The sequence below is a fragment of the Platichthys flesus genome, chromosome 9 (genome assembly GCF_949316205.1).
Source record: "Platichthys flesus chromosome 9, fPlaFle2.1, whole genome shotgun sequence".
Taxonomy (NCBI): Eukaryota; Metazoa; Chordata; class Actinopteri; order Pleuronectiformes; family Pleuronectidae; genus Platichthys; species Platichthys flesus.
Genome location: NC_084953.1, coordinates 4898412 through 4959359, shown reverse-complemented (window position 1 = coordinate 4959359; position 60948 = coordinate 4898412). Strand labels below are relative to the sequence as shown.

Sequence of the window (60948 nt, the reverse complement as noted above, 5' to 3'; positions counted from 1 at the left end):
TATCTTGTGCAAACATGAATTAATATCTGAGTAGTAAAGACATGACTGACAGATGCTTTGAAGACAACACCAAGATGTGTTCTCAAGTTTTATAATTGGAACATAGTCCTTCCATCAGCTGAGCCTGTTGTTCTTCAGTATGAGTAAAGGATTCCTCACGATCCTGTGTATCGTGCAAAAGAGTTTTCGCTATGACATGGTAGTAGCAGTAGTGGTAGAAGTACTAGTAGTAGTATTAATAGTAGTAGTGGTAATAGTAGTCGTAGTAGTACGAATAGTAGAAGTAGTGTTTGCAATAATAGTAGAAGTAGTGGTGGTGGTAGTAGTAGTAGTAATAGTAAGTAACAATAGTACTAGTACTAGTAGTAGTAGCAGTAGTAATAATACTAGTAATACTAGCAGTTATAGTAGTAGTTAGTACTAATAGTACTTTTGTTGTAACAGTTGTAGTATTCTGGTGTCTTAAATGAAGTTGGTATTTACCTGGCCTGCTGCTTTAATACCAACCTCACGACAGTCTCCATCCGCTTTACGACTGTTTGGGAGGCTGATTCAAAATGGAGTAAAATCCTGCGGCACCTTCTCCACAGAATCAGGCTGTTTTCTGCTTCTCGTCGTTTTTCCCGTGAACCAGTTCTCCTCTTTCGGAACATCTCACCTCCGCGTCATGTCCGAGGAGAAGACCTCGGGCTCTCTGGGCTTCTTTTCCAGCTACGACGACCTGAGCGACAGCAGCGACTCGGACGAGGAGGAGCGGGGCGGGCGGAAGAAGAAGCCGGGCACCGAGGCTCCGGGCGGGGAAGCCGAGTCGTCGCAGCCCGGCGGAGGGAGAGGAGCGGCCGGCGGGGCTCCGCTGCCCAAACCCGACGAGCTGTTCCGCTCTGTGTCCAAACCCGCGTTCCTCTACAACCCGCTGAACAAGCAGATCGACTGGGACAGCCTGAGCGTCAAAGCCCCGGAGGAGGTGAGTCGAGCCCCCGCAGACCCACATGTGTCCAGGGGGGGGGTGCAGGGCAGTGAGTGGAGGGTCACACCAGCTCATAACCGGTCACAGCTCCACAGTTACCTCTGGACAGTGGGGGTCCAGGGGCAAACAGCTGCTGATGGCCCCCCTGACCCCCCACACTATAAGCTCCTTGGATAAAGGGATAGTTCACCTAGAATATGAAAATTTCTCTATAAACCTATTATCTCATCACCACTATGATGGAGGAGGTGAAGTGTTCGAGTCCACAACACACTTTTGGAGTTTCAGGGGTAAACTGTGTCAGAGCAGAATCCATTCAGGCTAAACACTTGTGGTAAATGACCTGGTTTCCAGTTGAATTTGAATGTCTGTGCTTCCAGACACTGGGATGACAATTGTGTTGGATTTGGCTCTAACACTATTTCCCCCATTAGATATTTAAAACTAAGCTGGTCAGAGCTGTGTCAATTTGAATATCTGCCAGATTTCAATGAGAGTTAATGCAAAATGTGGTTGATGTTAAGAATGTTCTTGTTTAATGTAGAGGATCACAGGTATGACACCATTACCAATCAGCTATGACTAATTATTGTCTATTAATTATCTATTATCTATTAATTAATACAGAAACTATAATAGAACTTCCCTCCACCAACGACTAAGGTGGTTACAGCTCAGTTGTTGATTTGTACCTTTTCTGAACCTTCTCTATCCACACTCTACCTCTTCTCTCGGTGACCTGAAGCCTGCCAGACAGTTCAAGCCGTGGAAGACAAACGCTGTGCCGCCTCCTGACAGCTACGCTGCAGAGCCAGAGAAGAAGAAGGGACCTCCTCCGGGAATGGACATGGCCATAAAGTGGTCCAACGTGTACGAAGACAACGGGGAGGACGCGCCACAGCCTTTCACTGGCAATGCCCAGTTCTTACCATCAGAGGAGCAGCAGCCATCAGACTCAGGTCAGAATTAACAGTTAGCTCTCCCAGATAATATCACACCAGGTCTTTGATAGTAGGACAGCACACCAACCTACTCTTTGGTAATTTCGATATATTTAGACTTATTATTGAGAGGTCTTTGCTGGAGCCCTTTGCCAATTCAAACCTCAGTACGACCTGAAAGGCACAAAAAGCAAAATATAACTCCAGCTTCAGTCCTCCACACTTCCAACAGAAACAAAACAAAAAGTCCCCAAAGGACTTTCCTTGTTATTATCCATTTTTAATTTTAAACACCATGCTGTCCTTCTGATTTTTAGATGAGGACCCAGACCTAGCAGGCGCCTCTGCCAAGAAGCGGCGAGTGGAGACCTTCAAGCAGAAGGAGAAGAGGAAGAGGGACATGGGTCAAGCCACCTCAGACAAGAACTTCGTGGAGGAAGAGAAAAGGATCCTCAGGCAAAATATCGACTGAGACCCCAAGCTGCCGGCAACAGGGCTCCGTGATTTAATCTCTGCAGAGAACATTCACCAACATTAGCAAAGTGGTCAAGTAGGAAGCGAACGTTTTACTATTTTGCAATATTATGGTATATTGTTTTGTTTTCAAGTGCGTGGCAGCTCATTTGAAAGAAAAGCTTTACATCCGTGGGATTTTAGGATAAACAAGAAGAAAGTCTCACTGCAGAAATCTCAACCTAAGATCTTACATTATGGTAAATCCCTGTAACTGTTTAAAGAAAAAATTCCGGTGTGTTATTGTTGTTTTTAAATCTTTGACGAGAGTTTACTTCCCGGCTCTCTTCCAGAGACACTGAAGCCGTTTTCAGACACGAACTCTGGAAAACGTCCGCACTGTTGGGTCCGGACTTTCTCCTGAGTTCACCTTTCACACACAAACACAGCCGCAGGAGGTTCTGCTGGAACATCTCTGTAATGCTAACCTTCCGCTGTAGAGATCATGTTCTTTGGTTTGCACCACATCGACACACTTACAAACATAAGCTTCGGAATCCTGTTGTCTTTCCAACTCTCTTTTTCTTCCTGAGATATTTGTATTCTTTGTGTTTTGTCAGTTTTGTGTTTGTCCCACGTTATAAACGTCCTCAACACGTCCGATTGCTCGCGATGAATCCTCCAGAAAATCTATTGCTGTATTGTCCCAGACATCCACTCCAGAGAATGTCCGCAGCAACTGACTCAGACATTTGTGTTCTTGCGCACAATCCCTCTGGATAATTTTAGGAGATTATCAGGAGTTCAGAGAGTGCCTGAATGCAGCTTGAAACAAGGGATATCATCACATACAGCTTTAAGCTTTACCATCGCCTTTGCTTTACTTCAGAAAACTGCATTTACATCACAGGGTGAAATATGACTTGTTTAATTTTGTCCGATTGCTCTCGTCCCAAATGGAAACGCCAGAAGTAAAAAGTGAAACACCTCAGTTGTCCTCTGAATGAGGCGTTCGGCCCTCCTGCTGTGATACATTCAAAGTTCAGTGTGGTCATGTAGGCTTTGTGTCTTTGCTATTTAATGACTTAAACAATGACGTTGCTGTGGTGGTTTCACTTTGCCTGTGAGTTGTCTTGTATTATGCAGAGTCTCCACCACTGAACTCTGGCCGTGCTTGTGTTGTGTTGATGCAGTGACTTTCCTTTTAGAAATGTGAGTGAAATGACTGTAAATATGTGGAAATGGTCATTTTTTGCACTGCAGACATGTTGACTTGTCACAGGAGGAAATGCAGATTTAATATTAACTAACGACTGTGTTGTGTTTAAGTGGATCATAACAGTGTGACTGAGTCTGCAATCATAATACCAGGGCCTTGAAACCAAAAAAGGAAATTCATCCTCTGTTTATGTTATTATTTGTTCCTTGTTTTCTCGGCTGTGACGCGTCAAAATGTCCTCAATGTAAAAAAAAAAAAAAAAGACCTTTCATTTTTAGAAGTGCATGTTCTTCCTGCTAATGGGCACAAGGTGGCGTCCTTCAGCTGATTTAATATCCACTCCCTTCACGTTAGAGATGAATTCTGCTGCACTTTGGTTTAAATGTTGAAATCACAACCAGGGTCTGTGTGAAAAAAGTGGAATTCTGACGAAGGGAGTGAGGATCTTCGATTTGGAAGTTGGTCTCATCTCAGTTCTCTTGAGATACTCGATGCATTCGGACTGTTTGTTCAGTCTTGTGTAGCTTGTATTACACACAACACTTTACATGTGTTCTGAACAAATAAATGAAAATCAGCTTTCGTATATATTTGGTATTAATACGGAGGGTTATTGTAATACTGTACTGTTTTTATGTCTCTGCCCACGAGTCTTCTTATTTGGTGTAAACTGTTGAATATGGAGAATTTTATAGTTTTTGTTTTCAGTGAGATGTTGTTCATCAAAAACCACATAGGCAATAAAAGATATTTTAATGTCTGTCTTTTAAAAGTATCTTTAAGTCCATTGTCAAGCACATTCACTATAAACCAAGTATGAAAATTATTTTAATTCCTTATTGTTATAATCCCGAGATGAGGTAATACAATTTCTCTGTCCACTGGAGCAAATATAATCATTTTCTGAAAAAATCCCTTTGCACTTTGCAGGCATTTAGTGATCAGAGGAACCGCCGGCCTATCTGTCAGCACGGCCTGACATGAAATAGTGGTAAATATGCTTCTGATAAAATTCCGGCCTCCAGGTATGTGCCTGTTCTTGTCTGAAGTGCGTACCTGCTCCTGCACAACAGCAGCAGCCGACCGATGTTATCGACCATATTTACGAACAAATGACTCCCCTCTCTGCGCCGAGCAGCTGGGTCACGTCCGTCAGAGTTCAAGACATCTGCCCGTCAGTCCTGCAACCGCAGATTTCCCAGAAAACGCGTGTTTTGTAAAAATCTCCTCTTGGAATTGTGTGAAAAACTATCCCAGCTTAGTTTTTGAAGCCTCTTTATGTTATTGAGATTGTTAACGGAGCCAAAGGTTTTTACCCTTGTTACACAAAAAAGTCCTAAGAAAAGCTCAGATCAATATTGCTTCATAAGAATTCTCAAAATGAAATGTTCAGGTTTAGATTTCACCGGTGGATCACAACAATTGTGGCTCATTAACCAAATTGAAAAGATTCTTGCCAATAACTCAAGAGTCCGTCACAGGAGCCGTTCATCACCGTGACACATTTACTGGAAGGTCAAGACCTCCTAATGGCCATTGAGTATTCAGGGATTCAGCCGCGCTTGCTGCCTACAGCTGCTTCTTTCTGACTTACGACATTTTCACACAGTCAGGACGAAATGTTGCAGCTTGTATGTAAATGTGACTGTGACTGTTTTCTGGTGCTGTGTCAGGGGAGGTGGTTCATGTTCTCTTCTCTTTTACAAGATGCATTCTGCAGCCATGCTCACATGTTCACTATATTATTAGCCAGTGATATTTAACAGGTTCAGCCTCTTTATTCAGGTTACATGTTAATTAACACTGGTCATTAGCTTTGCAGGTATATTGTCTCATAAACTGAAATATTGAAGAAGTGGGAATTTGGAGCTGGCGATGGTGCTTGTTGACAATCTGAGAAACTTTTATTCTAGCGACTTTAAAAAAGTTCTCAACAATTTTATCCTCTACAGTTGTAATAATATCTGTCCAACTATTGTAAATCTGTTTTACCAAAATTGGCTGCAATTTAGGACAGTCACAAGGTTGAAATGAATGTATTGAGTGAAGCTAAGTGATAAAAACGAGCCTTATTTTATCTTAATTGCAGCAAATTATTCAGAAATGAAATGATAAAATAAATATGCCTTCATTATGCTGATGTTTCCTACATCACACTAGCATTCTGCTAATGCATGCTGATTGGTCAGATAAGGATTTACAATTCATTATTGACAGGCCACTCTTCTTCAATGGGGCTGAGAATCTAAGGAAAGTGAATTAAGTCATGTGACCATCTAAAGATGAATGAGAATGTAAATCTGGCCCCTCCCTGTCAAATCGAACGCATAAAGAAAATTGGCAGAATTTTTTTCTACATCATAAAAGTTTGATTTTGTAGCCTCAGTGTCATTGACTCCCGTTCATTCAGGACTTTACCTCGTTAGCAGTCCCCTAACACAAGATTGGAAGTTATCCCTGTATTAGAAAACTGATGAAACGTCAACTTCATGTTAGCGGTAGAGGAAAAATACCGGGAATCACCAGAGTCGTTGTTGATCATCATCTGTGGAGCCATTAATGTCTGCATACAAATTCAAATCACTACATCCAGAAGATGTTTAGAGTTTGAATGGAATTATCTCACGTCTCTGCATCAGATGAGAAACCTGGTTCCACGAGAGGTCCTCGTCTGACTTGTTGACCAAGCTGCCGTCGGCCCTGGATGTTGTCTGGAGGCAAACGGTTGCTTTTCACACCAGCAATCAGGCCGATGGCGTGAAACAGATGTTCTGCAGAAGAGAAAAACCTGGAGACAAACAGGCTCCTGCTTCAACATGACATTGGAGCTTTCACTTCAGGTTGGAGCCATGTTAACAGTGTGTTTTAATCAGCGTGTGTTGTTGGTGTGTTGATATTACATCTTTTGGAAGAAAGGGGGGGGGGCAAAGTTTCCACGCGGCCTCATGGTCCATAAACCACAGGTTAGTCTCTCTCGGTCCCATATAGAGCTCTGAGAGGATTCCTTCCAAACGCTGGTCAGGCAGTAACATAATATTGTAATTTGCAGTAACATTGTGGTACAGGCCACTGATTGCAGCTGCATTTTTTCCAAACGTTCCCCCCATGTTTGAAGTGGAAATTCCACTTCCATTGGTCTATACCACCCAGGAACATCTGTGGCATTTCATCAGATGTTCAGAAAATAAGTGCATCGGCCAGAATCATCACAAAAAATTCATATGGCAGCCAAACATCTTCAATTACAGTTCATTTTTAAACTCCCTCGCCTCCAAGGAATTTCTAATTTAGTTACATCTGTTTATTTTATGAACAGTTTCATCTCTGGCAGAATTTTTACACATTTCATGTGTAAAAAGTTTTTTTGGGCGGTAGTCGTCGTCATAGTTGTAGTTCTGCCTGCACCGAACCAGCTTGTATACGCATGTTACATAAGCTGATTAGTTTTAATGGCTGGAGCCACAGAAATGCCAGCAAGACAGAAAACCAAGATGTAACCATGTTCCCTTATGGGCTAGGAAAATATTTCCCTTCTTAAACTAAGTGCACAAACCATTAAAACGCTCCTAGGCTGAGTTTAAGAGCTGAAAACCCACGAGAAGTTGCTGTTGCAGAGATAAATGCTTTTAGCAAGACGGTGAAAGTTGTTTTTAAAGTAAGAATCTTGAGCATAATGTGAATAAATTATATTTCTTTTAAAGAATTTATAGGGATCTAAGTATGTCAAGGTATTTTAAAAATAATAGGCTTATCAGATTGGTAATTTTCTTAAAAACTATAAATAAGTGAGTTTATTATCCTCCACAGAGTGGTTCAGTTTTGATTCAGGTAGTATAATCATTATGATAAACAACATTTTCCTCCTGATTACATAACGACAGCGTTAGGAGAAAGGGACTTTATGAAATGATGGAGAACAGAAGAGACAAGCAGTCTGATGTCCTGTCCTGATGGACACATCAGAGGTTGTTGATAAGGATACAGAGGAGACACAAAGACTGTGTGTGTGTGTGTGTGTGTGTGTGTGTGTGTTTGTGTGTTTGTGTGTTTGTGTGTGTATGTGTGTGTGTGTAGCTAACCAGGCTGCCGGTCAGTAACCGTGGAGATAGTATCTGTGTGAATTATGTTATCTTGACCCTTGTTCTGTGCTTTTCTCTAATCAGGCTGAAGTGGGTACAGTGAGTTGTGTATGTCTGCTTACACTCTTGCACAAAAACAGACACAAACACACACAGACACACACACACACACAGATCCTCCTCAGTGAACGTCTGGATTATTGCGACACATCTATGTGTGACAAAATGTTTCTAATTTATCCAATTCGATTCATTTTTCCCCAGACAGAGACAGTTGGTCGATTTACAGAAAAGGATTTGACTTGTCAGGGTTGATTCATTGTCTTGGAAATTTTGAAATATAAAAATCTTGTTTGAAAGATAAAAAATAGATAAAACAATATCACAAAGATATATAAACATTCATAAATGTAAATGTAAATATATTGTGTAAACTCTGTCCTTCCTGGAAAAGAGTCTTAAAGGTAACACAAAGTAAAAAGGAATAAATAGCAGTAGTAAGTTTCAACATCATTCAAAAGCCAGGAATGAGTTGGGTATAATGAGTGGGCTCTGACTGAACTTCTCGGAGTCACTGTGTTTGTGCTTCACAGGTTCTTCAGACCTGGTGTGAACATCAACCCTGAGTAGATCCAATCTGAAGTGAACATCTCTAAGTTCACATGTGAACTCACTCAAGACGCATTGAAGACGTGTTTGAGATCAGATCCCTTTCAGAGGTGGTCCGGGTTGTGAGTGGCCTCAGTCTAGTTGCTGCGTGAACATGAATGTGTCCTCGTCCTCTGACCTACAGTTTCATAATGATATGAAAATATTTTTACACCTCTTCGTGTTTCCCATACTATGATTCATTTGTAGCCATTTCCACAATATTAACCCTGTGGGCCATGTGTTGACTTTCTGTTTTGTTCAAACAGGTAAACACCAAGTTAATACCAGGTCTGCACAGCTGCTTTATTCCTGCTGCCACAGCAAACAAAGGCCATGTTTGGTTTTAATTTTGCTCTGAACCTTCATACAACAGCCACAGATGTTTGAGCTGACTTGAGCAAACAGGGTATTTAGGTTAACATCCCACTATCCCGCTCAGGTTTACTGCTCAGCAGATAAGGACTTATCGGGTCTGATGTTTACTTGCACAAAATCAAACATAAAATTCAGATATTGACTTATAGTATAGTAAGGTTATTATATGGTGTTTTTATAATATTATATAAGTTTAATATAATTGTCCTTAGCACACTTGAAATACATTTTATTTGACAAATTAAGAGGTTATATTTAGTCATGTTAATCAAAGCAAACACAAATTCAGAAAGTGAAGCCAAAGTGTCTTGCTCACCCCATTGTGGCTGGCTGCAGTAAGGCTCATAATCCTTACCTCCTCCAAGTTAGTGGAGGGGACATAGATTATAGTAAAAAATCTAAATACAGTAAAAAGGTTCTGGTAAAACGTAATGAAACAGCTGAGAATTACGCAGGATTGGTCAGGTGACGCAGTGGTCCCCCGGCTCCAAATGGCAGATTTCGTAACCAGGATATTTTGGCTTCTTTTCTGGACTTTGGGAGGAAGTGGAGACGTGTCATCTGTCTTTATAAACAACCTATGTTCCTGCAGATGTTGAATTCTTCCTTTAATTACACTGTTTTGTGTTAATGAACAGCTTAAATTAACTTGAACTGTTTTGCTGAAAGGTTTTAGAGTCTGAATGGCTTTTAAACTGTGGTCAGGACTAACTTCTTGAGATATAATTATGTTTCCATTGTATGAAAATGACTAAGATATATTTTCTTCTTTTAAATAAAACTAACTCTCACATCTTTAACATGACACCAGTGTGGATTTAAATGCAGTGGTGCCCATTGAGGTTTTTGGTTTTTCTCGGTCAGTAGTAAAATATGAGTGAATGGCTATGACAATGATGTGACAGGGGAACGTAAAGCTCCAGGCTCTTGGCAACGCTGCGCTGACAGGGATCATCCAGCCTAATTTATACCCTGAGAAAGGCTTGTGTGCAAGGACATAAATTTAGTTGCGGTGCGCTGAAAAAAAAAAGAGGGAAGGCCCATAAAGCGTCTGTGACCGAGAGTCAGAGACACAGAGAGAGGGAACAATGGGCGGCCATCAGGAGGAGAGCCCCAACAGCTGCAAAGCCCCATATCACAACACACCCTCACGTGCACACACATATACATTCTGTCCCTCTCCTGGTCACACACACGCACACAATCAGTTCTCTTTCTCATGCACTCTCCGGCCAGGTCTCCTGAATGGGGGCCAGCTAAGCAGATGTTCTGCCCACTGCCTGCACAAAGGGCACAAGTGACTGGTGGAGGAAAGAGAAGGAAGAGAAAGTAAAGCGGGGACAACGTTCCTCATTTTCCCTTGAGTCTGCAGCTCCTGACAACTGCTGAGTTTATATTCATTTAAATCGCTGGTAAATTATTATATATATATTTTTGTATTCATATATTTGTATTCTTATCTTGTACCGACACACGATACCTGATGAGTGGAGTAAATGATGATTCAATATAACAAAATTCATAATTTTTGTGCTTAGAAATCTGAAATAAAGTAGCTGGCTCCAAACTTAAGCCAGCTACTTTATATCAGATTTTAATATAATAAAACTTATGTCATATTTGCCTCAGCAGTCCAGATAATAAAATAAAACATTCCACTGCAGTCCTACAGCCCAGGTTTCTATTTCCACACACAGAAAAATCCATCACGTGCATAACCCTGAGGTACTCTGAGGTATCACGAGACGAGATCTCCTCGTCAGGCATGTGAAGCATCTCCAGTATGAAAATTGCACTGATTTATTGTTGTGAGTCCAAAGAAAGAGAAGTCGCTGCTGCCCTGCGGAGAGTGTGTTGAACGACTGCAGCGCTTCTTCTCCAACCTGCAGGTTTGTGTCCATCCCGATGTATCATACATCTTTTCCCCCCCGACACTCGCACCCTCCTCCACCCCTCTTCATTTTTCTCTCTTTCGCACACAAACGCTCACTATTCAGCCTGCAGGTTTTGACCTGTAAATAACTGCCCAGACAGGGTCTAGTCAGCCAGTCGCGGAGGCAGGCCGAGGCGTCAGGGCCTACACGGCTCCTGCAGAGCAATAACAGATGCTTATCATGTTTTACTGAGGGGAGTGGAGGTGGAGGTGGGTGGTGCTGGTGGAGGGGGGGGGGGGTGAATGTGGCACATTGGGGCCCTGTGGATGAATGGCCCTGACAATAAATGCCCTCAATCACGGGTAGACTTTAGAAAACACAGACACAGTTATGCCAGAAGTGTTATAATGGATTCCGATTAAGTTTGAGTGTGTGTGTGTGCTCTTGTTCAGCTGTCTTTGTGAGGACCACTTGAAAACCTACAACCTACGGAGTGAGGACATGTTGGGAGAGTAAGGACATTTTGTACGGTCCTCACTTTGTTACCCACCTTTCATGGACTGTTTGGGTTTAGGGTTAGGGTTAGAATTAGGTTCAGGTTAGTAGGGTTAGGTGTTAAGTTAGGATCGTTAGAGGTCAGTTGGGGGGCTAGGGAATGCATTATATCAATGCATGTCCTCACTAAGAAGAAGTACTAACATGTGTGTGTGTGTGTGTGGTGCAGGTATTACTCACATTGTAGGGACCTAGGACTTATCTTCCTTTTGGGGACAAAAAGCAATCATGTTATCATTACATTTTAAAGTGAATAATTATAACTTATGAGTTAGGGTTAAGGAAAGTATTAACTATAGTTAAGGTAGAAATAAATGTGTGTGTGGGGGGGTGGGGGGTGTGTATATGTTTTTGTTGCCTCTTTAGAACCTTTTCCATCATAAACAATGACCTTGTCAAGATCTGTTGACCTCATAAGGATCACAACCCGGTCATGATGAGGCAAATCATCATTTCTGAGGTCCTGGTTAAGGTCAGGGGTAAGATGTGGATTGTGGTGAGGTTGAGGTCAGAGTCAGACATAAATTGGTCAGTGTCAAAGTCAGAGATAAGTGTATGTGTGAGTATGTGTGTGTGTGTGTGTGTGTGTGTGTGTGTGAGTGTGTGTGAGTGTCTGTGTGTGTCTGTGTGTGTGTGGTGCAGGCATTACACATATTGTCGTGATCTAAATCTGTGTATTTCTTAGTGGGACAAAAAGCAGGTCCCTATAATGTAAATCATGACATTTTAAGGTGAAGTCATGTTTTAAGGTTAAGGTTAATGCAGGTTAAGGGTTAGGTAAGCAGCAACTAGGTGGGATAATGTTTCCATGTCCACAATAACTGGAAGGCAATGCATAGTCCTAATAAGGAAAGCTGCACAAACCTGTGTGTGTGTGTGTGTGTGTGTGTGGGAGGCACACAGAGCGCGTGTGCACTCATACACCCACTGCAGCTTTTCAGCAGCTCATCCTCTTGCACATTCCTTGCAGAGGCAACAGCAAACAAATGGCTTAAGGTTCAAGTGAAGTATGTTTCATTCCCTCTCAGGCCCACGGGTTGTGCTGCGAGCGGGGACAGGGGTTAGACGTCGGGTCACAGAGGTGAGGATTCCTCAAGATACACTTCAGATAAAAGTGTCACCCCAATAATTGGCCGCGATCCATCACGATGGAGGCTTTTGGGTCGGCGCATAAAAAATAGCATTTGTGTGTGTGTGGTAATGAAGATGAACATCAAAGACAAATCCCTCCTGACTTACAGGATTCTGCTCATTTGTTAAAGAGGTAAGAAACCATTCAGAGCTGAGAGGTTATCGCCGTCCTCATCATTGGTTCTCGCTGAGACACACATGTCTTCCTTTCTGTCTTGTTCCTGCAGAGGGTCAGGCACGTTTTCCCCCTGAGAGCAGAGTTGCTTTCCAGCCGCTGTTTTCTGAAATGGCTTCGAAGCCACCAGTGAAGGTGGTGATTTGAAGTCTGGGCTCGGCGCTCTCCAACTGAATTTAATCCACATTTCAGGGACAAATGTGTGTTGAATTTCAATGGAGGAGCCAGAGCTCTCACGTAAAATCAACCAGACCTCAAAATTCAAGATTCAAGATTCAAGACTCAACACTCAACACTCTTATCCTGGGTGTAAGACTCTACTTTTAAAGCATCCTTTATAAACATTGATTTATTTCCCTCATACTCCATAGATGTGCTCCTTAACATTTCATAGACTCAACTTTTGGTTCCTCTAAAATTATTACCTGCTTACGCATCACTGGAACAATATAATAATAATGCTTATAATGCTTTATGTACAAAGTTGATTGGAATTGGACTTATTCATGTAAACAATAGATACATTATATATATCTTTAATAAGGATGATTAACACATCTTGGCAAGTTCCTCTTATTCAAAGCTTATTGTATAAGTGTAAAGTCGAGCTGTAAATATCAGTCAATCAGTTGATTAGTTGAATCACAGAATGTTAATCTGCAATTAATTCAAGTAGTAAACACATTTCCTCTGGTTGCATATACTCATTTATATTTGCTGACTTTCTTATGTGATATTAAACTGTCTGGGTTTTGGGAAACAAGATATTTAATAAAACCACTTTATGGAATATTTATGATAACGATTCTATTCTGTACTTTCAAAACACATGAAATGATTTACAGCTGCAGCTTTAAATCAAACTCGGTTTAACGTTTGTATTGAAGAAGCTATCGTGCAATTTTCAGCAAATAAGAAAAAATGTGCAGGGTACCTGAACTCTGATCCAGGGAAATATTCCAAATGTTTTAGCTGCAATCATGAGGGGAAGGAGAGGTGAGGCGCTAGAGAGGAAGAAGAGAGAGAAAGTGTGTGAGTGTGCGTGTGTGGAGCAGAGAGAGGGAGGGAGAGAAAGAGAGGGAGAGAGAGGGGAGGGAGGCAGGAAAAGTGCATGTGTTTGTGCAGCAGGGAGATAGATTGGGGGGGTGGCGGTGGAGCAGAGGGAGAGGTAGTGCAGTTGGGCAGGGAGGGGGGGAGAGAGAGGGGGAGATAGGTGGTGCAGTTGAGCAGAGGGAAAGAGAGAGAGAGAGAGAGAGCGAGAGAGAGAGAGAGAGAGAGAGGTGGTGCAGTCGTGCAAGGAGAGAGAGAGAGAGAGAGAGAGAGAGAGAGAGAGAGAGAGAGACGGAGAGGGAGAGAGAAAGAGAAAGAGGTGGTGCAAAGAGAGAGAGAGAGAGAGAGGGATAGGGATAGGGCAGAGAACCGAAGCTACAGAGCGGAGGTGACAGCGGAGAATGGAGAGGAGCGCGTCAGCCCGGCGAGCTTTGACGGCGGCGAACGCGCAGATCCCACTCGGTGTTTCCCTTCTGGAGCCCGCGAGCTGAACGAACCCGGGAGGAATGGCTGATCCTCTGCGGAGGACTTTACTAGCGAAACTCCGGGGGAGGAAATCCAAGAAAGGAGCGACGCTCGGCGGTGGATACGGATCTGCTGCTGCGGCGGCTGCGGCGGACGGGAGCCGAGAAGGTAAAGAAAAAGTTTTGCGGGCAGACTCCGGTGACGCTCCGGTTGTGTCGCTCACCGCGGAAAGAATGAGCGCGTACGAGAATTGTGTTGACGGGGCCACGGGGCTCCCGGGGCGGGTTGGGGTGCTTGGGGAGAGTCGCGCAGCCGAGTTGTCCGGCGCGCGTCCCCCGGAGCAGAGCAGCGGGGGCAGGGGTCGGGTTAACGAGCAGCTCCCTGGGGTCGAGGGTCGTGTGTCCGGGGAGGCGGAAGAGGGCCACCGGGGGCTGAGACCGGCCGGGGAAACCGCGGGCTCGCCGGCGGGGGTCCAGAGAAAGCGCTTCGTGTCGGTGCCTCGGCAGCGCAGCGTCGGGGACTCAATCGGGTTTGGGGACAATTCAAACCGCGTTATGCGGCGGGTTGAGCCGCAGACCGGGGCCGGGGAAGCTCCTCCAGAGAGCCGGGTCGCTGCCGCTGCTGGTGCCGGGATGGAGCCCGGGGACGGAGCCGAGTCCCGGCACATGGCAGCGGCCGCGGCGGCCCTGCACGGACACAACGCCAACTGGAGCTCTGACAACAACCCGACTCCGGAGGCACGTTACGCGGAACTCGTGGATCCAAACTGCGTGCCACGGAACACGGAGGAAAACATTTTAATCAGAAATATCGAGAGCTACGGGCCAGAGTTCGCAGGGGACGTTAGGGGGACCGTGGGGGGGCTGCTGAGCCCCACGTTTTTCCCCACAGAGTTAGAGATATGCGACATCAACAGGGCATCTCCGTGCGCCACGCAGGCCTCGCTCAGATACCCCGGGGACAGCGAGGACGAGGATTACTATGACAATGAAATTCTGCCTTTTTATGAAACTATCAGAGTGAACAGTGATCGATGCGAGGCTGCAGACCTGCCCCCGTCGGGTCGGGACAGAGGCGGCAGTGCTCAGGAGACGGACAGGCTGAGGAACCAGCTGCAGGAAGCTTACTACCTTCTCATCAACGCTATGAATGACATCAACCTGGACGTGCAGCAGGTCGGTGGTGGTTCGACCGAGCAGCAGGCCACCTCCTCCTGCAGCAGCCACTCCAGAGACAGTCTGTGCTCCAGGCTGTCGGCCAAGAACATGGACAGTGACTCCTGGTCCTCGGGAGGAGACCACAGTCCACAGCAGGTGTCTGACACCGACTCGGTCCTGCTGTGCATCAGTGGGAACCCCGAGTCAGGCCTCAGAAGCAGGCTGAACAGTAAGAGCATGGTGAACCTGACACATACCGAGATGAGACCAATGTTACTGCGCTCGGCTAGTGACGGGGCCATCAGGTACCCAGGTGGCGTCTCGGTATGTGTCAGGGCCCCTGGAACCCAGAACCCAGGTATCTGCTCTGATAAAGAGGCCACAGAAGCTAGAGAGGAGGTCGGAGATGTGGCCGAGCTGTCGGACAGCAACGCCATCAGCAGCGATGAGCTCCTGCAAGAGCCTGGTGGCGAGGAGGACCACGGTAGGCCCCTCAATGAGAGCAGCGGCTCGGTCAACAGCCTCACGGGATCCTCGGACAGCAACGCAGAGGCTTCCACACATCAGAGTCACAACAAGCAGGAGCTGAGTGGAGCCCACGCTCAGGGGCCCAACGCTCTCAACAAGGGCCACGGGGTCACCGTCAACAAGATGCAGGAGTGGATGCACAAAGGCCGCTTGCTGTCTTCAGAGATGAAGCAGCGTATAGAGGGCTCGTCTTTGCCTCGTGGTGGAGGCCACAGCCAAGAGCGCCCCTGTCCCCAGGCTAACCCTGGTGGCTCCAAACCTGGGGTCCAGACATCCGGCCGAGAGGTCAAGTCTGGGAAGGCTAAATCCCCGATGGTCAAGGCACCTCGACAGCAGCAGCAGCAGCCAGGTAGGAAGGCTACACGGAGTCGCCTCAGCTCCCGTGGATCCTCTAAGATCAAAGACCTCTCACCCTCCTTCCTCACGTCTGATTGTTATCATCCTCCTCCACTCATAGTAAACTCCGTCTGGTGGTGGTCCACACTGCACTCCTCCTCTTCTGGATGCAAAGCAAAGGGACGGGACACCTCAGATCTCTTTGCTTTCCTTTTTACGACTCTCTAACCGGTGGCGGGTTCTGTCCTTCTTACTAATTTAGGTGCATTTTAAAACTGAATTAATCACTCATCACGTTGTAGGTCGGATCACTCACAGTATAGATCAGTAACAACTAACTCACTCTCCTCTTATAGCTGCGGTGGTGGTTTTGGTGGTGGTGGTGGTGGGTTTGTGTGTATATGTACATAATGTTTGAATATGTTAAAAATGACAAATGATTTTCTAACCAGGCTTTTATATTCTGCTGATGAGGTTTGGAGTATATGAAAACATCTGTGTCCTGAAACCATGCAAGTTTTCTCAATTCAGCTTAAATTAGCAATGGATGGGATGGAAATTAGGCTTAAATACATTTCCTCTGGTATTTATCAGCAGTTCAGTGACATCACCCAGTATCCCCATCAGCGGAAGCAGTTCCCCTCCCCCAGTTGGGTCGGAAATTTGTTGCCGCTAAACTTTCCATTTTTCACAGCTTGTTAATCCTGGAGACTGTTTGACATTTGAACTCAACACCAAAACAAACAAACCCCTCGCTTCAGTGCTCCTTCATAAGCTCCACCCCACAAACTCATGCATCGCCACGGCCCTGACACACTGGGGGACAACAGAGCGTGAAAATGAATATTCAGTTTATTCAGTAGCTGAAGCGAAATGGACCTTGTATAGTTACAAAACATATCTCAAAACAAAAACAGAGGCTAGGACCCTGAGTGTACAGTTAAACTAACGAGCAAGGCAACATTAGCATTGCATAGTATTTTGAATCATGCATTTGTGCAAATGAATCCACTTTGCTAGCAAACGTGTGTTTTCAGGTCTTATTGGCGATCAAACCGGTCACACGTTGTACAGACAAATGAGCCGGTGAACTGTTACCAGAGTCTCTGCTTCATAGGTCAAACATGTAGAGAGGACGTGACTGTTTGCGAGAACGAGCAGCTGCAGTCAGAGTGTTGAGAGGGTCTAACATCACACCAACAACATATCTGGGCAAAGCTAGAAAGAAAGTTCGGTATTAAACGGATGGTAACTGACCAAATGGCTTTGATAAACAATAGCAGCCGGGGGTTTGTGAAGCAGAACCAGAGCCGAACCTACGCGTTCGTCTTCGTGTCTTTCCTCAGTCGTCTGAGGTTGTTGTACTTACGTCACCGTCATGCTGTCCCTGGTAGATGCTCCTTCCAGCTACCAGCCGGTCTCCACCTCTCCCTCATCGGCCTTCTCCTCGTCTTCTACCTGTTCTCTGCAAGAGCTTGAACAGATTCTGTTCTGAGAGGTCTGGGCCACTTTGGTTATTTCCTCTTTGCAGAGCTGAGTAGGGTTATAGATATTAACTTGGCATGAAGGTGTACTGGCTCACTCAATTCATCAATTATTTTGCTACAAAGGTTAAGACCAACACTTCATCCTTGACCTCGGACACTTAAATTGACCAAGAGTCTTGGCACAAGGTCTCTTTAGCCACTTTTAAAAGCCTGGGCAGGAATTAATGCTCAGATCAATAGCTGGATAAGAACCGTATTGATCCTGGGGGAAATTTGGTAAACTTTGCAGCCACCTTGCCACGATGCTGAGCTCTATTACTCTATTTTCACACTGCTTATTTATTTAGTGACCATTTCATTGATTTTACAGAATGATTTACACTGAGTCAATGCTGACCTGAGCTGACTGCAAACAAGGCTGTGAATCGTGCCTCTCTGGAAAACCTTATAAGGACGTTTGTTGTAGAGAATTGTGGAACTATAGAATCCTTGTTATTCTGCCATTCATTTTTCTCTCCCTCTGTAAGAGTTGTGTGTGTGTTTGGATGTGTGTGAGCGTGCAGATGGATGTGCTGCCATGTGCGCTGGCCTCTGTTGGACTGTCAGGTCTCCGTGCTGCTCGAAATAGAGTGAGAGCTCTAAAGCTGCTGAGCGGAACCTTCCGTGTTTGGCCTCCAGCCGCCGTTGGCCCTGCAACTCTTATTCCTCCGGCTCTTTCCTCTGCTGCCTTTTGGTTAAAATGAGGACGGGACCTTCTTGATATTAGTTTCCGAGGTTTCCTCCCCACACATGTCTCATTTTTTCCCCTAACCCCATTTTGCTCAGCGTCCCCCTCTCTCTTTTCCCCCACTGAACTTTTCCACAGCTGTGGCCAGAGGAATCCAAAGCAGCAGAAAAGCCACTGCAGTTATTCTTTATGGTAGTTGTGTGTGTGTGTGTGTGTGTGTCTGTGGGGGTGTGTGTGTGTGTATGTTGGGAGGGGGGTTGGCTGTCATGTCACTTTCCTCCCCAGTTGTTTGCTCTGGACAGCTCCATGGTAACTTGCATTTTAAAGGGACTTTAGGTTGAATATTTAGGATGCCATTCCTGTTGTTTAACCTGTTTGCGTTGTGTCACTTAATTCTTTGCCATGAATGAACAAAATGAACGGCGATTAAGTATTTATTAAGGTCAGCTCTGGGCTTACATCGGCACCATGGGCCTCTCAGGGCCTCACAAAGAGCCATTTAAAAGAAAAAAGAAAGAAATGCCAGAAGCTTTCAAAAGCTCCAGTGAACTGCTTGTCTTGGCCGGAAAATCTTCATTGAGGTTTTTGGGGCTATCTTAATTTATGTTAATAATTTTGTATATTTCAGACTTTTCTAAAAATAGTCCTGCTCATCCCCTGGAGTGTTGCTCGGAAATTAAACCTCACTATTAAGACACAAGACAAGATATAGGCTTAATTAGACAGGAGCTAATTCATTTTTGTTCTGGCTTGTCCTTTAATTGCGGTGTAAATTGTTTTGCTATCACCCACGGCCGAGCGTGTCACTTCTCATAAATGTGTGTCTGAGGGATACTGTGCACATCGGCAGGAATGTGCACGTCTCTGTATCGAGCGTGCACATTTGCATCTGCAGCTGGAGGATTTATAGTGTTGTTGTGGTGGGCTGCGGCAGAGCAGTGGCGTGCCGGCAGGCAGGATCCAGGAGTCATGTTTTGGCCAGAACTGAGCTCATGAGCAGTGTGTCAGTCAAACGTGAAGATGAGACGGAGCCATCGACACCACAGACAGAGGAGGTCTCCCACCCACTCTCACTCCCTGCAGGCAGAGAGGACTTTTTTGTTTATTTCTGTTTCTTTCAGTCCTCTGGTTCATACTAAGAGAACAGTCATCCTGAGTTCACAGGGCTGGTAATATTGGCCTCTGCAGCAAAAAAGCTGCAGTGAAGGGAAATAAAGTGGAAGGCAGGTTTCTTTGCTTTCTGGCAGAGGAACGTGATCCCACCGGCTGTCTATAGGACCTGGTCTAAATTCTCACCAAAACGATGCCCTACAAGGGACATGGAAAGATGAAAATAATAGATTAACTTTTTTGAGATCTCTTTTTGCATTTTGCGCGATCCTGAGAAACTTATGTTAGATGTTGATGCACTTTGCATGAGAGATGTCCGAGAAGGATTCTCAGTGCAAGGGGACAGTCTCCCTGCAAAGCCTCTGACCCGGTTGAATTCGTTACCAACCAACCTCGGTACTCCGGACAGCTTCAAGGATACCGGCGGATGTGTGCACAATGCAAAGAACATGAGCTGATCTCGCAAAACCTTCTCAGGATCACGCAGAAATTTCCAATGATTACACAAACATTTCTAGAGATTTTGGGAAAGTGTCTCTCCATGGGGTAGGTAAGCTTTTGAGTTGCTGGTAGCCATACTTCATTACTGCTAGAAAGGGCCAGGCTAGCTGCACTGCAATGTCCAGCAGTTCCTCTAAAAGCCAAACACACAGGTATGATAGATATGAAGTAAAGTCAGGATTAGGTTTACGATGTATTGCTCAACCTTTTGATGACTCCCTGTCTCCACAGTGGATTCACAATATCTCTGAGTTGAAGGTGCTGGTGTAACACAATCCTCCTCGACTGCTGTCAAGTCGTGTCAGAACGACTTGGTGTTTGTTCTCTGAATTCTGCCAAACACCTTGTTACCAAGCTGCCCCCCCCTCACATAAACACACATGTCTGATGGTGGGAGTTGAATAATTTGTCTTGTCGGGTTTGTCTGCACTCGGACAGATTTATGGAGGATGGTAGCTCTAAAGATGGATCGGGTGATGGCGCAGAAACCTGAGGCATCAGGCTTCATACCAGGAGGGCTTACGAGCTGGATGACTCACAGGATGCTGTCTCAGTGTGTGGCAAAACACAGGCAGCGTGAAGAGTTGTTTAATTACCGTTAGCAGTAAAACAAACTTTGATTGTGTTTAGTCATTTCCAGAACATTCCTAGAACTTCCAGGTTAAGGGGTTGCCCCCGGGTGTAGATCATTCATGAATATAAATTGCGCTGCATGTTTTTTGACGGCATATCGACACCGGGTTCGGTTGTCAAATCGTTTTGTCTTTCCTAGTTGACATAATTTTCGTCATCTTGGAAGTGTACGGCATCTCTTCTTCATCCTGAGATATTCTTATTCTTTCAGCTGTGTTCTTGCAGAGGCTCACATTTTACAAGGGTCTAGCAGGACGAGTTCCAGACAATGTCCTGAGCAACTGACTCTGACATTTTTTTAGATTATAGTCTCTCCTTTTAAATGTTTAAAGAGGTATAGGACAGAGGGGCGACTGAAGGAGCAGGCCACATTGACAGGAATTTGTTCTTCAGCTCTAGAAGTTGTGATATTGGCATTTAGCAGACAAGTGTTGACATGTGACGCGACCCCGGACGATCTCAGCTCTGTACAAGGTAGAAAAAGAAAAATCTACACTGAGAATCCTGATTACCATTTGAATGAGAGGCAGCAGGAATGTATGGCACACAGCAAAAGATTCCCTGTGAAGGAGGAGGGGGGGGGGGGGGGGGGGGTTGAAGAATCTCTGTATACACAACAGAGTGTTGTCTGTGTCGAGGAGAAAACGAGCTGGTGTGTGTTTTGCTCTTATAAAGAGAGAGGAGGCTTCAAGAAGGAAAAAGGAATCCAGGAAATAAGAGAGAAGCCTATGGGAAAGTGGATTAAGAGGAAAATACCCAGATTCAGTCACTCAAGAGATTTAGACACGAGTATAATTGGGTTTTACTGTCAGGCTCACATGGCACAGGTTCATACCAGCACATTCAGGAAATCAGCGTCCTTCTTTACAGGTTTGCATTCCTTTCAGCACCTCAGACAAACCCACAGTGCTCCGCCCCGTGCACCTCTCCCTCGCTGCCATGTTCCCTTCAGGTCTCTCACGCAGACGCCCTCGGACCATCTGCTGCCTCCGGGTCAAGGGTGCGAGTTTGCTCCGAGCGAACACGTATGATGAGCTGTCACGAAAGTCCAATAGACGAGGCTTCTCTTTTGCTCTGCATTGTGTGTATAGATAGTTGAGGGTCACCAGTCTCTCACGCCAAAGAAGAACTGAGCTGTTTTCTTACTTTGACTTGCCAGAAGAGTTTTGATCTCACGTGACAGCAACTCATTAGAGGTGTAAATGAACATTATACCTAAGTAGAAGGTTTTTAAAATCTTTCCTCTCACCGTCCATAGTGTTTTTTCTTTATTGATATTCTGCTGAATTCCATTTTTTCCAGATGAATAAGTTACAAGTTGGATTTTTAGAATGTGAAAATTGAAAAACTCAATATTTCCATTTTACTATCATATAAGATAAATAAACAAGATGCTATAAACAAAAGCAGACGATGAAGACGATTGAGTAATTATAGTTATTTGTAATCCACAAATTGATTGTTAGCTTTTGTTAATGGCTTCAAATAAAACTTTTTTTAATCTTCCACCTCCACATGAACCTTTTGTATTTCTGTGGCTGGGCCTAAGAAAATGTATTTTTAATCAAATTTCGGAGCCACCACCTTTTGAGATGGCTTATCTTGAATACAACTCCCTGTGCACTGTCAAAAATATAATTTTTTAGGAAGAACAAACCCAGAGATACCCTATTCTGTTTTTCATCAGGCTGAATACTGCACTACAGGGATTATCTGCTACAGTCCAAGTTATTGAGGTGCAGAAATCCTGATTTGCTGATAGAGAAAAGCCGAGAGCATGAGGATCTGACGGCTCGATATGCGTCAGCGGTGAAAATTGCTGAAATCTCACTTATTAATCTGAAGCAGTCGCCTGCTGCCGCTGCTCAGGGAAGGTGTTGCTCCCGGAGAAGGAGTGTGACACCGGCGAGGCTGTAAATCTGGAGCTGTGGTCTGGAATGCTGCTCATGTCGGAACACGCTTCCTCTTCCAGTTATGAAAGACCCCTGGAAGAAGATGGCATGCTGACAACAACTCAACGCTCAACCACCTCACCTCTGTTTAGTCTTGCGTTAGCAGAGTGTTGGCAGCAGAGTTTGTCTTGGTCTTAAAAATCGTTCCCCTTTCTCTTAGAGAAGTGAATCCGTAATTGATATAATATTTGTTTACATTTTCACGTAATATTAACCCCCCCCCTTATTCCTACAGTTTATTTGGTTCCTCCTCATGTGTGATATTTGTGAATGATGCAAACTTTATAGTATTTGTGTCTATAGAATTTTATTTGTCATATTTACTAAATTTACAATCTATTATATATTAATTACCCAACCTAAAACAGTTTAATATAAAACTTCCGCCCCATGAAGGTTATAATTAACAGTTTTCCGTGAAGGTTATTTTGCGTAACGTGTGGCTTTGAACAGGATTACAAAAAAACTGCTCAACAGATTTTATTGAAACTTGGTAGACTGGTGCGGACTGGGCTGAGGATGAAACCATTAACTTTTGGAGCAGATTCTCTTTAGGAGGAACATCCAGGATGTTTTTTTTTCACTTTCTTTAACAGTGTGAGGGAGTGTTTAGTGAATATCTCAAGGATTGATGCAGTTAACCTCATGAACACACTCATGCATCCATAGATGGCTTTTGTCTATGAACAGATCAGGACAATTCTCCAGATTTTGTGGCTCAAAAAATGTATTTTTAGGAATATTTTTTGCCTGTGTTTAATGTGAACAGAATCCAGAGAACTATGCTGTCTCTGTTCAGTTTGGAGGGGGATGAGTTCATCTGGTGAAGAGAAAGTCCCCCTTGCTAACTATTAATTAAATATCTGTAAGAGCCTGTAGTTTGGAACACATGTCGGTCGACAAACCCTTTGAGTAAACTTCCATAAAGTAAGTTTACAAAACAGTTTAAAGCTCCCTAAAGCATCTCTGTAGGTTTCCTTTCGTGTAAATATAAATTTTCTTCTAGTACACAGAGTTTAGAGTTGTACGAGGAGCTGCCAGGTCAGAACAGCTGAAAACAAACCGTGACGGGTTATTACAGCCTGCAAGCTCCCGCCTACACATTAACTCAGTCAGCACAGAGGCTGAAAACATACGTCTCTCCCTCAGTCGGGAGTCGGCTCAGCTCCGGCTCCTCAAACACAACATCAACTCCTAATCCCGGCTAATGGAAGCACGATGCCGGCTCCGGTCATACAAACACGTTTCAGGCTGGAAAACCGTCTGTAAACTCAACATAAAGAGGAAGGAGGAAACACTTCAAGATGTGTCTTTGCATCGTCGCAGTGCGGTGGTCTGTTGGAGGTTGAAACAGGGGTGTTTGAGATTAGGGACGCCCTAACAGTGGCCTCCGTTCCAGCCTCTGAAAGCTGTTTTATACGTCCAGCATTGTCTTATATGATTAGCTGGAACGTGGAGGAATGGCGTCCGAGCATTCATTCCACTTCATACTCGTCATATTTCTCCAGCGGAATAAAGACCGGGACTTGTTTTTGTTGTCATTCGTGGAACTGCAAAGTTGGGGGTTTCATGGGATTTTGAGGCCGTCGATTATCTCGAGTCAATAGCTGCGTTATGGAAGTTGCCTTGTAGATCACAGGAGAGCTGAGAGAGCCGCCCGACTTTCAGGGAAAAGCAAATCCCCAGCGGAGCCCTCTGCTCTCTCTGTGCCACTTTCAGGCTTTTGTCAATAAAAGCAGTGAAGCACAAAAGTACATTAGTCTCAATCTATTGAGCCGACGTTATGTAATTGGAAACCATGTGATTTTTTTTTTTTTAAATGTACCTCCTGTGTTCTTCCCCCTGCACTGCTCTGAATTAATAATACAAGAGAAGAAAACCCCCTGTTGAGACTCATTCTGACAAATTCATTCTGACAATCGCACATGCACATGCTCACACTGGATGCCCCAGAGTTATAGTTTTATTTCTTAAAGTGAGAATACTCCCTGATCTGTAATTTGGTGGACGCGGCCCCGACGTGCATGAGGTGCACTTCCTTGAGGAAAAGGGAGAAGTTGTCATTAGAGCATGTGGAAGCTGCCGCCGATCAAAACAGTCTTTAACACGAGGCTGCTGTACATGTTCGAGCAAGACCCTGCCCTCAGCACCCCACACACACACGCACACGCACACGCACACACAAACCCAAACCCGGAGGTTGTTTTTCGAAAAAGCAGGTCAGATGATTTGCTGAGCAGCTTTTTGATTTCTACCCTAAAAACTAAATTCTTGACACACTTGAAGCTATGCAGGCGCTTTTTGTTTGGCACATAAAGGCAACATGTCACCATCTCTATTCTTTGTCCTTTTTCACAGCGCACATGTTGCCACCGGCTCTACACATTGTAAACCCCCTCTCTACACACACACACACACACCTCCCCCTCCTCAAATATATTTCCACAGCTGTAACGCCAGCGGTTTCTGGCTCTTCCATTTTTTGGCTGTTGCTGTGATTGAAGATAAGAGTCCCCTTATATCTGGGAGCATGCGGTGGATTGACCTTTGACATTGGCCATTAAAAACTATTCGACAATGTTCTGTCCAGAAATACGTCACGATGAGATGAGACCAGATGATGAGAGGAGAACTCTTTAAAGCCCAATGGCATCGTTTAGTGTTTCAGCACCTCTGGTTTCTTGATGCAGATGTTTTCTTCACCTGGAAAAGGTTCAGACTGTTTTCTGAGGACGAATGAAGATTTATTGTTTTTCAATGCAAATCAAATGTTTTATTTTCCTGTCTCGAATCAGGAAGTTGTTTTGCTCACATTCTCGCTCTCTCTCTCTCCATCGCCCCCTTCAGCTTTCATTGAGAATGTCCAAACCCCCTTCGCTAACGGCCGCGAGGTGGCCAGAGCGGCCGAGCCCTCGTCCCGGAGGCCGCCGCTCACCACCATCACGGTCTCCAAGAAGCGCAACTGGCTGCAGCAGAGCTCCCACGGGAAGAGTCACTGCCTCAAGGACGAGCTGCAGGGAATGCTGGGAGCTGAGGAGGAGGGCTCCCATCAGCCTCCTCCCAGTCCCTCCCCAGACCACCTGAGACCCTCTGGGGGAGCCCCGCCGCGGCCGGTCCGCCTACAGCTGCCTCAGGTTAGCGTCGACAGCTTTCACTCTACAGGGGTGAGATTTATGGAGGTTACACAACATCCAGCATGAGGTTGTTGTTCACGCGTTATCTCACGTTTTCCTCAACCTTAATATTTGTCTCCTTCTTGATTCAGGTCATCGTCGGTCAGGCCAAGGTGTCTCCTTTCCCTCGGAGCGTGGACCCTGCCGAGGAGAACGACGCAGACGACGAGGGGGAGATCTGGTACAACCCGATCCCCGAGGACGACGACGCGGACTCGGCTAACCGCCCCTCCGTGCGGCTGCTGGTGCCCCCCCGGACGGAGCTCGAGCGGAGGCCCAGCCGGGCCGGGGACGTGAGTCACGGAGGCAGCGGCGTGCCAGAGGTTCTCGTTGAAGGCGTCGGTGGCGGCTCGGGAGACGGGAGTCAGGGCAGTGCTGTACATTCCACAGAGGCACCACATCTGCACAGACAGATGCTCGCGTGCAAACCTCAGGAGGAGGGGGGGCCTTCCAGCAGCAGAGTCACAGGTGAAGTAAATAACAGAAAGCCACCCACACCTTCTCTCATTCTTACTTTCCGTCTTCATTGACTCTCTCCCTCGCTTGTTTCAGGCAGTTGCTCGAGAACCAATTACTGTCGCTGGTGTTGTTCCCCAGTCTGCGGCTGTGCACTCCTAAATCACAGCTAGTGTTGAAACGTTTCCAATTAAAGGATAAACAGACTTATTCAGCTGGTTCACTATCTCTCTGATCACATATACGGTATATACATTTTAGTTTTACTGGGATTAAAATCCCAAATTCCTCCACAATCTCCGAGAGAAAAAGCCGTAGCTGAGTTCTTTCTTGTGCTGCTTTGTTTGATCGGTGTAGACAGGGGCTGTAGCGCTCTAATCATATCACTCCATATCAGTGTTCCTCATTAGTTAAACTCAGACAGACACTAGCCAGGAGGAATTCGGCGCTGGCATTCCTGAAAGGAAAGAATATCCATTTACGTGTGAGTGCAGGTCACACCGAGGGCTGCGAACCTGGTAAATTGGTGGTTGCTAAAGATTTTCAGTCCACAGTTGAATACGTGTCTCTGCAGTTTGTACAGACGCACACACACACACACACAAGACACTTTTTTATACGTGTGAATGGATTTCGATGCTCTCTGCACTTTTCTGATGCATTTGTGTGTGGGTGTAAATTGTTGCCAACTGTGTTGTATAGCGGCGGCGTAATGATGACAGCCAGCGCGCGGCTCCCTGTCTCTTAATAAGCTCGCTCCGTCTTTCCCGACTTCCGACTTTTTTGTTCTCTCTGATGTGGCAACATGGTAGTTTGAATCAAGTGGCCCATCTTGAGCTGAGCCTATAATTACAACCGTTGACAACACTTCTGTGGCACGCAACAGCCATTTCTAGTTGTTTGAGCACAAAAGCAGAGTAGTGAATGGTCGGGGGTGCGCTCGCTGAAATCCAATACGGGAGCTTTAGTGTTCGCTGCAGCAGATTTACTGCCGGGACGAGGCCTGGAGATGAGCTCAGGGATAAGTTCTGAGGGGGGTTGAAAAGTTGAAACCACAAGTTATTGAGACGTGGTGTTAGAAATGAAAGAAAATGCTTCTGGGCTGCAAGTTTGTCCTGTTTCGAATCAGCAGCATCACCAAACCTCTTTGTTTGTCTTGTGGAGTGGAAAGTCTTAACTCCTCGAGGTGCTGCTTTACCTCACCAAACTAATCTGCCCTTGACAAGGACGCAGGGTTTGATTGGCGGCCCTATAAACTCCTTGATCCTCATCGACTGGCTTCCAACTCCTGGCTCTCGCTGCCATCACGTGTGGCTCAGCCAAACTCTCCGTCATGAGAAACTTTCCTCGTGGGATTAGGATTAAACCGGCCCAGCATGAGTCTCAGTGTACCGGCCCAGGAAGGTCGCTAATCACAGCACAGAGAGCTAATTCTAATTTAGGCTATTTCTGCCTGCACTGTTTGAAATGTGTTGTTGTCTGTGTCTCCTCGTACTGGGCGAGAAGATGAGTGGACACAATCTGAGACAAGAGTTTTCAAATGTTTTAACGGAGAAGAAAACTTGTTCTCAGCTGTAACAGATTATTTACAGGAGACACATGATGGTTTTTCAGTTTATCTTTCCTCTAGTGGGTTTTATCGATTTTTTTTCTGTTATATAAAAGAGCTGCAAGGTTAAAAATCCCAGAGGGAGCTCAGAAAACACAGAAAACACTGCTCCCGAATCTCCTGAAACATAAAACCAAGTATTTCAGACAGAGGCTGAAGAGAGGAGCTGCAGCAGTGGGCAGTTTGAGGAGATTCATTTGTTTTCTGAACTTTAGAGCATGTAAACCTTTTCAAAATAAAGTAGAGTGTAATATATCTCCTTTAACGTTCAGTAAGCAGTTTTCCTTTGTATTCCCTTAACTTCCATTCAATCACCTGTGTTTCGCTGACTTCCTGAGATACGATTCGGTAGCGGGTCTGTGTGGGTTCACTGGCGCTCGGACTGAAGCTGTGCAACTGGAAGTCATAGTGTGTTTCTTTTCGTTTTCCCTCCCGCTCCGGAACTGCCTCCCTCTCTGCTGCCTGTTGACTTTGCAACTGATTCCTGTGGGTTTGGCAACGGCATCGTCCCACAGAGCATCAAGGCCGGCTGCGTGTCATCAAAGAGGAAACACTCATTACTGTGTGTGTGTGTGTGTGTGTGTGTGTGTGTGTGTGTGTGTGTGTGTGTGTGTGTGTGTGTGTGTGTGTGTGTGTGTGTGTGTGTGTGTGTGTGTGTGTGTGTGTGTGTGTGTGTGTGTGTGTGTGTGTGTGTGTGTGTGTGTGTGTGTGTGTGTGTGTGTGTGTGTGTGTCATTGGCACTTTGGGTTTAAATCAAAAGGAATGGCAGGTTCCCTTCATTTTTTGCCTCCTCTAGCTACAAGTGTGTGTTGTGGCTGTTGTAAACACAGTTTGTGTTGGCTACAGAATGACACTGCACTCCTCCTCCACCTCCTCCTCCTCTCTGAGCTGGTGTGTTGGGGGATGGTGGGCAGGAGTGAAAAGGACAGCAGCTCGCTGTGGGCAGGGTTCACTCTGCTCTGCCGTTAGTGTCCTGGTCAAACTGGGACATTTAATTAGTTCAATAAAATTCCTTTGATTCATTTTGTTTGTTTACATTGTTTTTATAAGATAAGTTGATATCTGTACTACATTATACAACAATATTCTCTGACTTCGTTGTGACTTCTTATTGATTCACATGACCATGAATTTGTCTTCATCAATATAAGCTTTAGGCTCCTGTCTGATAACCTGCAGGATGCAGAGATACCTAGAACAAAAAACAAAATGTTCTTCTTAATCTTATTTTTATTCTCATACTGTACGACAATGTTCAGGGTGTTCTTGCCGTAACAGCCAACAAAATCAAAATGCATTCAGCATCAGTTTTGATTCACACAAAAAACGTTATTGCATCTTTAAAGTGAAACACAACAGAATTGTGTATATTTTGCAACAAACTAAAGTAAACATCTGTTTGTTGACTGTAACAATCCCAGTGTGCTGTTTGTTTACCACTTCTAATGTAGTAAACAGAATAAAGATATCATCAAAAAGAGAATAAGACTTTAACAAATCTAAAGAAATACTAATATAATCACAAATAATATATAAAAGTAGCTTACTATACCGTAAAACATGTCCGGTGATGTTGAATGTAACCGTGAAGATTCAGTATTAAAGATCAGTTGATATGATGTAAATATCACATTATGAGGAACATCCTCACTTTTTTGGAAACGCTCCAGAGCCTCGGAGGGATTATTGAACTTTGACAGAGTCTTCAATGTGTAGCCAAGGAGTTGAACTCTTCCTCCGGTTCCTGTGTCTGCTGCCTCATGAATACGATCCGCACACAGACTCCACTTCATCTGCCAGGCCAGAACTCCGACAGGCCCCTCGTTGATTGAGCTCGAGTGAGAGCGTCTGCTGAATTAATGAAGCGCTGCAGATGTAGATGACTCTCGGTGGCCATAGTTTCCCCTCTTACGACTGGCTGCTTCTTTTTCCCCTCACCGGATACACTCCAGACTCCTCATGCGCTGCCCATTGACTCGACTTTGTGTTCATCTGAATGCTCTATTTGTGTGGAGAATAATGATTGATGGACTTTGGGGGGGTGGTGAGCAGCGGTGCGCTCCCGATCTCTTGTTCCCTTCAGCGACTGTTTGGGGAATTTTGTCTTGGCCGGCGCTCAGAACGGGATCCGAGCTATTCCTGGGGGTTGTTTTGGTCGTGCTGGCTGCCGCGTTTAGGAGCTGGCCCCCCCGCGGCTGCTGAAGTTACTTGAGAGTTCAAGCCTCAGAGTTCAAACCTGGAATCTAATCTGGGCTGACGATTGCACGGTGAGGTCTGGAGGGAGTCAACACATTGTGAGAACAGCACTTCAAACCCGGAGCAGATTCGGGTCACATAGTTTTTCCTCGTCTTTCTCTCCGGCCTGTTCTTCATTTCATCACCAGAGCAGCTGGAGAACCGGTAATTGTATCTGTGTGCACCGGCACCTCTCCTCACTTTAACAGATTGTAGAGGAATAGACGGTCATGGCTCACGCTGTGCGGTTCAGCGGGTGGAGCGTTCGATCCCGCTGCGCGTGTGTTTGATGAGAAGTGTTTGGGCCTGCAGGTGGAAATCGAACGCAGTCAGTGGTGAAACCCGTCCAGCTCGTCCAGCTGTTCAATACGACCTCCAGCCTCGTCCGGACTCTGTGTAGACGAAGATTAAATAACTAAATGATCAGACTGGCCAATCAGTACTGAGGAATATTGATGCGAGTATGATCGTTGATAAAATCCTAATTAGAGCCTGGTCAATTTATTGGATAGAAGATAAACACCCTCTATTCACTGATATGAAAACTTTAACTTTGACAGTTCATTTAGTTTTACGGTTATTTCTTAATTCAACTTCTTTATCTGTAAAGAATTAATCCTCAGTTACAGTTTTGTCATTATAAACTTTATTCACATGGTCGTAGGAATCTGTAAATGTTTTATATCTTACATTCGTGTAATAATCTGTTCCAGAAATTATTTCCAACTTAACATCCGCCTCTCAGCCCCGACGATATCGGCCCCGCTCTAATCCTCAAAGTGATCGTGTCTAATGTCGTTTCATTTTCAATTCATTCACCCATTTGCAATGAGGAAGCAATTTTCCCTTGGCAGAGCTGCTGTGTTAAATCACATCACCAAATTAGGAACAAATTTGCAGTAGTCGTTTAGTGCCAAACGTGTTTCTGGTTGGCTTTTCAAATAAAAATAAGTAATTTGTCAGCACATCATTAAGTTCCTCTCGGTGTTGTTTGGACGGTGGCAGCTCTAGGAGGGGGGGGGGGGGGGGGGGGGGGGCTGTCCAGAATTAGCAGGCGCTCTTGTCGGTTGAGTTGCAGCAGAGCAGGAATGCCTCCAGCAGTAGGCGAGTTAAGACTACATGAGGGCAGCTTTGGCAGGGGGCCATGTTGTGCTAGTGAGAGGGCCTGCATGCTTGGATATATTAGCAGGGGTTTTGTAACCATTGTAATGAAGCAGGCCCCTGAAAGGCCGTACGCTGTGGACTGATTTAGAGCCGAAAGCAGAGGAAGCAGCGCAGAGCCAGGGCCTCGGTCACCGGGCGAAGAAACCCCGGCACAAGTATGCCATTCACTGGTTTGTTTACCCTCCCCTTGTTTGTCAGCACTCCCTGGACCTTTCTGTTTTTACACTGAACGCACACGTGTGGCTGACACACCCACACGGCCACACACTCGACTGAATGGCAGTTTGTTGTCTCCCCCTAAGTGATATCAGTGAAGACACCACTGTTTTTTTTGAAGGTCGACTTTTATTTATTGACATTGGCTAGAGTGACAATTTATTGGTTGTAAAAACATCAGCCAAATTAGATAATGAGTCTGTCACAATCTCACACACACACTCACAGACACACACCAGCACACACACACACACACACACACCCTCGTCCTGCACCTGTCTGGAGCCAGCATTGTGATAAACCCTTGTCATAAATTCCTGACCTTTGTTAAGAGGTGTCAGTGGCCGGTTGCCTGAGGAGGGCCACAGGTTCAGAGAGGGCATGTGTGTGTGTTTGTTTTTATGTTTGCATATTTACATGCACTCTCTCTTTGGGCTACAGTAATAAGCTGAGTGCATGTGCATGTTGAAGTACTGGGGGGGGGGGGCACACTCGCTCAGCTCAGGTGTCACCCAGAGGAATGTGGACCTTTCGTCCTTTGACCCTGGAACACGGCCCTGGAGGGTTGGGTGTCAAACCATCGCCCCTGAACCTCAGCTAGTGAGGTGTCATGTTACTCTGCTGGCTGCTGCCACAAGGCCAAAGGCTGGAGTGTGTGTTTGTGTGTATGAAGCCACAGTCATTAACAATGCAACAGTCATTAACTTTGTCAGAAGCTGGTGGACGTTGCCCCAGTTCATGGTGATTTTCTGAGGAATGGAACACTGGGGGAACTTGTTATGATTCTCACAGTTGAAGGATTTTGCAGTTTGTGTTAGAGAAGTAAACAGGCATCAATGTGGGTCATAATTCTCATTTAATAATTTTGATTCAAAGGAGACAGTTACTGTTTTTGGTGTTATTGTGATTTTTTTCATATTGTAGAATCTGGCAGTTTGGTTAGAATCACAATAATATGAATATTTTGCCTATTTTATACACGTGTTACAATTAGAACTGACTATTGAACCTTTATGAAGCCAGATAATATAAGTAAGATGTGTGAAGAACCGATAGTTGATCATTTTGTTGATGTATAGATCAGTTTTGTTGTTTGTTCAATGATAAAATCTACCAAAAGATATAAGGTACTGACAAAAGTATTGTTTTGATACTGAAACTGAAGTACCGCCATCAATTTTCATTACAATATCTAGCTATACTCATAAATACAGTAAGAATGTGAAGGATCATATATGGAAAATCACATTAATTTTCATGTTAACGTTTTCCCTGAGATACAATACCTCCAAAACTGCTTCAATCATTTTCTGATTGTAATTGGCTGTAATTTAATTCCTTAACATGGACGACTGTAAAAAAAACTTTACAATCAACCAGATACAACTGATGAAGGAGAGACACAGTAACACAAGCAGGCCCCAGGTGTTTTCACAATAATAAATCATTTCCAGTTTAAACCAGACACAGGAGTCTAATTACTGTAAACAAAGTAGAAATGCACTCTGTGGAGTTTATGCCACCACCAAGGCCACATGATAATACGCATGATTGTCAAGTTTTCATAGTTGTAATATTAAAAAGAAGAAATGATCTGATAACCTAATTGATCTATTTGTCATAAAACAAAATCAAGATCTATGGATCATTTCCCTGAAAAAATACACAAAAGTTAGAAAAAATGCTGCGTCTTCTAATTAATTTGCCTCCGTGCCAAAATGTAATGGGTTCTTTCAAAGATCAGGCTCCTTCACTCCACCAAGTTTTGTGTAATTCATGTTTGTAGTGTTTGTGTAATCCTGCTGAAAAACAAACGAAGAGGTGAAAACTCTCGAGGCAACACTGGCAACTTGTGCAGCTTTTCAGATACTCACTTCATAGAGCTTCAGATTATATAAGAACATGAAAAGAGTTGAACCGTGTTTCATGTACAAGTGACTTCTCTGTTTTCAGACCTGAGCCGCACCCCTCTGTTTACCCGACCCCTCCCCAGATGTTGTTTGGTTGAAGTTGCACCTCCGCCCCTCTTCTCACAGCGCCCCTGTGTGTGTTATTGGCAGGAAGCCGTGACAGGGAAAGTTATTCAGCTACGAAGGGGAAAAAGGAGGCTAAACATGGTTTTGGTTTGGAATGCGAGAGAACAGCCGCGTTCGTTTGTACATTCAGCAGCCGGCGTGCCAGCCTTCCAGTCGCCCATCCAGACCTCGGAGAGCCTGGACAAGGGGTGCCTTTGTCCCCCATCTGCAGGCTACACCCTGCCCTGCTCCTGCCCCCCGTCTTTCCCTTCTCTCCATCCTCGGCCTCCCTCCCTTTTCACTCGCGGACCCTCGTCCCAGAATAGCACAGCAGGTCCCTTCTGAAAATAGAGCTGGTGATGTTGGCAGGGTCAAGCTCTCCCTCGCTCTTCTTTTTACTTTCTATCTCTCCCCCCTCTCCGTCAGGATCACCCTTTCTTTCGGAGAACTATTCAGAGAAAGTAATTAGCCGGTTAAGACAATAAATTGATTTTGATTCAAATTGATGCATTCAGACTCTACGCAGTAAGAATTTACATCATAATAAGAGTATTTAACGTCTTAATATCTGTTCAGCCCCTCGACTCTGTGTCTTGTGTAATATCTAGGCCAGGTCTGGAAGCACTCAGGCAGAAGATCTTCAGAAGTTAAATTCTTCTCACTGAGTCATGTGGTCGAGCCCTAATCTCCCATTAACTCACGCAGTGAAGTATTACCAATAAAGATTATAAAGCACAGGTTAGCCACAGAGGAAATCGTATTAAAAGAGCCCTGAATGTAGAAGAGAGCTGTTTTTCTGTTTGAGAGAGGCCTTTGCCTCCTGGTGGGAGAATAGCAGGATGCCCAGAATTTGACAAATTCCATGTACATCACTCAAATCGAGGCTGGCAGATTCTTTTTTTTTGCCTAGAATTTTTTTTTTGGGCTGAAAGGATTTCCTCTAGTCGCGTGATGGGGCTCGTAAACAGTGGAGTAGATGTGCTGCTGTAGCTACTGAACAGTAACCATGTACAAGGAGCACTGGTCCATCTGTTGTTATTGTCAGTAATATGACTGTGGACATACAAATAAGGCACAAATAAGAAACAGTTAAGTCAATAATTCACTGGCTCTTAAAGCTGCTCTAATTGGTATTTTTACACGAACAATGGATCGAGTCACCGTGTGCATATGAAAACAGTTGAATTTTGAGAACCACTTTTCAATCCAACGGTTGTTTGTGTGTCTTTCAGCACATTGTTTTGGTTTTATTGCCCCTCAGCTTTCCTGTTTTGAATCACTCACTGTTCTCACCACAGTAATTTCCAGCTGTTTGAACTCATAGACTACGCGTCTCCTCTTCCTCCCACTATCCGGAAAGGAGGACAACATGTCCTGGATACAAACGCTGCCTGAGAGTCGCGTGCAGGCTGCTACTTTAACTGGGTTCATGCACTACCAGTCTTAGAGAAGTAAAGCTAATGCACCCAGGATAAAGGCGGGACAACTTCATTTGTCAATAGACCTGGCATTCTATTGGTGGAGGAACTTTGACCGACTTGAGGAGAAGAGTGGAAGGTGGAGCGCAGGAAATCTGAGTGCAAGCGCACTGTTTGAGCGCAAGCAGAGTGAATGTAAGCACAAGCAGGGGCTATTAAAGTGTGAGTGCAGGGCTTTGAGTTTTGCATTACAAAATCTGAACTGACATCTCCTGACAGCAGCCAGCCACCAGGGGACTATTGAGACACTTTGGCGTTATTGTGAGGGAACTGTGATGTCATCCATCTTTTTTTATCATCTTCTATGATTAAAAAAAAACCTCTGTATGCTTCCTACTGGAGAACATAGTTGAGCTTTAACAGGTAACAACCAAACCTCGTTGGACTTAACATTTTACCTGTTTTCCCTCAACTCCAAACGAGTGTCAGCGGTGACCCGTGGCGAACAGATTGGCCTAACCCACCTCATGAAGTGATAGTATGTCATGTCAGTGTGACTGCCACTTCACTACGGTAGACTAAACATGTTCTAGACCCTGAAATTTCCCGGTGTAGACGTCTAGTTGGGCGAGAGCTGCCTTCAAGGTCCAGCCCAACTTGAATAATCACTGAGTAGCTTCAGCTCTGCACCTGGAACATTGAATGTCTCCACCTAAACGTTCCCGTGCTCACCTCCTTCTTCACTGGAGCTGCAGCGAATGACGTGCCTCTGAAATCGTAATAAAGTTCATTCAAGGCCTCGAGGAAATGTCTTGGTGAACAATTGCATTTTTTTAAACCATCAATTAGACAAATTGCTGTCTAGGTTTACATCTATAGTAGCCGTATGATATGGTGCTGAAATGTTTATGTGAAGCGTCGCCTGCTCAGTGTAAATCTGTCAGAGGACTACTGGGTTGCATTTAAACCTAATCGCTTGATGATGTGCCGCGGAGGTGTAGGGCTTTTCTAAGAGACTGTTAATTATGGTTCTGGTTTTTCAGTCTTCTCTCTCCTGTGTATCTTCACTGAACATCTGAACATTCACTTGGAGCTGGATTTTCATGTGAAACCAATTCAAAACGCTTCAGCCTCCCCTTTCAACCAAGCTTTCTCTTGCTTTGTCATTTTCCTCTACAGATGGAACCGAGCTGCCCAACGCCGTCGGCTTCTCGCCTCCCTCCAGCCCCAACCCGACCAAGAAGAGCAGCTCCATCAACTGGTCCTTCCCAGACAAGATCAAGTCCCCACGCACCGTCAGGAAGATCTCCATGAGGATGAAGAAGCTCCCGGAGCTGAGCCGCAAACTCAGTGTCAAGGGGACATCGAGCGGCAGCAACAACGGCAGCAGTCAGCCGGAGCCTCGTGCCCATTCTCCCAGAAACAACTCAGAGACTGTCTCCCAAACCTCAGGCCCTCCTCGGTTGACGGCGTCTGGCGGTGGGCAGGCGAGCCGGAACGTGATTTCGCGCTACCACCTGGACAGCAGTGTGTCCATGCAGCACAGCTTCAGCAAGAAGAAAAGCAACGGCAGCTCGAAGTCCGCCAGCAAAGGTGGCTACCTCAGTGATGGGGACTCACCGGAGCTGGTGGCCAAATCTGGGAAGCACGGCGCCTCGGAGGGGAAGGCGGGGAAAGGCAAGGAGGTGGAAGCAGGGGGGAGCTCGAAACTCAACGGCACCGAGCTGGACATCGATGCTTTCCGCCATTACAGCTTCACTGAGCAGCCCAAGTGCAGCCAGTACATCTCTGGACTCATGAGTCTGCACTTTTACGGTGCCGAGGACCTCAAACCTCCGCGAATCGACTCTCGAGACGTCTACTGCGCCATCCAAGTGGACTCGGTCAACAAGGCCCGAACCGCTCTCCTCACATGTCGCACCTCCTTCCTGGACATGGACCACACGTTCAACATCGAGCTGGAGAACGCCCAGCACCTGAAGCTGGTGGTGTTCAGCTGGGAGCCCACGCCGAGACGGAACCGCGTCTGCTGCCACGGCACGGTGGTGCTGCCCGCGCTCTTCCGGGTGACGCGGTCCCACCAGCTGGCGGTGAAGCTGGAGCCGCGGGGGCTGATCTACGTCAAGCTGAGCCTGATGGAGCATTGGCAGAACTCGCTGGACGGCCGGCTGGGTGGAGACAGGGAGCCCAAGGTGTTCGGAGTGGAGGTGTGGCGGGTGGTGGAGAGGGAGAACACGGGACTGATGGTGCCGCTGCTCATAAGCAAGTGCATCAACGAGATAGAGAAGAGAGGCTGCCAGGTGAGTTCAATGAGTTCCACTTCTCCTGCCGCTAACAAGTCAAACAAGTGAATCTGATTATTACCTCCACCGAGGAGGTTATGTTTTCATCACTGTCGGTTTCCTGGGAGCAGGATCCTATTATGTGGAAGGTATGGATGAAAACCACTCTAATCCTGTAATGTAAATAGAAAAAATAGACGTGGATTCATTTGAAGAAAAGGCTGCGGGACATTTTTCTATAATTCCTTGTTGCATGAGAGTGAAAGAGAAGTGGAGATAAGTAATCCTACATCCAGAGCATCCTTTCAGCTTTGTGCTGTGTGTGTTCGCCCTGCAGCTGGTAATGTTGCCGGTCGACTGGCATCAGCAGAAAAGACACAGGAGACGTTCGGTGCCAGCGCCGCTGCACCGTGATGTCACCGAGCTCCTGAGGCAGCTCGCTCCTTTATCCACGGAGGAGAAAGACTCAGGGTTGACAGACTGTTGTTGTGGGGGCGAGGTGGGGAGTGGATCATGTGATCATCAGCCCCCCCCTCCCCCCGCCATGTGTTTTATGTGCTCTTTGAAGAACGTAGGAGAAAGAGGCAGTGGCGTTCCTCCTAATTAGATCCGAGACAGCGGCAGTAAAAGTGTCTGGACACCGCTCCCGACTGATCCCTCTGGGGGGTGGGGGGGCCTCTCCAAAGCAGCCTGTCTGTCAAACGAGACCCCGCCCTCAGTCTCTTCATGTGGAAAAAGTTCAAAGTTAATGATTTATTAAATTATTACCCTCAAAGTAGATCATTAGTTTGTGATTCATAGTTGGAATTGGGTTTAAAGTAATGAAATGAAAAAGAAAAGCCCGATATGACGGCTTCAAACTGCATCTTTGATCCAATCAAGACACACAGATATTGAATTTAACTTCATTCATAAAGCATAAAAATCTGACTGATGGACAATGATCAGCATTTTCAATAATTAATCATAAACTGATTCTCATAATTGTTGTTTATTCATGTTCTATTCGGTTATAATTCGATAAATCAACTCTACATCTCTTCTCTTTCTCAGGTGCAATCTGGTCAATTTGAGAACTAAACTGAGAAAAGGGATCTTTAAGGTTCCTGCCAAAGAATCGTTAATGTATATTCAACTTTCCCTTTATGTTTTTTTCAAAAAAGTTGAACATAATCGTCCCCTTCACGTTGTGTTTTGTCGTTTTTGTGCTTCAATGCATCGTGACCATACATGTGCTGGATCTTCCCAGATGTCAAGTTGTTGGTATTGTCGCTCTGAGGGAATCTGAGGTCAAGTTCACCTCTGTGACCTCCTCATGGTCGAGCTGCAGCTTTCTCTGAAGCTTCTCCTTCACTTCTCACTGGGTTCTCTCAGGTTTCCTCTGTTTCTAGTTTGCTCTGCTCACATTAGGAGTCCCATCTGTTTCTGTCTCTCCTCGTCTGCCTCTGTTTTGTCTCTCTCTCCTTCTGTCTCCATTCAGTCTGACACTTTTGTCTCATGTCCCTCGCAGTGTTTTGGTCTAATCACCCCCGCCCCTTCTTTAATTACACAGAGGCTATCAGGGTATCAGGGTATCAGTCAGAGATCAAGTGTAAGTGCTCCCCCAAGGTTTCAGGCAGACAGGGGTCAGGACGGGGTTGACACCGGATCTCGGAGGAATGCTCGGGTTGTGTCACCGAAGCACGAACAGCCAGACGTGTAGCCGTGCACTTAACAAATGATTATGTGGATCTTTGATGGAGTCTCTCTTTCAGAGTCCCGGAGAATTGCGTGTCCTCGGGGCTTCCTCTGGCTCTTTTATGACGCAGAGAGGATTGTGGGTGTTCTGAAAGGACTGCAGAGACGGGAGTTTTGTAAGGGGAGCCCATTAGAGAGAGATATCTTTTAAAAGGAGCCATAGTGACATACATACATGTGAGGGAAAGAGGAACACGGGTTGTGACATGATGTGAACAGATAAACAGCAGCATTATTTTAGACAGAACCAGAATTTTGACCGAAATGGAGTGTTAAAGATACATTTTTATATAGATTAAGTAGATTAGTTATGCTTCTGACATATTCTGACATTTTATAGACGACATCAAAATGGATTCATTGACAATAACCAGCTTATAAGATGATGGTAAAGATAATGGCTCTGCCCTCGTCTTCTCTCCTGTCATGTTTTTGAACAGACGTGGGAAATCCCTGCACCCGGAGACAAGAAATGTCCGCTCACCATTTCTCGTCTCCTGGTTTTTGTCGCCCCTCTTTCCAGAAGCTAGTGTTTAGATGTGCGTGGGCTTGTGTACTTTCTAAATCCTCTCATCGTGCCAGAAGAGGCGTTTGTGTTATCTCGTTATAAAGGTGAGAACAGATGATGATTTTACTGCAGGTGCCTGTTAGACATGTGACTCATGTTTACGGGAAGTAAATGACTTTGTCGACTCTCTCTGGCTTTCATTCTCGTTCTGTTTTGATATAGTAAAAATAACTGAGGGCCTCAGTTGAAGGAGCCTCCTCCACCTCGAGGGGCCTGGTCTTGTGGTCTTTGTGTCGGCCTCACTCCTCATGCAGGTCCCTGCCGGTGCTGCTTGTTGTGTTGCCCGGCAGCCGAGGTGCACGAGTGCAAGCCCTTCTCTTTGCTCACAGCTGTTCCCCCGCTTGCACTCGGGCTCCCCCCCGCCATCCCACCGCCCCATAGAGTGAGACTCTCTTTATTTTTTCTGAATGGACTTGTTGTTCATTGTGCCCAGTGACTTGTGTTTACTCTCACACAAAGACAAATCCCGGCCTAATCGGTCCTCCGCTCTGCCTCTCGTGTGAGGCTCACTGGACGACCAGAGCTCACAAATGGTTGCTCTGGTGGGACTGGGAGACGTTTGCTCTACTCCTATGCTGGAGCCCGGAAAGACCAGCAGGGCGTGTGTGTCTGTGTGTGTCTGTGTGTGTCTGTGTGTGTGAGTGTGTGTTTGTGTGGATCCGGAGTCGACCCGCCATTCACAGCCCACTGACTTAACACGTTACCAGGGCAACCACACCAGTTGGTCTGCTATGCCACATACCAGACGGACACATGTAGGAGAAATTATGGTATGTCTGCAGCCGGGGCCTAATCCCAACATAACAAAGAGACCACTGGTGCCGAGTTTCAACTCTCAAACGTCTTGAGGAAGTTGCTTCAGAAGTTCCTCCAGGTCACTCTTCCAGAGTTCCTGCCTGAAGAAACATAAATGTTTTATGGCCGAGCGTTTCCATCTTTAATGCTGAGCTGTCTGCCCGGCTTGTAGAGCAGCGCGCTGTTTATCCAGTCAGTCATAAGGACGTGACACTTTTATAACGCCTCAGAGCGAAGAGCCGTGCGACCCGGAGCACGTTTACATTTTCAAACGAGCCAAGTGATGAAACCATGTCCACAGACGTACTGAGTATTACGCCACTGTCGGCTTTTCTAAGAACAAAGTTTCAGGTTTTGAACGGAGACGATATCTCTTGAAAGATGAAATGACCAAATAGTTGTTTTTCCATTTAAAGGTCGAAGTCACAAGCTATAAAACACATCCCCCCCTCTCAGTGAGACACAGGGTTCCACTGCCACAGCGTTTTATTGGTTATAGTCAGACTGCTGGAGAATGCCTCACAAGCGGGGGGAGGGGGGGGTGAATACTTCCACAAAGGATAACAGCCTATCTCACTAACTCAAAATGTGATGGGTTCCCTCTTTGGGTCATGGTCAATTCAAGACCGTTTTACTTCCTCCAGCCTGAGCTTGTTTCAGTGGTTTGGAATTTGTGCAACATAACGTCTGCTTCAGCGTTCTGTCAAACAGCCGGGAGGAACATTGTGAGCATGCTCGTCGATATACGGCCGTCATTGTTGTTGTTCATCTTTTAGAAACGTGACCGACGTGAGTGGACGAGAGGCTCAAACACGGGGAAAAGTTTGATTTGGAAAATATCTACATCAGTTTGTCCAGGGGCATAAATCTGTCGGACTTCGCCGAAGGAGGCCTCGACCTTTGACCTGCGGGGCGGAGGAGGACGACTGTGTCATGAAGGAGACGGTTTTGATTCCCTAAAATCGATTATGCCTTTTATTATGCCGACGACAAAAGATATCAGCCAAGGAGCTGCTGCTGCTCGTCCATGCTGCCCACTCATTTGTTCATATAAGGTGTCGTTTTGTGGAGACACAGCCGACTTCAGTTTTGTGTTTTTCTGTTCAAGTCCTTTTGGCTCCTCTCCAGCACGTTGTCGGCGCTCCTCTGTCGAACGTGATCGATGAGGCTGTAAAGATGTCTGCCCCTCTGTCAACTGTTTGACTCCAGAGACATCCATGTTTATTTGACCTATTTGTGTGTCTGTGTGTGTGCGCAGGTGGTGGGCCTCTACCGTCTGTGTGGATCTGCGGCGGTGAAGAAGGAGCTCCGGGAGGCGTTCGAGAGGGACAGCTACGCCATGGAGCTGTGTGAGAACACGTATCCCGACATCAACGTCATCACAGGTAAGCCGAGCTGCGGCAGAAGAGAAACGTGAAGCCATGAACGTGATCGTCGTGCTCCGGTGTCGTTCTGGTCTCGGTTTGCAAAATATCCTCTTCCCCACATTCCACCAGGGTTTTCAGGCCAAGTTTCTCAGAGGCCACGTTGTTGTTTTTATGTCTTGAAAAATACGAAAGATGAACTTTCAAACCAAAGACAGAAGAAAAGCAACAGAAGCTGAAACCAGGGAAACATGAAAAATTACCTAAAGGATTAACTGATGATTTTCTCAACAATCGATTACCTTATAGCTTTGGTTCTAGTTTTGACCTTTTAAATCTATTCTGCTATAAAGTAGAAGAGGAAGAAGATTTAAGTTGTTAAGTTTTGATACGATAATAATTTAATTGTATAATGTCCCTATATTGTCCATTTAAAATCCTCAACAATATCACATGTCATTCAGAAAGCCCCCGGTGTATTTCATTTTAGATTTGAGTAATTCATTATTATGATAAAACTTTATTCAAACAAAAGATTTGCTCTTAAACAAAACAAAAAATCACAATAGAAAGATAAAGAGAGAATTTAACTTAGGGGGATTTAAAAACACACTAAGTGTTCAAAGAGTGATCTAAAATCAAAGGGGACAGTCACAGTACGATGTAACGAAGAGAAAGAAGCACGTGTACATTAATGCAGAGTCTTTATTTTGTATTGATATCGTGTTTGCTCCAGTGAACGTGTCTGAACCGGTGAGTCGGCTGCTGATAGGTCGGCACATGCGTACGTCTGAGAGTGTGTGCGTGAGTCTGCCATCTGTAGTAAGAGCATTCCAGTCGTCAGTACTGATGCCTGAGGGAAGGGCCCACGCAAACACACACACACACACACACACACACACACACACACACACACACACTGAGCTGTACATTCAGGTCATTCTTTCTCCTTCAGCTTGGTGGTTGAGACACGCTTCCTTCTGTCCCCTCTATGTTTTGGGGCCTCGTTCATACCAGGTATTAACACGTGTCTTGAGTGATCCATTCGTTAGTGGACGGGTCTAAACCCAGTGTGAACGCACCCAAGACACATTGAGATCTGATCATTCAGCCCAAATGCTGAGGTGGTCAAACCTGATCACTGTAGTATGGATGAAGCCTTTAGCCTCTCACATCTCTGTGGGATTCATCTCCGTCTCCGCTCTGTAGCTGTTAAATTAAAACCGTGAGTTCCATCCCTCAGTCTTCATTCTACTAAAAGCGCCATGTCACTGGGTTGAACGGCTTCAACAGATTCGAAGGGTGGGGGTAGGTGGTGGTGGTGGGGGGGGGCAAGTTGTAGAAAACGACTTAGTCATGATTTTTTTTTCTCTCTCCCACAAAACGAGGAAGACCATGGAAACCCCTTCGCATTGTAGGACCCGCTGTTGGTTTTGCGGAGAGGCCCCGTATAGGCGTCGTCCTATCATGCCTGCTTTGATCCACTCGCATTTGCATGGCAGGGCAAAGAACACAGTTAACAGTTGAGCGGGCTGGAAAGAAAGGGCCAGCAACCGGAGTGGACTGTTGGTTTTTGCTCGTTGCCTAAAAATTTGCTCCGCCAAGCGAAGTTGCTGTTGCAGATGGGCCCGAGTGAGAGGAAGAGGAGGAGGAGGAGGAGTGGCAGATATAATCATGGGTTTAGTCTTAAAACATAATTTCTCCAAACATTCAGTAAAAACCTGCCTGTTCATTGACCTAATTTCCACTTTTTCTCGTCAGTATTTTGAAACGTAATCTCCATTACGGTTTTAAGGAATTCCTTCCAATGTGAATGTGTAACTGAAGTGTAAAAAAATACTGCTGGATGTTGGATTATGAAGGAATCTCCGGAGTGGAGTCGGGCTCGGGGCTAACGAGCGAGCAGCGAGCAGATGAGCTACGAGGGCTGGCGTGTCACACGGCTAATTTAAAAGCGGAGGTAGTGAAAGGGATTATCCGGGGGGTGGGGGGGGTCAGGGTTCAATCCAAAGCTTGCAAAACATGCTCAGTGTGCAGCCCGGCATTGTTTCAAATCACAATTCACTCAAAGGAAGCAGCAATGTGTCGTCGGTGTGAGCAATATCAAGGCAAACAACATTATCTGTGTCGGTTTGTCTTCGGCCTCCTCCTCCTCCTCCTCCTCCTCCTCCTCCTCCTCCTCCTCCTCCTCCTCTGATCTGTACGTTAGTCTTTCTGTGAACACGTACGGTGCTTGAGGAGGAAGCAGCAGAAACAGGCCGTGCTGCTGTAGGTCAGCTGCAACACGGTGGAGGATGTGAACCAAGAGGAATTCACACATTCCTCACAATCATTGAACTCGTGAGGACAGTGGAGAGTTTCTCTTTTCTTTTTACTTAATGTATCGAATGTGTTGTGTCTCTTGCTGATGAAGATAAAATCCATAGAACCACAACGTGACGTCACTCTTCACTCTGTAGCTTTTAGCATCAAACAAAGATGTAACACGTTAACTCGTTATTTCTAGAGGGGCTCGTATTCAGAATTCTGTTATTTTTGGACAGAGCATTTATTTTACCGTCTCCCAATTTGTTAATATTCTTTAATATTATATAGATTGAATACAAGAGTTAAAAATTATAACTTTTATTTAAATTAAATCAACTTATTTCATTTTTATATGGATTTTAGATGTAAGGAATACAAATTGTCAGATACTGATAGATCTGCAAATATATAGTCTTTCAAATGGCGATGATTCATAAGATGATGTTATCAAACTCTTATGAGAATAAATATTTAACTGTTTAACCGTAAAAGCTTTAATTAATAACTATTATGACAGAAAACATAAATTTGACCAAATAAAGACAACTTGAATTAAGTAAATATATTTCTTTTACGTATAATTTATTACATACATTTGTAAAAACAAGTTTTCCTATCGTATCTGCATTGATATCGATATATCAGTGACCTGATTGTTATCTGAGGTGTAATTTCTTCCCAGTTGTATCATTTAAAGATGCGTCTCTGTAATAATAATTTTGTGTTGTCACATGTAGTTTAAATCGATGGAAAGAAACTCTGAATGTCAGATGATGTGTTTCTTCCTGTTCTATTCTCCACATGTTTTTCAGCCGTGTCACTAGCAGACCTCTGACTCACCAACGGGAGTAAATCCCAGTTTCTTGCAGAAGTCACACACTTCCTGGTCGGACACAACAATGTCACACTGATTGGTTTTCGAGGACAGTTTGAGTAATGATTAATCTCTCAGCTCGAACCTGTGTGTGGAAAAACAAAGTTTCTAAAGAGACTCGCTGATGGGAAACAGTTATTGATCCTAGTGTGTGGTTTTTATTTTGCCTGACTCGCCTTTTCCACTGCCTACTTCCCTATACTTCACCCCCCCCCCCTCCCCTCCACCCTAGGCAGTACTCCAGTGAAGACGAGGAAAGTCATTAACAAGTGCCCCCTTTGTTGCCGAACAAACACAGATGGTATTTGCCTCACGCATGGGGGATTAGCTGAACCCTGGGCCCGGCCCGGGGAAGCAGGCGACCGCTTCACAAAGAGCTTCGAGCCGGCGTGGGTGTCTGAAAATGTCTTAAACTGCAGGTCGGGGATCAAACCCCGGAGACGAGCGTGGTTCTGATGAATCCCCCTGTGGCATCAGAGCTCCACTGTTAGAACTGAGGCTTGCTGGAGGGCTACGCAAAGTTTCTGAGCCTCAGTGCGAGGCCTCCTCACCGTGCCACCGGACAAGGCAGCACCACACACATCTCCTCTGGCCCCCCCTAGTGCTGTGGGGGCGTGCGAGGCGGCAGGGAGGGGGGGGCGGACGGAGAACAAGCCCCTGTTTGTTCTCCGGGCGAGGCGTTGACTGCGGCCCTGACAGGAGGAGTGACCTTCCGCTTTGTTTGAACAAGAGGTCAAAGGTAGAGCCGTGCCCCGGTGCATTGTGTGGCTTGTAGTCTCTGGTGGCGCATTGGAAACATTGGAATAGTCTGAATTGAATTAAAAAGAAAAGTCAATTTACATCAAAATACTTCAAGCTGCTGTCGTCTGGAGCTTTAACTGAACATGATGACGCTTCTGGGGTAATCAGTTCTATATTGTTCAGTCTATACAAGTCTGTGGAGGTAGTGTTTTCTACAGTAATGTATGACACATGTAGGTCTATCACCTACGTGGACGTTTTGACTTGACATTGATTGGTTTGTAAATGCGCCTGTTTGTAGGAGTTGTTGGTTAATTTTCTTGTAACTGCAATATTATTATGTCAGCATCTCAAACCTGTGTCACAATACTTGACACTAGTTTGTTTGTTGTTTCCATAATGAACGTCCTCATTGTTCAAACATTATATTGTCAGAAGCAAAGGATGAAAACATTTCCTAAAAAACTTCTTCTTCCTCATCTACGGTCTGTAGGTCACAGTCCTAGTCCATTGGCAGCTTGTTGTTTTGGTCCAGACTAAACTGGAAAGTCTAGAGGTTTGGACTCAACAAGGAAGATGTGAAAGCATCTTGAGAGAGCGATGACAGGGCTGAACAGTACAAATCCACCAGACATTGATTCGGTGATACAACCACAACAAATAACAACACAGATAACAACAGAGACTCCTGCCAATGGACAGAAGACAAAATGAGTATGGATCATATCTGTGTTTGTGTAAAACTGATTAAATGTGAGAGGACAAACACTCTTGGCTGTGAAAGAGTGAATCACCTGCAGGAGAATCACACCTGTTCACCGCTGAGTCCATGACCTTGTCTCTGTGTGTGTGCGAGTGTGTGTTCATGTTTCACTTAGAGTGCGTCTGAGTGTGTGTGTGTGGGGCCAAGACATAAAAGTAAACACTAACACTGACTCATAGCAGGCAAATGATTTACCTGAATGGCTGCATTATCCTGACTTCACACCAACAGTTGAGCACATGTGCACATGCACGTACACAGAGTTGGGCTCACTTGTGTATTTTAGAAAATATATCCAAAGTGTGGGTGTGAAAATGTGCGTAATGTTTTCTAGAATGGCTTGTGAGAGGAGGAAGGGAGGAAGTTGAGGGGTTTGTTAAATGAGGCGACGCTAACGTGGAACAGTCGAGTTGTTGTTGTGTCTAGACGCCGGCGCAGGGGGAGGTCACCGGGGTCCGCCACGCACCGGCTTCCTGTTTCTACACAAAGTGGAGTGGTATCTCTCTGCGTTCTGTTGACACACTCGTTTGGCATAATGCTTTGCAGAGATAAGGATGAAAACACACGTCTGTTTCTCCTGCGATGTAACAAGCAGATTATTTTTTTATCTGAGTAAAGATTGACACTGGGACGCAGGAGGACGTTCACAAAGCATTCCTGTCTAATCTGTTGTGGAAATCAGCTCCAGGAAAGCTTTAGGGAGAATGAATGTATCGTGATCACAATTCGCTGGAACCCGATTTCAAACCTGATGGAGATAAGAGATAACGGAAGCATTCTGCGACTGTGAATCAGAGCTAAAGACCGAGTGGAAACATGCTTCCACAGAGGCTCAGGGGACGTGTGTAGTTTCAGGTGAGATGTGTATTATCAGGTGAGATGTGTATTATCAGGTGAGATGTGTATTATCAGGTGAGATGTGTATTATCAGGTGAGATGTGTAGTTTCAGGGGACACATGTAGTTTCAGGGGACACGTGTAGTTTCAGGGGACACGTGTAGTCTCAGGGGACATGGGTAGTTTCAGGGGACACGTGTAGTTTCAGGGGACACGTGTAGTTTCAGGGGACACGTGTAGTCTCAGGGGACATGGGTAGTTTCAGGGGACACCTGTAGTTTCAGGGGACACGTGTAGTTTCAGGGGACACGTGTAGTCTCAGGGGACACGGGTAGTATAAGGGGATATGGGTAGTATAAGGGGATATGGGTAGTATAAGGGGATATGGGTAGTATAAGGGGATATGGGTAGTATAAGGGGATATGTGTAGTTTAAGGGGATATGTGTAGTTTAAGGGGATATGTGTAGTTTAAGGGGATATGTGTAGTTTAAGGGGATATGTGTAGTTTAAGGGGATATGTGTAGTTTCAGGGGACATGGGTAGTATAAGGGGATATGTGTAGTTTCAGGGGACACATGTAGTTTCAGGGGACACGTGTATTATCAAGGGATACGTGTAGTCTCAGGGGACACGTGTAGTTTCAGGGGACACGTGTATTATCAAGGGATATGTGTAGTTTCAGGGGACACGTGTAAGTTTCAGGGGACACGTGTAGTCTCAGGGGACACGTGTAGTTTCAGGGCACACGTGTAGTCTCAGGGGACACGTGTAGTCTCAGGGGACACGTGTAGTTGCAGGGGACACGTGTAGTCTCAGGGGACACGTGTAGTTTCAGGGCACACGTGTAGTCTCAGGGGACACGTGTAGTTTCAGGGGACACGTGTAGTTTCAGGGCACACGTGTAGTCTCAGGGGACATTTTCCCAGGTTTTAAGAGCGTGTTTGTGTGAAGCCGTGTTACAGTTGGACTCTGCTGACACAGAGCTGTCATTATGTCGGTCTGCCTGAGGGGGGGGGGCCCTGACATAACACAGCAGTGTCAAAGTTGTTGTTTTTCTCCAGCCCCAACACTGACTGCCTTAGGAATGTGTGTGTGTTTTAAAATGGTAGCTGTACATTATGTTTTAAATTAGTTCATTATAGACAGATTCACAGCATTGACTTATCACCAAGGGTCAAATTCCACTTCCAAACAGTTAAGTGAACAAAATCAGTAAAGATGTGTGTTTGTTTATATTATGAAAGTATTGAGGAAACTTAGAGTTCACACTGCAGCTGTGCTAACAAACGAAATATAGAAGATTGTGAATATCTGCGCCACATTTCATATCAATCTGTGAAGATATTTCCCGAGAAATTCTACTGAACACTTTGTGAATCACCAGTGACTGAGTGCATGAGCAGTTTCATGTTAGATAAACCCAGTCACACTGATTGTGAAAACACACACTGGTCAAAATGAACTGGTGGTTGTGACCTTCCGGCTCCTGAAAGGAAGAAGTGATTGAGATTTCACCTGCCACTTTAATAATTATAAACCCTTTCTGATTGTGTGAGGGTTTGATGTGTTAATGTCAGACTTTGTGTTTCTCTCCCTATGAGGCTGAGTGAATGTGCGTCGATAGTGAAGCTTGTGATAATCTGAGACTCTGTCACACTGGACTGAATTTAGATCCTTCTTCCTCTCTGTTAATCCCACATTTAAAGACATGTGTGCTCGTGTAGCTACTGGAAAAGAAAACAAGAGATTGAATTGTGTTGTTGCCTGAATTCACTGAAATATCAGCAAACATTTGTCATTTTATTCTCCACAGATTGTTGTTGAACAGGCCTGTGCTTCACTCCCACTCTCAGCAGAGGTGGGATTTACCGGGATTAGTAAATTAGCTAAATTGTGCCTTCTCTTCTCCTCACCGGGCCTAAGTGGATACCAGCGGCTTTACTCTGAATCTCAGTGTAGTTTTCTGTAAATAGACGCCACAGAAGAAACACACCTCAGGTTTCCAGCGACGTGGAGGTGATGAAGTCAGAGCCTCTGTTTATTCACAGCATCCTAATCCGAACCTGTGACACAATCTGGAGGGAATGTGACACCACGTTTGACCTGTGAGGAGCGTCATCCACAAGCAGACCTGTGTCATGTGGACAAAAACAGCCTTACTCATCTTATGATAAGCATGTTAACACAAGCTGCCGATGCAGGGAAGCTGTGATTGAATCAGCAGTCGTCACGGCTGCAGAGCTGCCAACAACACCAGCAGGAAATGTTCAGGTGCATGTTTGAACCTATGAGAGCCGATGAGATAACAGCAGCAGCAGTTGTAGCAGAGATTATTCCTCAGTCATCTGATCTGACTGGTGCCTGGTCAGCTTGCTTCCAAAATACTGCTTAAGCAAGTGTTGGCAGCAGTTTTTGCAATCGAACAGGGGAGTGAAAGACAAAATCCAGAGAAAGTCCAGATCATGTTGTTCACCGTTTCAGGAATTCATGTCTGAAACTTCTTATTTCTATATTTTCTACAAAGAAAAGTAGCCAATATGTATTTTTTCTTTAAACTCAATTTTAAACTGAGAATTGGCTTCAACCCCAAAAATCCAGTTTCACTTTGCCTGCCGTCTTCGTGATAATCATTATTATGCGTTATGTCTTTCGGAGGAGGATGATTTGATAATGAAATCCTTCACACACATAAAACCATTATTTATTCTGACTCATTTTAAAAAGCAGTGTGCATTAGTCTGGAGCAAAACCCATATTGCTGATTACACACAGCCCCCGGCCCCGTCTGAAAACTGATCCATCTTCACTTGGAGGGAAACAAGAGCAGACACTCCACCACAAAGAGCTGTCACTCTGCCAAGAGCCTTTTTTATTCCCCTATTTATTCTCTTTTTTCTCCTCTTTGCCTTTGATGAAAAGACATGCCAGCGATATTTGAGGGGCTTAGTGGAGACAGACAGCGTGGGTTTCATGTTTTCCTGTAGCTTTTGTCTGAACCGTGGGTGTGACAGGTCTCAGGTGTGAATGTGCCGTCGCAGACACCCGAACACCTCTGGCTGCGGGAATCACGCCCGACTCCAATCAGGCCTCACAGCCGACGCCACAGGACCGACCACGGAAATAATGGCGCCTCAATTTGCGGCCAGGAGGGTTCACCGGGTTCGATTGTTCAAACAAGAGGAGAGAAATACGGTTTTATTCTTCAGTGACTTAATAATAAAGATGAATTATTGACGATTTGTCAGGATTTACAGCTGTTAGCACATTTAAAATAAAATGGTTAAAAGAACATGATCCAAAATGTTTCCAACAAACTCTGATATAACTGGAAGTTTAATTTTTTTGCTTTTTAATCGCGTCATATCCGCTTTAGCCTCGACTTTGTTTCATCTCTGCTGTAAGTTTTGATTGAGAGACCCCTACTGGCCGAAGTAACACGTTGATCTAAGTGCGGTAAACAATTAATGACATGTTTGGATTATAAATAACAGTATGTTCTCTGTTGTCTCCGTCTCCTCAGGCGTTCTGAAGGACTACCTGCGAGAGCTCCCCTACCCTCTGATCACCAAGCTGCTGTACGAGGCCGTGTTAGAGGCCATGGCCACGAGGCCGCTGCGCATCGGGCCGGGCGGCTGCGAGAACGACCAGGCCGACTCGGAGCACACCGTCAGCCTGCTGGAGAACCTGCCGGAGGTGGAGAGGGTGAGCAACATAAACAGTTCACCGCCCCCCCCCCAGGGTTAGGGCTAGGGTTAATGCAGCTGTAGTGAACAGTGTCACATAAGCGGTGGTGAAAGGGATAATTGTGGCATCGATAATGATGGTTATGATGTTCAGATTACTGCTGTTAAATCTCCATTACGTGGGCTTCTGACACTGGGTGATATTAGTGGTGGCTCAGTGAACGCATGACTGTACTGATGTGTTTCTACTCAGCTTTTCACCCTTCAAATAAGTATTGTTAAAATAATGATAAATGGCATAAAGGTGACTTGGATGATACATGACTGCATCTTAACCCTTTGGTCACCAGGATGTCCCAAATACTTCTTTTCCATAAACACATATTTTAAAGGAGAAATATTACGCTCTTATTCAGGTTCATCATTTTAATTTGTGTTCTTACTCTTTGTGTTCAAATGGTTTCTATGCTTTAATGTTCAGAAAAACATGACTTTCCTCAAACTGTCCATTGCTGCAGCTCCTCTTTTCAGCCTCTGTCGGAAACACTTGGTTTTAGCTCCTGTCTCTTTAAGGCCCCCCCCTTTAAATAATCAAGATTTCTCCTACAAATAACACGTAGAAGTAGATTTTACATTGCAGCCCTTCAGTTGTTAACGCTTCTTGTTTGTCTGTGTGCGTTTGCATCAGGTGACCCTGCGGAAGCTTCTCAACCACCTGAAGCTGGTGGCGTCGCACCAGGACGTGAACAAGATGACGTGTCAGAACCTGGCGGTGTGTTTCGGCCCGGTGCTGCTCAGCCAGCGACAGGAGGCGTCGTGCCACACCAACCGAGTGTTCATCGACTCCGAGGAGCTGGCGAGCGCTCTGCACTTCAAGAAGCACATCGAGGTCCTGCACTACCTCCTGCAGCTGTGGCCAGGTGACTCCACTTTCAACTTCTACCCATTGACTTTATAGAAGTGGACGATCACTCCAAAAGTGAAGCCCTGGTGGTCGGCTACAGTATAGGTCATAAACCCTGCCTCCTCCATGTAGGGGGATGGGACATGGACATAACTTGTACACTTTACATACATTGTTTTTATCTCTAAGATGTATGTATAAATTCATTTTTGTTCTGGTAAGTTACCTTGTGCGTAACACCACAATCTTTATTGCTCAAACTCTGGCTCCAAACTACATCCCCGGTTCTCCCTAAACACTCTATGCTTCTACCAGGTATCACGGCTCTAGTTTACACTCAGATTATGTATCTGCACGATACATGAAAGTCTTTAGCCCAAGGTTCTCGTGCAGATCAGCCCCAGCTCTGTGGTTCAGCTCCACAAAGCTTGGTTAAAGGGCCGGGCTGCTTTGATCGTTGAGGTTATCCACCCCTGGCACAAGTGCAGCTGATAGACATTCACCAACATCTGTCGGCTCACCAGAGATGAAAAACTCTCCACAGAGTGCTTCATGATGCCAGACCGGGCCAATTGCAGCCACTGAGCCCTAACGTAAACCAAACTCTCGAGGCGTGGCCCCTCCTCCAGTCTGAAGATAAATCACCAGCTGAGGACGGTCACCCACACAGGTCATCTGTCTGCCTGCACAGCCGCTCAGGGTCGGCTGCAGCTGTCTGCTCAGCGTGAGATGTGAAGGAATCCGAAGATTATTCACCAGGGAGCGGAGAGTTATGAAAGAGGGTGTAGAAATTTGCACTGGTCACAGCGACTAGTTTCAAATGTTCTTAACTTACAGGTTCAATCTTTTGTGTATTTAATTCTCACGCTGTCTCTGATCAGTGTGTGATTCGCTGCTTTAGTGCAGTTAACATCTCAGCTGCTGCAGAATATTGATCAAAATACTATAAAATGGATCGAACAACTATTAACATTTAAAAAAAAAACTGAGAATAAAATTGTAATTATAAATATTCAGACAGATCTCGTGATATTCTTCCCTCTAAAATTTTAACACAAGTTAATGTTGTGACTCAATTCTTGGGAAATTGCAACTTTTTCCTGATATTACAACTTTAAGCTTAAAACCTTCTCCTCATAGTATCACAACTTTATTGTCTAGAGATGCAAAGTCATCAATTTAAATCTCAGTTTACACTAATAACCCTGAAATAACTTGAAACAACACTGATGTTTTCACTGTGCACCTTAATCCAAGGTTTGTCTCGTTATCTTCAGTTCGTCTCGAGACGTTTTTTCAAAATGCCCATGCAAGCTGTATTTCCCAAGTCGTCCTGACATCATGTCGGACAGACTTTATCTGTGAATAATTTAAATCCTCAGAGCTCTTCACTGTAACCTGCAGCTTTAAGCAGATCTGCTGAGCGATGGTACGACCTGACTCTGCGTCTGGTCTCGTCTCAGAAATGGAATCGCGTCCTCCGATGTCCACGTTGATACGATTCTGTGATTCCCCTCTGAGGTTGAGCACCGTCCACCCTGTAGTTTTATTTCCTTTTCTTGACTCTAAGCTCCCGTCTGCTGATGTCACGCAGCCATCCTGCCTCCAATGACCTGTAATAACCTTCACAGAGCCTCCTGCCCAGGTTCAGGACTCTGGTTGCACCGTCAGTGACGTCTCCAGTCTGTCCGCTTCCCCGGCTCGGAGCGTAGGACGCCCGGACTGTAATTAAAAGACATTCCAGGCTTAACCTTAGCCCCTGAAGCTTTACCCTAACATTTCACAACCATAATGGGATATTTTCAGCCGCCTCTTCACGCCTCTCACACGCACAGGCACACACACATGTTTGTGCATCTATCGTAGTGAGGACACTCATTGGCATAATGCATTTCATAGCCCCTTCCCCTTAACCATCAAAACTAAAGGCCTAAATTAAAAGTGGGTCAGAAAGTCAAGGCCACCAAAAATGTCCTCACTTTGTAGATTATAGGTGGTCCTCACAAAGATATCTGTACAAGAACACACACACACCCTCTCCAATGCATTGTTGCTCAGGTCCCCAGTTTGCATGTCTTTGAGCAGGGACCTCTGAAGACTTAAAGACTGACGCTCTGTACAGAAAGTGTGAGAGCGCGTGAGTTTGTGTTTAGAGTTGAGTGTGAATTATTCAGTGTAGCAAGTGTATGTGTGAGCAGATGGTTTCACAGACAGACTGACAGATGAAAATATATCTAAATTCACTAGCTCCTGATCCTTTTATGTGGATCTGCAGCAACTCTCACACACTCAGATATCAGTTCTCTAAATACCCCTCATCCTTTTCATAAAGATCCGTGTATTTAATCAATTCAAAGTATGAAAAAGCTGTTGACGAACAGGTGGAGGTGAAGATCAGCACAGAATGTACATGTTTATCTGTTTCTAACTGCTTCCCGTCTTCTGTCTGTCTTCTCTGCTGACAGCTGATAATTCAATCGTGTCAGTGATTCACGTCTGAAGTGAAATAACACGCTGTCTCTTAAAGGAGGATAATTCCTGTTTGTTTTAGGTGATAATTGAGTCTTGAGCCTCGGGACTTGCAAAGCATGCAACCGCCGCTCGTAAACACGCTGCTGACGAATGAACCGGAGTCGACGTGGATCATAATTCATCATTTATTTAAAGAATGTGATGCTGGAAAAAAGCTGTTAGTCAAACATGCGTCTGGGGAAATGGTTGAGTTCCTCTGTTGTAATTTACAGAGACTAAATTATTTTCTGCTTTGTTTGATGTTGTATCCCTGATTTTATTCTTACTTTTTTTTTTTTTTTTTTCTTTCTAATCCACTAAGGAAGAACTAGCTGTGTCAACCAGTGTAGGTTCACTGAGATAAAGAGAGACAGGTAACCGGACTGGTTGTGTTGAAGTGTTCAGTGTGTTTTTGGCACGGCCCGATCATCTCTTCATAATCGGTCCACACGGTTCAGCTCATTTTTTAAAGCTTTGGTTGAGTCCAGCGGTTGATAACAAACAGTAGGCGGCTGGCAGTGGTGTGTTGGAGTGACTTCAGCATGTGTTTGACTTTGAGCACGGCATGTTCACATCTGGATTATATATCAGAACAGGTGTCATATAATGAGGGTTCCCAGAACTTCCTGGGCTTACAGCAGTGAAAGAGAAATGTTTGAAATGTTCTTACATGTAAACTCTAAGTCGTACCTTTGATTTTTCTTGAAAGAGATTTCAAGAAAAATGCTGTGATATTACACGAATAAAGAAATTATAGATAATAGCCATAACATTTTGAGTAAATATTATTTTAGAAAATAACCAGCAGCCAAAGGCAAAGGGGGTCAAGATGCCCCTGAGATTCTTTCTTCAGAATAGACACAGTTTCATGAACAACCTTGTGGAGCTGATTGTATTTTATAGGTGAAAACTGGACTAAAGTATAACGAACAAGCTGCTCCACAGTCCTTTCAATGCAGGCGACAGTCCTCAACGAGATCAGTTATATAACTACTTACGATGGAGAAAAATAGTCCCTACAAAAATTGCAGTGGTAGATATAGAAGAGACAAACATCCCAAAGTTTTTGCAAATAAAACGTGAAGTATCTGCATGGCCGGAAACCACTTTGTTAAGAAGGTGTTTTTTTCTTTCTCTTTTGTAATTTGGGTAAAATGATGAATGAATATTTCATCATTTTGGAGAATATTTGAATCTTTCCCAAACTTTTGAAATGTTTCTTTAAGGATTTATTTTTACTGTACATCTGATTAACTCCGTCTGTCTCTTGTCCCTGTTCGTCTTTGCTCCTGCAGTTGTTGACCCACATGGCGAGTCCTCCTTTCAGCCCCTGGCGTCATCAGACCGACTCTCTGCTCCTCCTCTGCGGCGGAGGAAAGAGCGCCCCCAGGTCCTGAACCTCTCTGAGGCGGAGATGGCGGGTGTTCTTCGGCCCAGACCGGGGCGTCTGGACAGCCCGAGCAACCGCTATGCCGGTGACTGGAGCCGCTGCGGCGAGAGCTACTTCCCCTCTGAAATGCTGCTGCCTCCCAGCAAAGAGGAGGCAGACTATGATGATGTGCCCTCCGAGGATACAGAGGCAGCTGAGGAGGAGCAGGAGGAGGAGCAGGAGAAGCCTGAGGATGAAGAGGAAGATAAAGAACAGAAGGTCGCACGCCCTGCAAGCGATCCAGCTGAGCAGGAGCCACCTCCTTCAGAGGATGTGGTGAAAGTGGTTGAAGAGGTGAACGAGGAGGGGGAGGAGGAGGCGGAGGTGGTGGAGGAGGAGAAGCACGTAGAGAGCGATAGTTCAGGCAACGGACAGCCGCTAGAAGACGAGGAGGAGGAAGAGGAGGTGAGGGTGTGCGACCACATCCTGCCCCCTCGGCTGCCCAGAGAGCACACGTACCAGGCCTACATGAAGATCCAGGACATCAGCCCTGTGCTGAGCAACAGGGTCAACCTGAAGGACCTGCAGGAGAGCATCGACACGCTGATCGGAAACCTGGAGAGGGAGCTCAACAAGAACAAGCTCAACGTCGGATATTGACTCACACACACACACACACTCTGCCTGACGAGTTCGAGGAAGACCTTCTTTACCATCAAGGTGCTTCAGGATAACTCCACACTGCAGTGCTGCTGTAAAAACCCTAAAGGATGAGATGAGAGGAAACAGGACAGGGCTCTTCTGGCATTTGTACCCATAGACATTCCTCATGTTTGTTTTCCTCTGATTTTGTCGACTGTCTCACTTTGGGTTGTCATCGCATTGTGTCAGTCCCGTTGTGTGTTCCATGTTGTTATTGTTGCTTCTCTTCTTATTAGAAGAACCCATTGACCCCTCAGGGGTTTAAAAGGTGCCTTAATTGTGCGAAGGTGTTACGTGGAATTGAAAGTCCACCCTGGAATAAAACGCATCCCCTCCTCTGATACAGGACGTGAAGAGCTTTTACTTTGAACATGCAGGTAGAAATACAGTCTAGATACAATGGGGCTCTGCTCATTCAATGATGAACACTAACTCATCCCAGTGCTCCCAGTTTCCAAGATTCTTGGCAGAGTCTGAAGCAGCATTTGGACATCGGACACTTCAATATGAATTCACTCGCTGGAAATCTCTGGGAGACATTTGGCCTTTCCATTAAGAATTCCAACAAAATCTGTAATGAAGTAATTTAATCAATTCAGAATCTGTGCAAGGCCCTTGTGTTATTTCTGGAAGCAGAGAGAAGGAATATCTTCTCATATTTTTATTGAACCTCACTGTTATTGACCGGAGAATTCATCTCTCTGCTGAAAGGAAAAACAACAGGATTCCTGGAAGTTTCAAGCTTCTAGTTTCATCCAGTTTATATCTTTTAATTTGACCATTTATTCAATGAGACACTCCAGGAATAAAAATATGTCTTTTAATGAGTAAACATAACTTCATGTGTAAAGTCAGAGTATCGCAGGAGGAGCTTGTGTCCGTTCTATTTCAGGGTGAATTTCTTATTTTTTAAGGCAGCAGAGAGCTTTTCTATTGAGGTATGAAACACTAAATGTTGTACAACAATAATGCACTTATGAGTTAGGCAGTAACGTAGATCGTCATTATAGATCATGCAGTAAAATATATTCTGGCTGTGGACTGAATGGAGAGAAACAGCTGTGACTGAAACCTCCTCCTAAACAAGAATATGGAGGAAAATGGGTTGAAACGTTTTTTACTTTGTGCAAGTTTTCAATGTTTCAACACTCCGACATTTAGATAAACACTTTTCAGAGTTGGGTACGAGATTAGCTTGCAGCTAACACTGTCACATTCATCAGAAAATACGCTCAAGCCGAATAAATACAACTAAAAGAAATATAATATTTCCTCTTTATTATTTGAAATAGCCCAGAAAACATTGCGACATCAACACTTAAGACTGGGTAATTTTACAACTAGCGCTTAACGTTGTGTAGGTCATTTGAAGCTAGCTTGCCAGCTCCACGAGAGTTGTATTGATCTTATTTAAGAAATTCATGAAACGTCTTCTCACAGAAGGCATAGGAAACTATTCCTCTAAAAAGCTTTTTGCTTATTCTAGCTTTTGGCGAATCCGTGAAACAGAAACAGCTCAAATGTGAAGCACAATTTTTCCGCGCGGCGGTAGAAGCCGTTAGCGACGGGGCTCAGTTGGTACGACTTTAAGCTAGCTGCCTAAATCGACTAAGGTTTGTTCTCAGCAATCCAGGGATTCAGAATGATCAGTATTTAACCTATATGTATATGTATATAATTATATAAATGTCTTCGGAGTATATTATTTTTACAGCTTCTGTTTCGATTGCATATTTAAATACTTCCGATGACCTCGTAGTGTTGTAGCGATAGTCGCTTTCCTCCCTTCGAGCTACCTGTACACATCTCAATGTGCTGGACTTATGGTACAACTTTAGCTGTAAAATATATGATAAAATCGTGCCCTTGCAGAAAAAGTGACATTGTTATTTTTGTTATATTGTGTATACATGTATATTTGACATTGTGTCTCTGGTGGACTAAGCTGTGTTCATGTTGTTGTTTTATTAAAGGTACTGAAAGTTGCATGGTCAAAAGCTTTACTGACATAAACAAGGCTCCCTCTCATCTGCCTTTGTATTTGATATTTATGTGTAAAAAGACTATTTTGTAATGTATGCTCGTTTGTTCGTCTCCCTGTTTCTCAGATTGAACATTTCCTCGGTCCAGCTTTCTCTCCAGAGGATTAAAGACAGACATAGACTCGGTTAACTCTCCGATTCTTTTCTTGATAGAATTTAGTCTGTGAAATGTCTGAAAATTGTGAAAACGCACAACTTTGATTGTTGGTTTTGTCAAAAACATTCAGTTTCCCCATCACATATGATAAAGAAACAGACAATCTCAACTTAAGTAAAATATTCCTATTCAGTCCCAACTCATCGCTACTCAAAACCTATTCATTCCAAATCATCCCTAGGTGTAAAAATAAGAGACATGATTGATAGTAAGTGAATTTGTTGTTCAGGTGGATGTTTGTTTCTGTGTTTACAACATGGTGTCTGTTCCCGCAGCTCTGCGGTCAACATGTGGCTGCTGTGTGGTGAAAGTGAGTTTCAGCAGGGATCCCTTCAAACCATCTGTCCACTCACACAGCACAAAACAACCAGGGCCTCACTTTATACGATAATTTGATTTCCAGATCTAAAAAGCTGCTTATGTAAAAGATTCTGAAGACGTTTATGACTTTTTTAAATTCTTACTAAATTAATAAATTCTAACAAATATCAAAACCTTTATAATAGAGGTCTAAACTCAGCATGAAGCCTGTTTTAGGCGGCACAGTCCTACATCCTGCATGGAGCCACAATCTGTCACATGTAAGAGCAACAACCAGTTTCATTATCAAGGAGTTCAACGACTTCATCAAACACCTGCATTCGTTTTAATGTTACTTCGACCGGTCTTGTCCTCTTTGTCCTCTGGAAATACCACGTGGAAAGCATCGCTTAACAAAACAGAAACATCGCTTTGTGTTGATCCTGAGAAATGTATGGTCATAATAAAGTATATTATTTTACATCTGCCTGTGGTCTTTGTCTTTTATAACACTTATTTTATAACTTTTTTAAAGGATCAAATTGAAACTTTACGAATATTTCCTGGAAATCCAACTTTAAAGTTGAAGCCTGGTGAGATTATATTATATTTGTATGCATTATCTACTGTAATTATGTGCATGTGGCTCAGCGGTCACATCACTGCCGTTGAAATGACTCAGCACTTTTGTCGCAGTTTCCTAAACACACTCTTTGTTTTATCGGGTTCCAGTGGGAAAAGATAACCTCCACTCCAGGGGTGTAGTATTTTGTGTTTCTGTGGATTCATCTCTTTGCTGTGGGAGCATTATAACTCAACCTCCGCCGCACAGAGATAAACAAGTTGGGGAATTGCCCTTGCCGGCTTGTGGGAATCTCCCAGAACGACTTTCAGCTTCAGGGACATTCCCAGGATGCAGCTGCATTTAGCCGTCTAGTAAAGCCCATCGCTGGAAGGCTGCATTTTTTACTGTGGCTCCGGAAAACCAACATTACCATTAACACTCGCAAGATATGAGCCATTAAACCTAAACTTAGAACAGCGTGTACCACAGGTGGACTCAAAAAAAAAAATAGCTGTTAAATGTCAAGCGGACACTGCGGCTCCAGCTGAGGTGATACACATCTCTGGCAGTTAGTATGAGAAGTCGGGGCAGCCACCGGCCTGTCAGCACAAAATGGTTTTCAGCCTTGTTTGATGTCACTACTGTTGATTCATATCATGTAGTTATGGCTGTTTTCACATGGCATGAGGAAGCTTGAGGGAACAGAATGTACCTGAACGCACCGTGCGCCCTGTTAAACACCCACTCAAACGTCAAAACCTCCCATAAACATTTAGATGGAATTTCAAACGTACAGACGGCCACATATTTCAGACGGTTAGAAAATGTGTATAATTTTAACCCCCGGAGACAAACATTCCTGTCCGTCCATCACAAAGTCTTAATTGAAAACGATCCACTCAACCTGTGATATTTATTTCTGACTGAATCCGTCTGTAAACGTCTGGAATAAGGTTTTCATTTTTAGACTCAGTTTCAGCCTCTGAACGTCCATTGCTGCTAAAATCCTCCGTTCACGTTTGACTTGCAGAGCAGCTCCCTCGCTCCCAATGAAAGCAAAACATGAAATCCCATATGCAGATCGAGGTAGACATAGTAACGTCAAAGCCTGTTTGGACAGTCAGGGTCGCCACTTGATATCAGGTCGTCTGGCTGAGTGAACTGAGCTGAACTTTTGTTCATTTCTAATTTGGGAGAGAGAAGAGATATGGGCCTCTTTAGGTAAACATCCTCAACAGCCACCTGCGTGTGAAACCAGACCTTTTCTCCCCTTCTGCTCTCAATCTGTGCCGACCTTTCTCTCAGTATCAGGAGCGACCGGCTACCAACACAAACACGCCGCCCTCGTGTTCAGACTTTTTAATCATTTAATTAAAAGCGACCTGTTGTTGGTATCACTCGAAGACTAACTGATGTATGACAGTTTGGTTGAACGGTGTTTGAACTTAACCTCGGCAGCGGTGGTTCATTTCTCAACTGAGCATAACTCTTTCATATTACTTAAGGGTCCATTAACATCCACACAGACCTGAAGCAGATATACTTCAGTAAATATAAGTATATATAAATAACATCCAGAGAGTTTTGTTTTATCCACAAAATTTTAAATTCTTATACTAGTCTTTTATTTTTAATGTTATGTAGGAATACTATAAGAAGAAAAAAAGGATTTGGGGAATTTCTGTATTTCAATTAAATGTAAAATTTCCATTTAGCTATTTAACATTAATTCAATTTAAAGGGTCACTTTTAATAAAATAATAAAATAATGTTAAACTCATATATTAAACACAC

The 60948-nt window shown here is 44.8% G+C and overlaps 2 protein-coding genes across 3 annotated transcripts; both read left to right on the top strand.

Moving 5' to 3' along the window:
- Positions 1 to 542: 542 nt before the first annotated feature.
- Positions 543 to 4340, top strand: c9h1orf52 (chromosome 9 C1orf52 homolog). Its single transcript, XM_062396029.1, has 3 exons — positions 543 to 964; positions 1713 to 1926; positions 2226 to 4340. Exons 1-3 carry the CDS (start codon positions 668 to 670, stop codon positions 2378 to 2380), a joined length of 666 nt encoding a protein of 221 aa, XP_062252013.1. The 5' UTR covers positions 543 to 667; the 3' UTR covers positions 2381 to 4340.
- A 9479-nt stretch (positions 4341 to 13819) lies between these two features.
- syde2 (synapse defective 1, Rho GTPase, homolog 2 (C. elegans)) lies at positions 13820 to 59075 on the top strand. 2 transcript variants are annotated; one of them, XM_062395360.1, is made up of 8 exons: positions 13820 to 15969; positions 25214 to 25500; positions 25632 to 26007; positions 35832 to 36952; positions 41293 to 41419; positions 50442 to 50623; positions 51293 to 51524; positions 55315 to 59075. In XM_062395360.1, exons 1-8 carry the CDS (start codon positions 13977 to 13979, stop codon positions 56046 to 56048), a joined length of 5052 nt encoding a protein of 1683 aa, XP_062251344.1. In that variant the 5' UTR covers positions 13820 to 13976; the 3' UTR covers positions 56049 to 59075. The 2 variants fall into 2 exon arrangements, with proteins under 2 accessions (XP_062251344.1, XP_062251345.1); XM_062395361.1 differs by lacking the exon at positions 55315 to 59075 and adding an exon at positions 54342 to 54845.
- The last annotated feature ends 1873 nt before the right edge of the window (positions 59076 to 60948 follow it).

What these genes read in the sequence shown, in the direction of transcription:
- syde2 (XM_062395360.1), top strand. Translation starts at nt 13,977, where the DNA reads ATGGCTGATCCTCTGCGGAGGACTTTACTAGCGAAACTCCGGGGGAGG. An exon ending in TTCCAGCAGCAGAGTCACAG is followed by an intron (nt 26,008 to 35,831) that starts GTGAAGTAAATA and finishes TTTCCTCTACAG; the next exon opens with ATGGAACCGAGCTGCCCAAC. An exon ending in TAGAGAAGAGAGGCTGCCAG is followed by an intron (nt 36,953 to 41,292) that starts GTGAGTTCAATG and finishes GTGTGTGCGCAG; the next exon opens with GTGGTGGGCCTCTACCGTCT.
- c9h1orf52 (XM_062396029.1), top strand. Translation starts at nt 668, where the DNA reads ATGTCCGAGGAGAAGACCTCGGGCTCTCTGGGCTTCTTTTCCAGCTAC. An exon ending in GCGTCAAAGCCCCGGAGGAG is followed by an intron (nt 965 to 1,712) that starts GTGAGTCGAGCC and finishes GGTGACCTGAAG; the next exon opens with CCTGCCAGACAGTTCAAGCC. An exon ending in GCAGCAGCCATCAGACTCAG is followed by an intron (nt 1,927 to 2,225) that starts GTCAGAATTAAC and finishes TCTGATTTTTAG; the next exon opens with ATGAGGACCCAGACCTAGCA.